The sequence below is a fragment of the Sturnus vulgaris genome, unplaced genomic scaffold, assembly GCF_052056855.1.
Source record: "Sturnus vulgaris isolate bStuVul1 unplaced genomic scaffold, bStuVul1.hap1 Scaffold_452, whole genome shotgun sequence".
Classification (NCBI taxonomy): Eukaryota; Metazoa; Chordata; class Aves; order Passeriformes; family Sturnidae; genus Sturnus; species Sturnus vulgaris.
In genome coordinates, this window is record NW_028276476.1 from 109133 (window position 1) to 181221 (window position 72089).

At 48.8% G+C, this 72089-nt stretch overlaps 4 long non-coding RNA genes across 6 annotated transcripts; 1 reads left to right on the forward strand and 3 right to left on the reverse strand.

Annotated features, from left to right (window-relative positions):
* Positions 1-21134: 21134 nt before the first annotated feature.
* On the reverse strand, positions 21135-23829 carry LOC148217706 (uncharacterized). The gene is made up of 3 exons (XR_015800830.1): positions 22819-23829; positions 21600-21746; positions 21135-21345 (listed from the first exon to the last, which is right to left on the reverse strand). It is a non-coding gene; the product is annotated as an uncharacterized LOC148217706 (long non-coding RNA).
* Positions 23830-29323: 5494 nt separating this feature from the next.
* Positions 29324-36073, reverse strand: LOC148217707 (uncharacterized). 2 transcript variants are annotated; one of them, XR_015800832.1, is made up of 6 exons: positions 35670-36073; positions 34909-35007; positions 32516-32725; positions 32011-32107; positions 31738-31874; positions 29324-29759 (listed from the first exon to the last, which is right to left on the reverse strand). It is a non-coding gene; the product is annotated as an uncharacterized LOC148217707 (long non-coding RNA). The 2 variants fall into 2 exon arrangements; XR_015800831.1 differs by lacking the exon at positions 35670-36073 and having other exon boundaries at positions 34909-35295.
* Positions 29649-32009, forward strand: LOC148217708 (uncharacterized). 2 transcript variants are annotated; one of them, XR_015800834.1, is made up of 3 exons: positions 29649-29788; positions 31362-31425; positions 31632-32009. It is a non-coding gene; the product is annotated as an uncharacterized LOC148217708 (long non-coding RNA). The 2 variants fall into 2 exon arrangements; XR_015800835.1 differs by having other exon boundaries at positions 31641-32009.
* A 3203-nt stretch (positions 36074-39276) lies between the features above and the next one.
* Positions 39277-45747, reverse strand: LOC148217709 (uncharacterized). Its single transcript, XR_015800833.1, has 3 exons — positions 43329-45747; positions 41651-42690; positions 39277-41422 (listed from the first exon to the last, which is right to left on the reverse strand). It is a non-coding gene; the product is annotated as an uncharacterized LOC148217709 (long non-coding RNA).
* Positions 45748-72089: the final 26342 nt, after the last annotated feature.

Genomic DNA, 72089 nt, shown 5'->3' on the forward strand with positions numbered 1-72089 from the left:
AAACAGGAAAAGGTCAAGGCTTCATCACAGGCTCCTGGAATACTTCCCGAGTTCTCAGGACAGTGCAAAACCACTTTTCTTAGCGAGGAGGGGTCTCACCTTAATAAAAGTGCAATGCCTAAAACACACCAACAGTAACGGACGCTTAGACTTGCACCAGAAATTGAGACCTTTACCACAAATAACTGCTTCTGTCACTGCTCACCTTGCCCACTTCCACCTGACAGCTGATATCCAGCATCACTTCCTAAAAATAAAGAGAAAGAACAGTGCTGTAACACAGCCACCACTTATGCTTCCCCGGCGAGGACAAACAGTCACCGACCTGCTTGGGGCAACCCCCTCACCCACAATGGGGCGCTCTGCTTCTGATTTAAACCATCTGCATCTGAAAGGAAGTTATGACAAAGGTTAAAGCCCTGCACAGCTCCAGAGGCCTTGTTTCTACCTAGGAAAACCATCCAGAATCCAAATATACTCTGCATTACAAATTTCAAGTCCCCAGCATTTATGCTTTTACCCCCACTCCCACACTGCGCAGCAGGGCAGAACGATCCCAGGCCAGACACGCAAACGCCTCTGACACAGGGGATGACAAACAAGGGGACGCAACAGCAAGAGAAAACTCATTCAGAAGAGCGACTGCAAGAACGGAGAGAACGAGGAAGGACACGGTCGAGATGAGAGCGACGCTGACCTGATGAGGCTCAGAGAAGCCGGCAGGAACAAGACGCTAACAGGACGATTCATTCCAAGAACGGCAAAGATGGATGCACGAGAACCCTACGCTCAGAATCCACTACCTATCTTCACACTCCTGCAAGTCCTACTCCACTAAAAATGGATCTCTGCAGTGCACAGCTGTCAATGGCAGCTCAGAATAAGACAGTAAAACACTTCTGATTGGATGCTTCTAAAGAGAGATGAGATTCTGATGCCTGTCCTAGCTCCCGACTCAAAGGTTTGATGGCACCGGCGCAGGGACAGGAAAGGTGGGAATACAGATGCTAAGAATGATGCTAGAGGTCCCAATAAGCCCCTCGAAGGACAAAGGCAAAAGACATGCCACACAAGACACACTAAAGACACACACTGCACGATAGACAAATGACACGACAGACACCAGGGCCGCTCTGCCCTGCGCACGTCAGCATTACAGGACTTACCCTTTATACGGCCAAAGGGCACACATCTTGGACACCCCCATCTCCAAAGCTGGCTCAAAAATCCCTCCCGCAGAGTCCCGAATCCACATCCCGCTTTCATCCTCCCTGTGGGCGGAAGCCCTCGACTTATCTCTCCGACGTCCGAAGATGCGAACCCACGGCAGTTGTAAAGGGAGGCCACCTCATCCTCTGCAATTTCATGTTCTCACCAGGCTGCTGTCACTCATGTCAGCCGCTATAAATGAAATCAACCATCAGTGTATGATCTGAGCAGCACCATCAGCCAAAACATGACAATTCTGCCGCTCACCATCTCCTGACAACACTGGAGGGCCACACGCAGAGCCTGACGCCGTCATCACAGGGTATGCGTGGCTGAGGGGGGGACAAGGTGATGCGACATTGCTCAAACTTGAGTGCACCCACACTACTCCACCCTACCTCCCCAACTCACCACAGCTCCTTACCTATTCCTGAAGGTTACCTGGATGGCATCTCCAAACAGGAAAAGGTCAAGGCTTCATCACAGGCTCCTGGAATACTTCCCGAGTTCTCAGGACAGTGCAAAACCACTTTTCTTAGCGAGGAGGGGTCTCACCTTAATAAAAGTGCAATGCCTAAAACACACCAACAGTAACGGACGCTTAGACTTGCACCAGAAATTGAGACCTTTACCACAAATAACTGCTTCTGTCACTGCTCACCTTGCCCACTTCCACCTGACAGCTGATATCCACCATCACTTCCTAAAAATAAAGAGAAAGAACAGTGCTGTAACACAGCCACCACTTATGCTTCCCCGGCGAGGACAAACAGTCACCGACCTGCTTGGGGCAACCCCCTCACCCACAATGGGGCGCTCTGCTTCTGATTTAAACCATCTGCATCTGAAAGGAAGTTATGACAAAGGTTAAAGCCCTGCACAGCTCCAGAGGCCTTGTTTCTACCTAGGAAAACCATCCAGAATCCAAATATACTCTGCATTACAAATTTCAAGTCCCCAGCATTTATGCTTTTACCCCCACTCCCACACTGCGCAGCAGGGCAGAACGATCCCAGGCCAGACACGCAAACGCCTCTGACACAGGGGATGACAAACAAGGGGACGCAACAGCAAGAGAAAACTCATTCAGAAGAGCAAATGCAAGCACGGAGAGAACGAGGAAGGACACGATCAGATGAGAGCGACGCTGACCTGATGAGGCTCAGAGAAGCCGGCAGGAACAAGACGCTAACAGGACGATTCATTCCAAGAACGGCAAAGATGGATGCACGAGAACCCTACGCTCAGAATCCACTACCTATCTTCACACTCCTGCAAGTCCTACTCCACTAAAAATGGATCTCTGCAGTGCACAGCTGTCAATGGCAGCTCAGAATAAGACAGTAAAACACTTCTGATTGGATGCTTCTAAAGAGAGATGAGATTCTGATGCCTGTCCTAGCTCCCGACTCAAAGGTTTGATGGCACCGGCGCAGGGACAGGAAAGGTGGGAATACAGATGCTAAGAATGATGCTAGAGGTCCCAATAAGCCCCTCGAAGGACAAAGGCAAAAGACATGCCACACAAGACACACTAAAGACACACACTGCACGATAGACAAATGACACGACAGACACCAGGGCCGCTCTGCCCTGCGCACGTCAGCATTACAGGACTTACCCTTTATATGGCCAAAGGGCACACATCTTGGACACCCCCATCTCCAAAGCTGGCTCAAAAATCCCTCCCGCAGAGTCCCGAATCCACATCCCGCTTTCATCCTCCCTGTGGGCGGAAGCCCTCGACTTATCTCTCCGACGTCCGAAGATGCGAACCCACGGCAGTTGTAAAGGGAGGCCACCTCATCCTCTGCAATTTCATGTTCTCACCAGGCTGCTGTCACTCATGTCAGCCGCTATAAATGAAATCAACCATCAGTGTATGATCTGAGCAGCACCATCAGCCAAAACATGACAATTCTGCCGCTCACCATCTCCTGACAACACTGGAGGGCCACACGCAGAGCCTGACGCCGTCATCACAGGGTATGCGTGGCTGAGGGGGGGACAAGGTGATGCGACATTGCTCAAACTTGAGTGCACCCACACTACTCCACCCTACCTCCCCAACTCACCACAGCTCCTTACCTATTCCTGAAGGTTACCTGGATGGCATCTCCAAACAGGAAAAGGTCAAGGCTTCATCACAGGCTCCTGGAATACTTCCCGAGTTCTCAGGACAGTGCAAAACCACTTTTCTTAGCGAGGAGGGGTCTCACCTTAATAAAAGTGCAATGCCTAAAACACACCAACAGTAACGGACGCTTAGACTTGCACCAGAAATTGAGACCTTTACCACAAATAACTGCTTCTGTCACTGCTCACCTTGCCCACTTCCACCTGACAGCTGATATCCACCATCACTTCCTAAAAATAAAGAGAAAGAACAGTGCTGTAACACAGCCACCACTTATGCTTCCCCGGCGAGGACAAACAGTCACCGACCTGCTTGGGGCAACCCCCTCACCCACAATGGGGCGCTCTGCTTCTGATTTAAACCATCTGCATCTGAAAGGAAGTTATGACAAAGGTTAAAGCCCTGCACAGCTCCAGAGGCCTTGTTTCTACCTAGGAAAACCATCCAGAATCCAAATATACTCTGCATTACAAATTTCAAGTCCCCAGCATTTATGCTTTTACCCCCACTCCCACACTGCGCAGCAGGGCAGAACGATCCCAGGCCAGACACGCAAACGCCTCTGACACAGGGGATGACAAACAAGGGGACGCAACAGCAAGAGAAAACTCATTCAGAAGAGCGACTGCAAGAACCGAGAGAACGAGGAAGGACACGGTCGAGATGAGAGCGACGCTGACCTGATGAGGCTCAGAGAAGCCGGCAGGAACAAGACGCTAACAGGACGATTCATTCCAAGAACCGCAAAGATGGATGCCTGAGAATCCTACGCTCAGAATCCTCTACCTATCTTCACACTCCTGCAAGTCCTACTCCACTGAAAATCGATCTCTGCAGCGCAGAGAACAAGACCTTAAAAAAGACATCTCATCTCTCTTGAGACGCATCCAATCAGATAACGATGCCTGTCCAAGCTCCTGAATCAAAGGTTTGAGGGTACCGGTGCCAGGCTGAGGAAGGAAGCAATCAGAGATGGCAAGAATGACGCCAGAGTTTCCAGAAAGAACCTTGAAGGGCAAAGGGAAAAGACATGCCACACGAGACACACTAAAGATACACAGAGCACGATAGACAAGTGACACAACAAACACCAGGACCGCTCTGCCCTGTGCACCTCGGCATCCTCAAACCGACACCTGAAATGGTCCAAGGGGACACAGCCTGGACGTCCTCGGCTCCAAACATGACTCAAAAATCCCTCCCGCAGGGTCTTGACCCCATATCCAACTTCCATCCTCCCTGTGCGTGGAAGCCCTTCACTTATCTCTCGGACGTGTGGGGATGCGAACCCACAGCAGGTGCGAAGGTAGGCCGCCTCGTCCTCTGGCAATTCTGCGCTCTCAAAGCGCTGCTGTCATGGATGGCAGTTGCAATAAAGGAAATCAATGCATGATCTCAGCAGCACCATCGGCCTAAACACGACAATTTTGATGCTCACCATCTCCTGACAATGCCAGCACCCTCGGGCCACACGCTTCGGCCACACGCAGAGCCTGACGCCGTCATCACAGGGTATGCGTGGCTGAGGGGGGGACAAGGTGATGCGACATTGCTCAAACTTGAGTGCACCCACACTACTCCACCCTACCTCCCCAACTCACCACAGCTCCTTACCTATTCCTGAAGGTTACCTGGATGGCATCTCCAAACAGGAAAAGGTCAAGGCTTCATCACAGGCTCCTGGAATACTTCCCGAGTTCTCAGGACAGTGCAAAACCACTTTTCTTAGCGAGGAGGGGTCTCACCTTAATAAAAGTGCAATGCCTAAAACACACCAACAGTAACGGACGCTTAGACTTGCACCAGAAATTGAGACCTTTACCACAAATAACTGCTTCTGTCACTGCTCACCTTGCCCACTTCCACCTGACAGCTGATATCCACCATCACTTCCTAAAAATAAAGAGAAAGAACAGTGCTGTAACACAGCCACCACTTATGCTTCCCCGGTGAGGACAAACAGTCACCGACCTGCTTGGGGCAACCCCCTCACCCACAATGGGGCGCTCTGCTTCTGATTTAAACCATCTGCATCTGAAAGGAAGTTATGACAAAGGTTAAAGCCCTGCACAGCTCCAGAGGCCTTGTTTCTACCTAGGAAAACCATCCAGAATCCAAATATACTCTGCATTACAAATTTCAAGTCCCCAGCATTTATGCTTTTACCCCCACTCCCACACTGCGCAGCAGGGCAGAACGATCCCAGGCCAGACACGCAAACGCCTCTGACACAGGGGATGACAAACAAGGGGACGCAACAGCAAGAGAAAACTCATTCAGAAGAGCGACTGCAAGCACGGAGAGAACGAGGAAGGACACGGTCGAGATGAGAGCGACGCTGACCTGATGAGGCTCAGAGAAGCCGGCAGGAACAAGACGCTAACAGGACGATTCATTCCAAGAACCGCAAAGATGGATGCACGAGAACCCTACGCTCAGAATCCACTACCTATCTTCACACTCCTGCAAGTCCTACTCCACTGAAAATCGATCTCTGCAGTGCACAGCTGTCAATGGCAGCTCAGAATAAGACAGTAAAACACTTCTGATTGGATGCTTCTAAAGAGAGATGAGATTCTGATGCCTGTCCTAGCTCCCGACTCAAAGGTTTGATGGCACCGGCGCAGGGACAGGAAAGGTGGGAATACAGATGCTAAGAATGATGCTAGAGGTCCCAATAAGCCCCTCGAAGGACAAAGGCAAAAGACATGCCACACAAGACACACTAAAGACACACACTGCACGATAGACAAATGACACGACAGACACCAGGGCCGCTCTGCCCTGCGCACGTCAGCATTACAGGACTTACCCTTTATACGGCCAAAGGGCACACATCTTGGACACCCCCATCTCCAAAGCTGGCTCAAAAATCCCTCCCGCAGAGTCCCGAATCCACATCCCGCTTTCATCCTCCCTGTGGGCGGAAGCCCTCGACTTATCTCTCCGACGTCCGAAGATGCGAACCCACGGCAGTTGTAAAGGGAGGCCACCTCATCCTCTGCAATTTCATGTTCTCACCAGGCTGCTGTCACTCATGTCAGCCGCTATAAATGAAATCAACCATCAGTGTATGATCTGAGCAGCACCATCAGCCAAAACATGACAATTCTGCCGCTCACCATCTCCTGACAACACTGGAGGGCCACACGCAGAGCCTGACGCCGTCATCACAGGGTATGCGTGGCTGAGGGGGGGACAAGGTGATGCGACATTGCTCAAACTTGAGTGCACCCACACTACTCCACCCTACCTCCCCAACTCACCACAGCTCCTTACCTATTCCTGAAGGTTACCTGGATGGCATCTCCAAACAGGAAAAGGTCAAGGCTTCATCACAGGCTCCTGGAATACTTCCCGAGTTCTCAGGACAGTGCAAAACCACTTTTCTTAGCGAGGAGGGGTCTCACCTTAATAAAAGTGCAATGCCTAAAACACACCAACAGTAACGGACGCTTAGACTTGCACCAGAAATTGAGACCTTTACCACAAATAACTGCTTCTGTCACTGCTCACCTTGCCCACTTCCACCTGACAGCTGATATCCACCATCACTTCCTAAAAATAAAGAGAAAGAACAGTGCTGTAACACAGCCACCACTTATGCTTCCCCGGCGAGGACAAACAGTCACCGACCTGCTTGGGGCAACCCCCTCACCCACAATGGGGCGCTCTGCTTCTGATTTAAACCATCTGCATCTGAAAGGAAGTTATGACAAAGGTTAAAGCCCTGCACAGCTCCAGAGGCCTTGTTTCTACCTAGGAAAACCATCCAGAATCCAAATATACTCTGCATTACAAATTTCAAGTCCCCAGCATTTATGCTTTTACCCCCACTCCCACACTGCGCAGCAGGGCAGAACGATCCCAGGCCAGACACGCAAACGCCTCTGACACAGGGGATGACAAACAAGGGGACGCAACAGCAAGAGAAAACTCATTCAGAAGAGCGACTGCAAGCACGGAGAGAACGAGGAAGGACACGGTCGAGATGAGAGCGACGCTGACCTGATGAGGCTCAGAGAAGCCGGCAGGAACAAGACGCTAACAGGACGATTCATTCCAAGAACCGCAAAGATGGATGCACGAGAACCCTACGCTCAGAATCCACTACCTATCTTCACACTCCTGCAAGTCCTACTCCACTAAAAATGGATCTCTGCAGCGCAGAGAACAAGACCTTAAAAAAGACATCTCATCTCTCTTGAGACGCATCCAATCAGATAACGATGCCTGTCCAAGCTCCTGAATCAAAGGTTTGAGGGTACCGGTGCCAGGCTGAGGAAGGAAGCAATCAGAGATGGCAAGAATGACGCCAGAGTTTCCAGAAAGAACCTTGAAGGGCAAAGGGAAAAGACATGCCACACGAGACACACTAAAGATACACAGAGCACGATAGACAAGTGACACAACAAACACCAGGACCGCTCTGCCCTGTGCACCTCGGCATCCTCAAACCGACACCTGAAATGGTCCAAGGGGACACAGCCTGGACGTCCTCGGCTCCAAACATGACTCAAAAATCCCTCCCGCAGGGTCTTGACCCCATATCCAACTTCCATCCTCCCTGTGCGTGGAAGCCCTTCACTTATCTCTCGGACGTGTGGGGATGCGAACCCACAGCAGGTGCGAAGGTAGGCCGCCTCGTCCTCTGGCAATTCTGCGCTCTCAAAGCGCTGCTGTCATGGATGGCAGTTGCAATAAAGGAAATCAATGCATGATCTCAGCAGCACCATCGGCCTAAACACGACAATTTTGATGCTCACCATCTCCTGACAATGCCAGCACCCTCGGGCCACACGCTTCGGCCACACGCAGAGCCTGACGCCGTCATCACAGGGTATGCGTGGCTGAGGGGGGGACAAGGTGATGCGACATTGCTCAAACTTGAGTGCACCCACACTACTCCACCCTACCTCCCCAACTCACCACAGCTCCTTACCTATTCCTGAAGGTTACCTGGATGGCATCTCCAAACAGGAAAAGGTCAAGGCTTCATCACAGGCTCCTGGAATACTTCCCGAGTTCTCAGGACAGTGCAAAACCACTTTTCTTAGCGAGGAGGGGTCTCACCTTAATAAAAGTGCAATGCCTAAAACACACCAACAGTAACGGACGCTTAGACTTGCACCAGAAATTGAGACCTTTACCACAAATAACTGCTTCTGTCACTGCTCACCTTGCCCACTTCCACCTGACAGCTGATATCCAGCATCACTTCCTAAAAATAAAGAGAAAGAACAGTGCTGTAACACAGCCACCACTTATGCTTCCCCGGCGAGGACAAACAGTCACCGACCTGCTTGGGGCAACCCCCTCACCCACAATGGGGCGCTCTGCTTCTGATTTAAACCATCTGCATCTGAAAGGAAGTTATGACAAAGGTTAAAGCCCTGCACAGCTCCAGAGGCCTTGTTTCTACCTAGGAAAACCATCCAGAATCCAAATATACTCTGCATTACAAATTTCAAGTCCCCAGCATTTATGCTTTTACCCCCACTCCCACACTGCGCAGCAGGGCAGAACGATCCCAGGCCAGACACGCAAACGCCTCTGACACAGGGGATGACAAACAAGGGGACGCAACAGCAAGAGAAAACTCATTCAGAAGAGCGACTGCAAGCACGGAGAGAACGAGGAAGGACACGGTCGAGATGAGAGCGACGCTGACCTGATGAGGCTCAGAGAAGCCGGCAGGAACAAGACGCTAACAGGACGATTCATTCCAAGAACCGCAAAGATGGATGCACGAGAACCCTACGCTCAGAATCCACTACCTATCTTCACACTCCTGCAAGTCCTACTCCACTAAAAATGGATCTCTGCAGTGCACAGCTGTCAATGGCAGCTCAGAATAAGACAGTAAAACACTTCTGATTGGATGCTTCTAAAGAGAGATGAGATTCTGATGCCTGTCCTAGCTCCCGACTCAAAGGTTTGATGGCACCGGCGCAGGGACAGGAAAGGTGGGAATACAGATGCTAAGAATGATGCTAGAGGTCCCAATAAGCCCCTCGAAGGACAAAGGCAAAAGACATGCCACACAAGACACACTAAAGACACACACTGCACGATAGACAAATGACACGACAGACACCAGGGCCGCTCTGCCCTGCGCACGTCAGCATTACAGGACTTACCCTTTATATGGCCAAAGGGCACACATCTTGGACACCCCCATCTCCAAAGCTGGCTCAAAAATCCCTCCCGCAGAGTCCCGAATCCACATCCCGCTTTCATCCTCCCTGTGGGCGGAAGCCCTCGACTTATCTCTCCGACGTCCGAAGATGCGAACCCACGGCAGTTGTAAAGGGAGGCCACCTCATCCTCTGCAATTTCATGTTCTCACCAGGCTGCTGTCACTCATGTCAGCCGCTATAAATGAAATCAACCATCAGTGTATGATCTGAGCAGCACCATCAGCCAAAACATGACAATTCTGCCGCTCACCATCTCCTGACAACACTGGAGGGCCACACGCAGAGCCTGACGCCGTCATCACAGGGTATGCGTGGCTGAGGGGGGGACAAGGTGATGCGACATTGCTCAAACTTGAGTGCACCCACACTACTCCACCCTACCTCCCCAACTCACCACAGCTCCTTACCTATTCCTGAAGGTTACCTGGATGGCATCTCCAAACAGGAAAAGGTCAAGGCTTCATCACAGGCTCCTGGAATACTTCCCGAGTTCTCAGGACAGTGCAAAACCACTTTTCTTAGCGAGGAGGGGTCTCACCTTAATAAAAGTGCAATGCCTAAAACACACCAACAGTAACGGACGCTTAGACTTGCACCAGAAATTGAGACCTTTACCACAAATAACTGCTTCTGTCACTGCTCACCTTGCCCACTTCCACCTGACAGCTGATATCCACCATCACTTCCTAAAAATAAAGAGAAAGAACAGTGCTGTAACACAGCCACCACTTATGCTTCCCCGGCGAGGACAAACAGTCACCGACCTGCTTGGGGCAACCCCCTCACCCACAATGGGGCGCTCTGCTTCTGATTTAAACCATCTGCATCTGAAAGGAAGTTATGACAAAGGTTAAAGCCCTGCACAGCTCCAGAGGCCTTGTTTCTACCTAGGAAAACCATCCAGAATCCAAATATACTCTGCATTACAAATTTCAAGTCCCCAGCATTTATGCTTTTACCCCCACTCCCACACTGCGCAGCAGGGCAGAACGATCCCAGGCCAGACACGCAAACGCCTCTGACACAGGGGATGACAAACAAGGGGACGCAACAGCAAGAGAAAACTCATTCAGAAGAGCGACTGCAAGCACGGAGAGAACGAGGAAGGACACGGTCGAGATGAGAGCGACGCTGACCTGATGAGGCTCAGAGAAGCCGGCAGGAACAAGACGCTAACAGGACGATTCATTCCAAGAACCGCAAAGATGGATGCACGAGAACCCTACGCTCAGAATCCACTACCTATCTTCACACTCCTGCAAGTCCTACTCCACTGAAAATCGATCTCTGCAGTGCACAGCTGTCAATGGCAGCTCAGAATAAGACAGTAAAACACTTCTGATTGGATGCTTCTAAAGAGAGATGAGATTCTGATGCCTGTCCTAGCTCCCGACTCAAAGGTTTGATGGCACCGGCGCAGGGACAGGAAAGGTGGGAATACAGATGCTAAGAATGATGCTAGAGGTCCCAATAAGCCCCTCGAAGGACAAAGGCAAAAGACATGCCACACAAGACACACTAAAGACACACACTGCACGATAGACAAATGACACGACAGACACCAGGGCCGCTCTGCCCTGCGCACGTCAGCATTACAGGACTTACCCTTTATATGGCCAAAGGGCACACATCTTGGACACCCCCATCTCCAAAGCTGGCTCAAAAATCCCTCCCGCAGAGTCCCGAATCCACATCCCGCTTTCATCCTCCCTGTGGGCGGAAGCCCTCGACTTATCTCTCCGACGTCCGAAGATGCGAACCCACGGCAGTTGTAAAGGGAGGCCACCTCATCCTCTGCAATTTCATGTTCTCACCAGGCTGCTGTCACTCATGTCAGCCGCTATAAATGAAATCAACCATCAGTGTATGATCTGAGCAGCACCATCAGCCAAAACATGACAATTCTGCCGCTCACCATCTCCTGACAACACTGGAGGGCCACACGCAGAGCCTGACGCCGTCATCACAGGGTATGCGTGGCTGAGGGGGGGACAAGGTGATGCGACATTGCTCAAACTTGAGTGCACCCACACTACTCCACCCTACCTCCCCAACTCACCACAGCTCCTTACCTATTCCTGAAGGTTACCTGGATGGCATCTCCAAACAGGAAAAGGTCAAGGCTTCATCACAGGCTCCTGGAATACTTCCCGAGTTCTCAGGACAGTGCAAAACCACTTTTCTTAGCGAGGAGGGGTCTCACCTTAATAAAAGTGCAATGCCTAAAACACACCAACAGTAACGGACGCTTAGACTTGCACCAGAAATTGAGACCTTTACCACAAATAACTGCTTCTGTCACTGCTCACCTTGCCCACTTCCACCTGACAGCTGATATCCACCATCACTTCCTAAAAATAAAGAGAAAGAACAGTGCTGTAACACAGCCACCACTTATGCTTCCCCGGCGAGGACAAACAGTCACCGACCTGCTTGGGGCAACCCCCTCACCCACAATGGGGCGCTCTGCTTCTGATTTAAACCATCTGCATCTGAAAGGAAGTTATGACAAAGGTTAAAGCCCTGCACAGCTCCAGAGGCCTTGTTTCTACCTAGGAAAACCATCCAGAATCCAAATATACTCTGCATTACAAATTTCAAGTCCCCAGCATTTATGCTTTTACCCCCACTCCCACACTGCGCAGCAGGGCAGAACGATCCCAGGCCAGACACGCAAACGCCTCTGACACAGGGGATGACAAACAAGGGGACGCAACAGCAAGAGAAAACTCATTCAGAAGAGCGACTGCAAGCACGGAGAGAACGAGGAAGGACACGGTCGAGATGAGAGCGACGCTGACCTGATGAGGCTCAGAGAAGCCGGCAGGAACAAGACGCTAACAGGACGATTCATTCCAAGAACCGCAAAGATGGATGCACGAGAACCCTACGCTCAGAATCCACTACCTATCTTCACACTCCTGCAAGTCCTACTCCACTAAAAATGGATCTCTGCAGTGCACAGCTGTCAATGGCAGCTCAGAATAAGACAGTAAAACACTTCTGATTGGATGCTTCTAAAGAGAGATGAGATTCTGATGCCTGTCCTAGCTCCCGACTCAAAGGTTTGATGGCACCGGCGCAGGGACAGGAAAGGTGGGAATACAGATGCTAAGAATGATGCTAGAGGTCCCAATAAGCCCCTCGAAGGACAAAGGCAAAAGACATGCCACACAAGACACACTAAAGACACACACTGCACGATAGACAAATGACACGACAGACACCAGGGCCGCTCTGCCCTGCGCACGTCAGCATTACAGGACTTACCCTTTATACGGCCAAAGGGCACACATCTTGGACACCCCCATCTCCAAAGCTGGCTCAAAAATCCCTCCCGCAGAGTCCCGAATCCACATCCCGCTTTCATCCTCCCTGTGGGCGGAAGCCCTCGACTTATCTCTCCGACGTCCGAAGATGCGAACCCACGGCAGTTGTAAAGGGAGGCCACCTCATCCTCTGCAATTTCATGTTCTCACCAGGCTGCTGTCACTCATGTCAGCCGCTATAAATGAAATCAACCATCAGTGTATGATCTGAGCAGCACCATCAGCCAAAACATGACAATTCTGCCGCTCACCATCTCCTGACAACACTGGAGGGCCACACGCAGAGCCTGACGCCGTCATCACAGGGTATGCGTGGCTGAGGGGGGGACAAGGTGATGCGACATTGCTCAAACTTGAGTGCACCCACACTACTCCACCCTACCTCCCCAACTCACCACAGCTCCTTACCTATTCCTGAAGGTTACCTGGATGGCATCTCCAAACAGGAAAAGGTCAAGGCTTCATCACAGGCTCCTGGAATACTTCCCGAGTTCTCAGGACAGTGCAAAACCACTTTTCTTAGCGAGGAGGGGTCTCACCTTAATAAAAGTGCAATGCCTAAAACACACCAACAGTAACGGACGCTTAGACTTGCACCAGAAATTGAGACCTTTACCACAAATAACTGCTTCTGTCACTGCTCACCTTGCCCACTTCCACCTGACAGCTGATATCCAGCATCACTTCCTAAAAATAAAGAGAAAGAACAGTGCTGTAACACAGCCACCATTTATGCTTCCCCGGCGAGGACAAACAGTCACCGACCTGCTTGGGGCAACCCCCTCACCCACAATGGGGCGCTCTGCTTCTGATTTAAACCATCTGCATCTGAAAGGAAGTTATGACAAAGGTTAAAGCCCTGCACAGCTCCAGAGGCCTTGTTTCTACCTAGGAAAACCATCCAGAATCCAAATATACTCTGCATTACAAATTTCAAGTCCCCAGCATTTATGCTTTTACCCCCACTCCCACACTGCGCAGCAGGGCAGAACGATCCCAGGCCAGACACGCAAACGCCTCTGACACAGGGGATGACAAACAAGGGGACGCAACAGCAAGAGAAAACTCATTCAGAAGAGCGACTGCAAGCACGGAGAGAACGAGGAAGGACACGGTCGAGATGAGAGCGACGCTGACCTGATGAGGCTCAGAGAAGCCGGCAGGAACAAGACGCTAACAGGACGATTCATTCCAAGAACGGCAAAGATGGATGCACGAGAACCCTATGCTCAGAATCCACTACCTATCTTCACACTCCTGCAAGTCCTACTCCACTGAAAATCGATCTCTGCAGTGCACAGCTGTCAATGGCAGCTCAGAATAAGACAGTAAAACACTTCTGATTGGATGCTTCTAAAGAGAGATGAGATTCTGATGCCTGTCCTAGCTCCCGACTCAAAGGTTTGATGGCACCGGCGCAGGGACAGGAAAGGTGGGAATACAGATGCTAAGAATGATGCTAGAGGTCCCAATAAGCCCCTCGAAGGACAAAGGCAAAAGACATGCCACACAAGACACACTAAAGACACACACTGCACGATAGACAAATGACACGACAGACACCAGGGCCGCTCTGCCCTGCGCACGTCAGCATTACAGGACTTACCCTTTATATGGCCAAAGGGCACACATCTTGGACACCCCCATCTCCAAAGCTGGCTCAAAAATCCCTCCCGCAGAGTCCCGAATCCACATCCCGCTTTCATCCTCCCTGTGGGCGGAAGCCCTCGACTTATCTCTCCGACGTCCGAAGATGCGAACCCACGGCAGTTGTAAAGGGAGGCCACCTCATCCTCTGCAATTTCATGTTCTCACCAGGCTGCTGTCACTCATGTCAGCCGCTATAAATGAAATCAACCATCAGTGTATGATCTGAGCAGCACCATCAGCCAAAACATGACAATTCTGCCGCTCACCATCTCCTGACAACACTGGAGGGCCACACGCAGAGCCTGACGCCGTCATCACAGGGTATGCGTGGCTGAGGGGGGGACAAGGTGATGCGACATTGCTCAAACTTGAGTGCACCCACACTACTCCACCCTACCTCCCCAACTCACCACAGCTCCTTACCTATTCCTGAAGGTTACCTGGATGGCATCTCCAAACAGGAAAAGGTCAAGGCTTCATCACAGGCTCCTGGAATACTTCCCGAGTTCTCAGGACAGTGCAAAACCACTTTTCTTAGCGAGGAGGGGTCTCACCTTAATAAAAGTGCAATGCCTAAAACACACCAACAGTAACGGACGCTTAGACTTGCACCAGAAATTGAGACCTTTACCACAAATAACTGCTTCTGTCACTGCTCACCTTGCCCACTTCCACCTGACAGCTGATATCCAGCATCACTTCCTAAAAATAAAGAGAAAGAACAGTGCTGTAACACAGCCACCACTTATGCTTCCCCGGCGAGGACAAACAGTCACCGACCTGCTTGGGGCAACCCCCTCACCCACAATGGGGCGCTCTGCTTCTGATTTAAACCATCTGCATCTGAAAGGAAGTTATGACAAAGGTTAAAGCCCTGCACAGCTCCAGAGGCCTTGTTTCTACCTAGGAAAACCATCCAGAATCCAAATATACTCTGCATTACAAATTTCAAGTCCCCAGCATTTATGCTTTTACCCCCACTCCCACACTGCGCAGCAGGGCAGAACGATCCCAGGCCAGACACGCAAACGCCTCTGACACAGGGGATGACAAACAAGGGGACGCAACAGCAAGAGAAAACTCATTCAGAAGAGCGACTGCAAGCACGGAGAGAACGAGGAAGGACACGGTCGAGATGAGAGCGACGCTGACCTGATGAGGCTCAGAGAAGCCGGCAGGAACAAGACGCTAACAGGACGATTCATTCCAAGAACGGCAAAGATGGATGCACGAGAACCCTACGCTCAGAATCCACTACCTATCTTCACACTCCTGCAAGTCCTACTCCACTGAAAATCGATCTCTGCAGCGCAGAGAACAAGACCTTAAAAAAGACATCTCATCTCTCTTGAGACGCATCCAATCAGATAACGATGCCTGTCCAAGCTCCTGAATCAAAGGTTTGAGGGTACCGGTGCCAGGCTGAGGAAGGAAGCAATCAGAGATGGCAAGAATGACGCCAGAGTTTCCAGAAAGAACCTTGAAGGGCAAAGGGAAAAGACATGCCACACGAGACACACTAAAGATACACAGAGCACGATAGACAAGTGACACAACAAACACCAGGACCGCTCTGCCCTGTGCACCTCGGCATCCTCAAACCGACACCTGAAATGGTCCAAGGGGACACAGCCTGGACGTCCTCGGCTCCAAACATGACTCAAAAATCCCTCCCGCAGGGTCTTGACCCCATATCCAACTTCCATCCTCCCTGTGCGTGGAAGCCCTTCACTTATCTCTCGGACGTGTGGGGATGCGAACCCACAGCAGGTGCGAAGGTAGGCCGCCTCGTCCTCTGGCAATTCTGCGCTCTCAAAGCGCTGCTGTCATGGATGGCAGTTGCAATAAAGGAAATCAATGCATGATCTCAGCAGCACCATCGGCCTAAACACGACAATTTTGATGCTCACCATCTCCTGACAATGCCAGCACCCTCGGGCCACACGCTTCGGCCACACGCAGAGCCTGACGCCGTCATCACAGGGTATGCGTGGCTGAGGGGGGGACAAGGTGATGCGACATTGCTCAAACTTGAGTGCACCCACACTACTCCACCCTACCTCCCCAACTCACCACAGCTCCTTACCTATTCCTGAAGGTTACCTGGATGGCATCTCCAAACAGGAAAAGGTCAAGGCTTCATCACAGGCTCCTGGAATACTTCCCGAGTTCTCAGGACAGTGCAAAACCACTTTTCTTAGCGAGGAGGGGTCTCACCTTAATAAAAGTGCAATGCCTAAAACACACCAACAGTAACGGACGCTTAGACTTGCACCAGAAATTGAGACCTTTACCACAAATAACTGCTTCTGTCACTGCTCACCTTGCCCACTTCCACCTGACAGCTGATATCCACCATCACTTCCTAAAAATAAAGAGAAAGAACAGTGCTGTAACACAGCCACCACTTATGCTTCCCCGGCGAGGACAAACAGTCACCGACCTGCTTGGGGCAACCCCCTCACCCACAATGGGGCGCTCTGCTTCTGATTTAAACCATCTGCATCTGAAAGGAAGTTATGACAAAGGTTAAAGCCCTGCACAGCTCCAGAGGCCTTGTTTCTACCTAGGAAAACCATCCAGAATCCAAATATACTCTGCATTACAAATTTCAAGTCCCCAGCATTTATGCTTTTACCCCCACTCCCACACTGCGCAGCAGGGCAGAACGATCCCAGGCCAGACACGCAAACGCCTCTGACACAGGGGATGACAAACAAGGGGACGCAACAGCAAGAGAAAACTCATTCAGAAGAGCGACTGCAAGCACGGAGAGAACGAGGAAGGACACGGTCGAGATGAGAGCGACGCTGACCTGATGAGGCTCAGAGAAGCCGGCAGGAACAAGACGCTAACAGGACGATTCATTCCAAGAACCGCAAAGATGGATGCACGAGAACCCTACGCTCAGAATCCACTACCTATCTTCACACTCCTGCAAGTCCTACTCCACTAAAAATGGATCTCTGCAGTGCACAGCTGTCAATGGCAGCTCAGAATAAGACAGTAAAACACTTCTGATTGGATGCTTCTAAAGAGAGATGAGATTCTGATGCCTGTCCTAGCTCCCGACTCAAAGGTTTGATGGCACCGGCGCAGGGACAGGAAAGGTGGGAATACAGATGCTAAGAATGATGCTAGAGGTCCCAATAAGCCCCTCGAAGGACAAAGGCAAAAGACATGCCACACAAGACACACTAAAGACACACACTGCACGATAGACAAATGACACGACAGACACCAGGGCCGCTCTGCCCTGCGCACGTCAGCATTACAGGACTTACCCTTTATATGGCCAAAGGGCACACATCTTGGACACCCCCATCTCCAAAGCTGGCTCAAAAATCCCTCCCGCAGAGTCCCGAATCCACATCCCGCTTTCATCCTCCCTGTGGGCGGAAGCCCTCGACTTATCTCTCCGACGTCCGAAGATGCGAACCCACGGCAGTTGTAAAGGGAGGCCACCTCATCCTCTGCAATTTCATGTTCTCACCAGGCTGCTGTCACTCATGTCAGCCGCTATAAATGAAATCAACCATCAGTGTATGATCTGAGCAGCACCATCAGCCAAAACATGACAATTCTGCCGCTCACCATCTCCTGACAACACTGGAGGGCCACACGCAGAGCCTGACGCCGTCATCACAGGGTATGCGTGGCTGAGGGGGGGACAAGGTGATGCGACATTGCTCAAACTTGAGTGCACCCACACTACTCCACCCTACCTCCCCAACTCACCACAGCTCCTTACCTATTCCTGAAGGTTACCTGGATGGCATCTCCAAACAGGAAAAGGTCAAGGCTTCATCACAGGCTCCTGGAATACTTCCCGAGTTCTCAGGACAGTGCAAAACCACTTTTCTTAGCGAGGAGGGGTCTCACCTTAATAAAAGTGCAATGCCTAAAACACACCAACAGTAACGGACGCTTAGACTTGCACCAGAAATTGAGACCTTTACCACAAATAACTGCTTCTGTCACTGCTCACCTTGCCCACTTCCACCTGACAGCTGATATCCAGCATCACTTCCTAAAAATAAAGAGAAAGAACAGTGCTGTAACACAGCCACCACTTATGCTTCCCCGGCGAGGACAAACAGTCACCGACCTGCTTGGGGCAACCCCCTCACCCACAATGGGGCGCTCTGCTTCTGATTTAAACCATCTGCATCTGAAAGGAAGTTATGACAAAGGTTAAAGCCCTGCACAGCTCCAGAGGCCTTGTTTCTACCTAGGAAAACCATCCAGAATCCAAATATACTCTGCATTACAAATTTCAAGTCCCCAGCATTTATGCTTTTACCCCCACTCCCACACTGCGCAGCAGGGCAGAACGATCCCAGGCCAGACACGCAAACGCCTCTGACACAGGGGATGACAAACAAGGGGACGCAACAGCAAGAGAAAACTCATTCAGAAGAGCGACTGCAAGCACGGAGAGAACGAGGAAGGACACGATCAGATGAGAGCGACGCTGACCTGATGAGGCTCAGAGAAGCCGGCAGGAACAAGACGCTAACAGGACGATTCATTCCAAGAACGGCAAAGATGGATGCACGAGAACCCTACGCTCAGAATCCACTACCTATCTTCACACTCCTGCAAGTCCTACTCCACTAAAAATGGATCTCTGCAGTGCACAGCTGTCAATGGCAGCTCAGAATAAGACAGTAAAACACTTCTGATTGGATGCTTCTAAAGAGAGATGAGATTCTGATGCCTGTCCTAGCTCCCGACTCAAAGGTTTGATGGCACCGGCGCAGGGACAGGAAAGGTGGGAATACAGATGCTAAGAATGATGCTAGAGGTCCCAATAAGCCCCTCGAAGGACAAAGGCAAAAGACATGCCACACAAGACACACTAAAGACACACACTGCACGATAGACAAATGACACGACAGACACCAGGGCCGCTCTGCCCTGCGCACGTCAGCATTACAGGACTTACCCTTTATATGGCCAAAGGGCACACATCTTGGACACCCCCATCTCCAAAGCTGGCTCAAAAATCCCTCCCGCAGAGTCCCGAATCCACATCCCGCTTTCATCCTCCCTGTGGGCGGAAGCCCTCGACTTATCTCTCCGACGTCCGAAGATGCGAACCCACGGCAGTTGTAAAGGGAGGCCACCTCATCCTCTGCAATTTCATGTTCTCACCAGGCTGCTGTCACTCATGTCAGCCGCTATAAATGAAATCAACCATCAGTGTATGATCTGAGCAGCACCATCAGCCAAAACATGACAATTCTGCCGCTCACCATCTCCTGACAACACTGGAGGGCCACACGCAGAGCCTGACGCCGTCATCACAGGGTATGCGTGGCTGAGGGGGGGACAAGGTGATGCGACATTGCTCAAACTTGAGTGCACCCACACTACTCCACCCTACCTCCCCAACTCACCACAGCTCCTTACCTATTCCTGAAGGTTACCTGGATGGCATCTCCAAACAGGAAAAGGTCAAGGCTTCATCACAGGCTCCTGGAATACTTCCCGAGTTCTCAGGACAGTGCAAAACCACTTTTCTTAGCGAGGAGGGGTCTCACCTTAATAAAAGTGCAATGCCTAAAACACACCAACAGTAACGGACGCTTAGACTTGCACCAGAAATTGAGACCTTTACCACAAATAACTGCTTCTGTCACTGCTCACCTTGCCCACTTCCACCTGACAGCTGATATCCAGCATCACTTCCTAAAAATAAAGAGAAAGAACAGTGCTGTAACACAGCCACCACTTATGCTTCCCCGACGAGGACAAACAGTCACCGACCTGCTTGGGGCAACCCCCTCACCCACAATGGGGCGCTCTGCTTCTGATTTAAACCATCTGCATCTGAAAGGAAGTTATGACAAAGGTTAAAGCCCTGCACAGCTCCAGAGGCCTTGTTTCTACCTAGGAAAACCATCCAGAATCCAAATATACTCTGCATTACAAATTTCAAGTCCCCAGCATTTATGCTTTTACCCCCACTCCCACACTGCGCAGCAGGGCAGAACGATCCCAGGCCAGACACGCAAACGCCTCTGACACAGGGGATGACAAACAAGGGGACGCAACAGCAAGAGAAAACTCATTCAGAAGAGCGACTGCAAGCACGGAGAGAACGAGGAAGGACACGGTCGAGATGAGAGCGACGCTGACCTGATGAGGCTCAGAGAAGCCGGCAGGAACAAGACGCTAACAGGACGATTCATTCCAAGAACCGCAAAGATGGATGCACGAGAACCCTACGCTCAGAATCCTCTACCTATCTTCACACTCCTGCAAGTCCTAATCCAGTACAAGGCATCTCTCCAGTGCACAGAACAAGACCTTTAAAAAAGACATCTCATCTCTCTTGAGAAGCATCCAGTCAGATTCTAATACCTGTCCAATCCCTTGGGTTAAAGGTTTGATTGTAGCAGTGCCAGGCAGAGGAAAGCAGCAATGAGAGATGCTAAGAATGATGTCAGAGTTTCCAAAAAGAACCTTGAAGGGCAAAGGGAAAAGACGTGCCACACGAGACACACACTGCACGATAGACAAATGACACAACAAACACCAGGGCCGCTCTGCCCTGTGCACCTCAGCATCTTCAGATCTACACTACATATGTCCATAGGGGACTCAGCTTAGACATCCTCGTCTCCAAACCTGACTCAAAAACCCCGTCCAAAGAGTCCTGACCCCACATCCCACTTCCATCCCCCCTGTGGGTGGAAGCCCTCCACTTATCTCACGGACATCAGGGGATGTGAGCCCATGGCAGGTGTGAAGGAAGGCCATCTCATCCTCTGACAATTCCGTGCTCTCAAAGCGCTGCTGTCACTGATGTCAACTGCAATTAATGAAATCAAATATTAGTGCATTATCTCAGGAGCACCATCACCCAAAACCTGACAATTTTGATGCTCACCATCTCCTGACAATGCCTGCGCCCTCGGGCCACAGGATTCGGCCACACGCAGAGCCTGACACCGTCATCACAGGCTATGCGTGGCTGAGGGGGGGACAAGGTGATGTGGCATTGCTCAACCATGAGTGGACCCACACCAATCCACCTTACCTCCTCAAATCACCATAGCTACTCACCTCTTCCTGAATGGCATGTCCAAACAGGAAAAGATCAAGGCTTCATCACAGACTCCTGGAATACTTCCTAAGTTCTCAGGACTGCAGGAAACCATCTCTCTTGGCCCATTGGTGAGGGGGGAGTCTCACCTTTATACAAGTCCAAGCCTAAAACAAACCAACAGTAATGGATGCTCAGTGTTGCACCACAAACTCAGACCTTAAACACAGATAACTGCTTTTGTCACTGCTCACAGGGCCTGTGGGGGCCCTGCCTCCGCTGAGCAGGAGACCAAAGCTTCACGCCTGCCCCAGGGGGGCTGCAGGGAGGCCATAAAGGCCTAAAAATGCTGAGGGGCTTCAGGGGTGGCCAAGGCACAAAGCCAAGGGCCGTGGGCAAAAGGCCCTGCCCTGCTTACAGGGTGGCCTGGGGGAGCTCCATTTCCCCCCTGGCCTGCACACACTGGGGCTCTCACTGTCCTTTTATAGGGTCGCCCCGCTCTCCAGCCAGCCAAAGCAGCAACAGTGGCAAAAGGCCAAGGGCAGCAAAGCAAAGACCCAGCCCTGCTTACAGGGAGGTCACCCAGCACACACGCAGTCAGGCACCTCCCTCTCGCTCAGCCACACTCGCTCAGACACTTGGCCCCTCCGTGTTCCTCAAGACACCCGAACCTCACTCGCGGCACCTGCATCTCCCTCGGTGTCCCCATGGCCCTCAGCACAATTCACAGCTCCTGCTTCTCCCTCAGTGAAACACAGGATACCTCATCTTGAAGCCCACAAAATCCACTGCACAGTAACTCAGCTTTCCCCTGCGACAACTTCATTCTGTCCCTCAGAAATCACCTCAGATTCCGCCCTAAAACGTCTTTTCTGAATACTATAGATTAGCTCTGGTTTATCCCGAAAATATACTTTACGAAATAATTCAGCTTTTCCCTGAGAGCAGTTCATTCTGTTCCATAGAATTTGCTGGAGATACTACCTTAAACCTCTCACTAGGACAGGCCCAACTGATGAAAACCACAGCTTCAGGAAAGTATCCTACAGCACTGGATTGTCTGATGTATCAGAGCTTCCACTTTCCAAAGACTGCCACAGGCAATTATTTTATGACAAGTGGAAAAGGATTATTAAATAAAAGGAGATTATTAGCAATAAGTCAAGATGAATTTTGCGATGTCCAGTCCCTCCAGACCAATTGGCAGAGATCCTCCACCAGGTCACCAAGAAGACTTACTTGCAATTTTCAGAATACAAAGCAGCATAGATCAGTTTCACATAGGAATTAATCAACTTTTTGACAATGTTCATTCCCACAACAGAAAAATGCGAGAGGTCGCTGGCTGTCCTCAGTAAAATGGCTTCCAGAGCTTGAAAGATTAACAGCATCTGCAGGACAGAAAAGTAAGTTAATATCTGACTTGAAATTATTACCTGAGCAAACAGTAACAACCGCCATTAATAAAAAGAATAACCCCCCTCCAAGAGGAAAGCTTCCACATATGAAAGTGACATTAACTTCTAGATTCTCTCCCAAATTAATGCTTCCTCTTGGAAAAGATCACTTCTGAGAGCATGTAGTTTCAAGAAACCAATGCTTCAAGTGATGGTTGCTCCCAAGTGGAGGAAAAAAATGAAATATGCTGGAAGAAAACATTGGGGCTGTTCCAGTCTCATAATTAATTCCTTCCAGAAGAATCCAGAAACCGTACAGCACCGGGGCTGTGCCCATTACAAACATCAGCCCCTGTCAGCAATAGGATATTGAGCAAAGGCTGTCACTGAACATGACACAGACAAAAACAATACTGAAAGGCAAAGAACAGCAAGTGATGGTTAAAAAGACATGCAATGCCATACTACATTGCAAGCAGTTAGCAATGCTGCACCAGCATTCACAGTGAAAAGCTGTTGAACTCTTTGTTCATTCATCATATTCTGATGAGGACTAATCGTGCCCAGCTGAAATGAGAAAAATGAGGTCAACTTTACCAATGGCATCTGAGGAATACTGATGTATAAGAGAGGTATCTAAAAACATTTACTTTCACTAGCTTACTTTAGTTTTGCTTTTTTAACTGCTTCTATTGATCTCCTTATTTCCTAAAAGGTATTTTGATAACACTTCAAGAACCCTAACAGCCTGATTTACACAGGACTATTGGTTGTGTGTGTCACTAAAGCCAGTAACACCCACAAACAGAAAAGAGCATCTGGCACTTGGTAGGTGCTTCTGCCACTGCTACTTCCAGGAAAAAAAAACAACAACAAAAAAAAAAAAAACCACAAACCCAAAACCATATTAGATTATTAAGAGTTATTTACACCACAAAGCATTTATTCACAGAACCGCTGAATTTTCTGAGCTGGAAAGGACCCACAAAGATCATCCAGTCCAACAATCGGCCCTGCACAGACACCCCAACAATCCCACCCTGGGCACCCCTGAGGGTATTGTCCAAACGCTCCTGGAGCTCTGGCAGCCTTGGGGGCTGTGCCCATTCCTTGGCGACCTTTTCTTGGTTCTTCTCCAGCGTGAGATTGTTGGGATTGCAGCTGCTAGTCCCTGAATTACAACCCCCATATGCAACTTATTTCACTTTCAGGCTTCCTTTCTGCATTGAGAAGTTTGAATATCTCAGCACATTCCACAGAAACTTTCACGTGTCCTTCCACGACATCGTACACGTGGGGCAACGGCAGCGTCTTGGCGACGGACACCAAGTTCTCCAGCCCTGCAAAGCCACAGTGTCACCCGGGGGCCGGCTCCGGGTAGGACACTGAGGGGCCGGGCCATGCCCCCGCCTTGCCCGGCCCAGGACCGTCCCCCGCCCCCGCCTTGCCCAGCCTGGGACCGTCCCCCCCCAGCATGCCCGGCCCGGGACCGTCCCCCCGCCGCCCATTCGTGTAGCCAAGGCTGGGGACCCCCATCCCGGCTTGCCCAGCCCCGAGGCCTGCCCCCCGTCTTGCCCAGCCCCATCGGCTTGCCCGAACCCGGGCTACCTCCCCCCCCACCCGGCCTGGGGCTCTCCCCCCCGCCTTGCCCCCCCCGGGGCCCCCCGCCCCGGCTTCCCCGGCCCGGGGCAACCCCTTAGGAATGCCCGGACCGGGCCCCCCGCCCTGCTTGCCTGGCAAGTCCTGCCCGGAGCCCCCCCCCCCCGGCTTGCCTGGACAGGGGCCCCCCCCACCCTTCGGCTTGCCCGGCATGACCAACCCGGAGCGTCCCCTCGGATTGCCTGGCTTGCCCAGCGCCGAGGCCCGACCCCCCGTCTTGTTCAGCCCCAGGGACCGCCCCTTCGGCTTGCCCAGCCCCGTGGCCCGCCCCCCCCCAGCTGGCCCGGCGCGGGGCCCCCCCACTTCGGGGCGCCCCCTCAGCTTACCAGGCTTGCCCGGCCCGGGGCTCCCCCCGGCTTGCCCGGCATGACCAGCCCGGAGCGTCCCCTCGGATTGCCTGGCTTGCCCAGCGCCGAGGCCCGCCCCCCCGTCTTGTTCAGCCCCAGGGACCGCCCCTTCGGCTTGCCCAGCCCCGTGGCCCGCCCCCCCCCAGCTGGCCCGGCGCGGGCCCCCCCCACTTCGGGGCGCCCCCTCGGCTTACCAGGCTTGCCCGGCCCGGGGCTCCCCCCGGCTTGCCTGGCATGACCAGCCCGGAGCCCCCGCGGGGCTTGCCCAGCCCGGAGCCCCCCCGCTTCGGCTTGCCCGGCATGACCAACCCGGAGCGTCCCCTCGGATTGCCTGGCTTGCCCAGCGCCGAGGCCCGACCCCCCGTCTTGTTCAGCCCCAGGGACCGCCCCTTCGGCTTGCCCAGCCCCGTGGCCCGCCCCCCCCCAGCTGGCCCGGCGCGGGCCCCCCCCACTTCGGGGCGCTCCCTCGGCTTACCAGGCTTGCCCGGCCCGGGGCTCCCCCCGGCTTGCCTGGCATGACCAGCCCGGAGCCCCCGCGGGGCTTGCCCAACCCGGAGCCCCCCGGCTTCGGCTTGCCCGGCATGACCAACCCGGAGCGTCCCCTCGGATTGCCTGGCTTGCCCAGCGCCGAGGCCCGCCCCCCCGTCTTGCCCAGCCCCGGGGCCCGCCCCCCCCCCAGCTGGCCCGGCGCGGGGCCCCACTACTTCGGCGCCCCCTCGGCTTACCAGGCTTGCCCGGCCCGGGGCTCCCCCCGGCTTGCCTGGCATGACCAGCCCGGAGCTCCCCCCCTTCGGCTTGCCCGGCATGACCAGCCCGGAGCGTCCCCTCGGATTGCCTGGCTTGCCCAGCGCCGAGGCCCGCCCCCCCGTCTTGTTCAGCCCCAGGGACCGCCCCTTCGGCTTGCCCAGCCCCGTGGCCCGCCCCCCCCCAGCTGGCCCGGCGCGGGCCCCCCCCACTTCGGGGCGCCCCCTCGGCTTACCAGGCTTGCCCGGCCCGGGGCTCCCCCCGGCTTGCCTGGCATGACCAGCCCGGAGCCCCCGCGGGGCTTGCCCAGCCCGGAGCCCCCCCGCTTCGGCTTGCCCGGCATGACCAACCCGGAGCGTCCCCTCGGATTGCCTGGCTTGCCCAGCGCCGAGGCCCGACCCCCCGTCTTGTTCAGCCCCAGGGACCGCCCCTTCGGCTTGCCCAGCCCCGTGGCCCGCCCCCCCCCAGCTGGCCCGGCGCGGGCCCCCCCCACTTCGGGGCGCTCCCTCGGCTTACCAGGCTTGCCCGGCCCGGGGCTCCCCCCGGCTTGCCTGGCATGACCAGCCCGGAGCCCCCGCGGGGCTTGCCCAACCCGGAGCCCCCCGGCTTCGGCTTGCCCGGCATGACCAACCCGGAGCGTCCCCTCGGATTGCCTGGCTTGCCCAGCGCCGAAGCCCGCCCCCCCGTCTTGCCCAGCCCCGGGGCCCGCCCCCCCCCAGCTGGCCCGGCGCGGGGCCCCACTACTTCGGCGCCCCCTCGGCTTACCAGGCTTGCCCGGCCCGGGGCTCCCCCTCGGCTTGCCTGGCATGACCAGCCCGGAGCTCCCCCCCTTCGGCTTGCCCGGCATGACCAGCCCGGAGCGTCCCCTCGGATTGCCTGGCTTGCCCAGCGCCGAGGCCCGCCCCCCCGTCTTGTTCAGCCCCAGGGACCGCCCCTTCGGCTTGCCCAGCCCCGTGGCCCGCCCCCCCCCAGCTGGCCCGGCGCGGGGCCCCCCCACTTCGGGGCGCCCCCTCGGCTTACCAGGCTTGCCCGGCCCGGGGCTCCCCCCGGCTTGCCTGGCATGACCAGCCCGGAGCCCCCGCGGGGCTTGCCCAACCCGGAGCCCCCCGGCTTCGGCTTGCCCGGCATGACCAACCCGGAGCGTCCCCTCGGATTGCCTGGCTTGCCCAGCGCCGAGGCCCGCCCCCCCGTCTGGCCCAGCCCCGGGGCCCGCCCCCCCCAGCTGGCCCGGCGCGGCCCCCCCCCACTTCGGGGCGCCCCCTCGGCTTACCAGGCTTGCCCGGCCCGGGGCTCCCCCTCGGCTTGCCTGGCATGACCAGAGCAGATGAAGTAATGCTTAAATGCTTATTAGTAATTAATTCATTATTAAATAAATGTATTTATTTTCTTTTTTCCATTACAGTCCATTCTTTTCCTGGCTCATTTAGCCCTGGACTGTGCTTGTATCCAGCCTTACTATGGCTAGATGCTTCGTCTCTGAGAGGCCAAGTGCAGCAACAGCAGGAGGGAGGGAGCAGAGCTGTCTTCTCAAGGGAGTACGGGCGGGAACAAATCTCACTGAAGGAAGTTTCTCAAGATGCTCTGGCTGATGAATTAACTAACGTAGCTCAGAATGAAAGTTGATTTGGAGTCTGAGGTGCTGGTGGTGTGGGGTTTTTTTTTACCAAATCTTTTTCTCTTTGATTTTAGTTTGAACAGTTCATACCAAATGCAGATGAGATTCCTGTCAACTAACTCTAGTTATCTTAAATCTAAGTGCTCATTTTCAGCTAATTGTCTAGACACTCTCTATCATCAGCGAAGAAATAGAGGCACTTCAGGCGTGATTAATCCCATCCTAAAATAGGTGTCTAAGCTGGGATGAATTGGAAGTAGTCTTCCTCCACCAAATAGCAGGAGAGCGCTGACAACTGGTTAGACAAAGAGGAGCTAAAGACAGGTGAGATGGTCCCCCTCTTTTCTCTCTTGGTGGTTTCACTGACTTAGGAACCGAGTTAGATTTTTCAGTATTTGTGGAATAGTTTGATTGTGTGAAATAGATGCTGGTATCCAATCCACCAGATTCGAGAGTGTGTGAGGCAGAAAATAATGTACCCAGTTTCACTGGTCCTGTGCATGGACAGCCTGTGCTTTGTTAGTGTTTGTCAAATGGTAGCTGAAAAAACAAAATCTGGTGCATAAAGCGTGGCTCATATTCCGGGCTGGGATCAGCCTAGAGATCAGCAGCTACCCACAGGGAAGGCTCCACTTCGTTACTGCTCTGTACAAACAATCTCGCAGTGACACTTCAAAGCTGTCCTCTCTCTCATTTGTTTTCTGAAATATAAATATTCTAAATGAAAAACAAATTAAGCGCAGTGTGTGCAGCGTAACTCAAAAGTAACTGGAATGGAAGGCATTTCAAGCCGGCAGAAGTATTAGTTCAATGGCATATAAACGGTTTTCTCAATAAAATTCAGAATTAATATCCATTAGAACTTTAATGAAGGTTGAAACTTCCCTCAATAAAGAGAGTAATTAATAACACTTTTTACAGGAGGAATCCTGTACTTTTTATTCCCATGCATTTTTTTGTGTGTGAAATGAAGTGAATATGCCATTTAACATTAAATTAGCAAAAATGTTTCTATTTCGAGGTATACTTTGTAACGGAAACAAACCAACTGAAGGCAGTTATTGAACTTTCATTTGCCTCTCCAGAACTAAGGTTCTGCTGAATGTTTTTCGTAATTGGACAATAATGTTTTTCGGACAACAGTGAACCCTTCACTGAGGAAGTGTGGACAAAACAGCCATTTCTGTGAAATGAAACAGCTCACCTCTATGAAAATTTGCTTAAAATTTAAAGGAACTTAAAGGTTTTTAAGCCTGCCCTGATTCTGGGCTGAGATAGGAGAAAATAATGCCGTCAGATTCTCATTAAGGTCTGCCCATCTCTGAAATATTTCCCCTGGATTTTGGTAGCAATTTAAGTATGCCAGTGGAAAAAATTACTGAGTTTCTATGATGTGTTTTGGTTCTTGAGCTACTCATTGTTTTTTCTCTTCCCTTTGTTACTGTAGTTAAGGAAAGGAATACCCAAGGACGGGAGTTTCTCCTAGATTGTATCAGAGCTATCTCTTATTCATATTTATTATACTTACATATATTATTATACTTATGCTTACATTTTACTGATATCATCTTAACATAAGAACTGCAAATCCTTAAAATCCCCTGCTCAGTAGGCACAGAAGTCTGTGCTGCAAGACCACGTTTCCTTGCTTGCTGTATGTTATAGTGGAAACAGGCCAATCAGTTAACTGCATAATTGTCTGATTATGGTGCACAATGCAGCATCTTTTCTCATCTAGTTGTTCCTTCAACTGTACCAGACAAGATGCTGTAGATGTTTAAAAAACAGAAGATTCTTCTGTTTTACTTTCATTAGGACATAACTTTTGCTAGCATTCTGATATTTATTGTTCTTTAATTAAGGCGGTTTCTTTCTCTTACCAGACTGTGACTATAAAGACATACACATCATGGGTTATCTTTTTCATCCTTATAACAATAATAATAATAATAATAATAATAATAATAATAATAATAACATTGTTGCCATTACTTTTCCATTTATTATTGTGACAGATTTTTACAAAGGATTTTAACAAGCAGATTTCTGGAGTTCTTAATGGGGTTGAAAGAATAGCCTATGCATGTCATTGTACATGCATGGTGGAATGATGAACATAAATCACATACCCCCCCCCACACACAGAGAAAACAAGGCACTGGTAAGACTCTACAAGTAATAAATGACCGAGAGGTTGTTGATACAATAAAAACTGAGCTTCTAGTGTCAGCAGCCATCTCCAGAGCCTAAAGCTGTGCGTGGCTCTGGGGCTCTCTGTCCCTCTTTCCGTAGGTGTTGGAGCCCACGTTGGTGGGCGGGTAAAGGGCCCCGGCGCTGCCGCTGGAGCGCACCAGGAAATCGGCCAAGCGCTGCGTCACACACGTGGCCGTGTTGCATCTCCTCTTCTCCAGCTGGTGACTGCCAAGGTGAAACAAAGACAGCCAGCAGTAAGTCAAACAATGAGCCATCGAGTGTGCCACTTCTCATAGTCATTTGAGCTCTGCTAATGTGGGAGTTCTTTTAATATGTGCACAAATACAGGAACATTAGAATCTTCCCACCACCTACTTTGTTCCTGAAAAAAATCCTTGTGCTGGGTGCTATTATCAGTTTTAATGATGGAGGTTATTCAAATGCAGAGACATGAACTGTCATATGTCGTTTTTATTGATATCCTGCACAGCAGTTTATGACATTTAGAAGACCTGTAATGATAGTATAGGTGAGACACAAAGTGAAAGCAATGATTAAATGTTTAACTTTCAGCTGAACTTCTAAATCTATTTAGAGCCCTTGCTGATATCATGAGGATTACTAACATAATGATGATCACTAACATTTATTCAGTTCTCATGTTTTCACAGAATTACATCCTGCTCTCACTGAAGTGAGTGGTAATATTCCAGTCCACAGCAAGTGGATTAAACCCAAAGACTCTTTCTCCCATCTGCACCACATATCATGAGAAGTAGCAGGCATTGCCAGCTTCTGCCAACTGCAGAATCACTTAGGATGGTCTTTTGCTCTGTCTCTCTTCCCACTTAGCTCTGACTAAACAGAGGTTTCACCTAAAAAAAAAACCTGCCACATCTCTTTTGAAACACCAGCAAATTGAAAGTTCTGTTGTGGTGAGAGAAAATCCTTTGCTGAATGATACTTTAAAGAGTGTCCGAGGAAGGATCCGTATCTAGAAATAACATTTTATGATCTGAACCGACAGATCATTTACAGAACTCCACGTAAAACCTATGTAGCACGAGGTTTTTTTTTAAATTGCAATGTAATGGTTAGCTTGGGTTTTCAGACTTGTTTCTTAGATTACTGTGTTCTTCCTTCAAACAGAAATACTTGCTCGCAGAGATTGCCTACTGAGTTGTTGCATATTTTCTTGGACTTCTTCATGCTGATATGGCATGAATTAGATATCACTTTGTGGCTAAAATTTACTGTGAAGAGCAGCTATATCCCAGTTTCAAACTCTGAGCAGTTACCAATGTGTTCCTTTGCTTACTGATTATTAAATCTATCATCTAAAATGTCATATAACCTTTTGAAGTTATTTGTATTGATCTAATAATACAAGAGGAAAGGCAGCTATGAAAGGAATGTCTGTCTTATACAGGTTCTTGATTAGTAGATAGGCAGCAGTTCTTAAGCAATTAATATTTTAAATGTGTAATTGCATTACAAGAAAATTGTTGCATAGGGCTTTATATAACCTCCCATTGACTTTCATGGATATTTCTTTTGGTTTTATTCAAGTCCTTACCACACAAGGTTCAAATAGCAACTGGTTCTCACAGAGGTCCTGAAATTGAATTTATAAATAACAATATATTTCAGACAAGTGAAATTCTCTCAGAATCAATTTCTTCTTTTCCTTCTTCTTATGATTAATATTTAATTATGTGATTTTAAAATTGCTTAATTACTGAAAGCATTTTTACCATAAAATAATTCCATTCCAGTAGAGCTGCAGTATTATTAAGAAGGGTATGTTTTCTTTTCTTTCCCCCCCAGGCTTGGAAATCTGATGAACTTTTTAAAAAGGAAGGCGCTTGCAAAATGCACCTTTCTTCACAAGGTAATGTAGAGTTTGCAGCCTCTTTAATTTAAGAAAGTTTATAATCGTAAAATGATCAAATGATTTGAAACAAAGTCCCTGGATTTCACTTTCGACCCTAAATGCTTTGATCTTTTTGTTACAGAAAAGCTGATCTTTATGCTTATAGGAAAGCTCTGTTTAGTAGAAGGATATTTTAATATCTTTTTTTTTTTTTTTTTCCTGAGGAAAAACAGCAGAAGCAAAGTCTCTCAAATAGCAGGATATCACTGGAACAAAGTTTGCTTCATGATTCAATCTGATATGGCTGGAAGAAACAAGGAAAATCAATACCTTTTTGTCTTTGCTGGTGGTTGTTCTGGCATTTCCTCACTGAGTCCTGAGAGTGTATTCTGTGACATTACAGGCAACATCCATCCTTGTCTCTTGGAAGTACCATCAGATAGATCATCAGCCAGAGACAGTAATCTCTGAACAACAATAAAACAGTGAGCTTGAATAACTCTATTTTTATATTATTTAAGACATGAAAGCAAAAGCAACTCATGCAATAATCTGAACACCTTTTTCCCTAAAAAGAAATAAACATGATTATTTGTCACTCACCCCTCAATAGGTGTAGCTTCCAAACAGCTCAGAGTGACAGAAAGTGCAATGAAGAAAACTGACAACTTCAGGTTGTGCATCTTCCCTTCCAAACTTTCTGAAAAGAACAGTGATTCAAAACTGAAAGCTAACCCAAATACTCTTCAGCACATCCTATCACCGATGCCCATTCTGTCCTAAATCAAGAGCAATTAGTCTTTTTCACAAGCTAGAGTGAGAAAAATGATCCCTTCAAGTTTAGTGACACAATTCAGTTTCAGAAATATGGCTCTCAGCAGTAAATGCTCATTTTCCATCCAGTAGTTTCAATCCTATCCCTTATCTCTGATTTGCGTTTCCTGACATATCCCAGTCTCAAATTCTGGTCCCCAGTGTAGTTTACTTTAAAGCTGTCTTAGTCTTTTCCTGAAAAAATGCTCTTGATTAATAATAGGGGATATAGAGCTTTTCTAAAGGCGCATCTTTTGCACTGCAGGGAAAGTAAGAAAAAAGGCAAAGTATTTACCTTTTTGTGGTCACAGATCTAACTGGAGAAGCCAGCAAGCCCTCTTGGTTAGCAGGAAGTGTGCATGCAACAATTCCACGCTTGCATCTGGCTCTGGAGTATCCTTCTCCCTCTTCCTTTCTGGCAAGTCTCACGACTCTTATATATCCTCGACACCTTTCTCAGCTCTGACATCAGGCAGCACAGAGAGACTGTCGTTAATTCCAATCCCTACAGACAGAAAGTGCCCCAGAGAGGAGCAGAGGCAGGTGGGTCATTATTGCACTAGTACATCAGTAAATATTCTCCTGCTGTATGCAGAATGCCCTCGTGAAGGTACTGCAAGAGCATATTGCACATCAGAAATGTAGCCTCAATTTTACAGCTCTGATAAGCTGCTGTGGTTATATTCCCTGTGGGTGTTTTCGTGGGCTAAATAAGGTAACAAAAGTCACAAAGAAAGCCAGAGCAAATGAAACACCAGGCCACTGGTAATTGAATACAAGAAAACATGTCTCAGAAAAGATGGAAAAGTTAAAGTTGTGGAGGTTTGCTGTACAATATAGATAGAAAGCAAAGGTATCTGAAGGGATAAAAGCTGTATGATGAATAAGAAAAGAGTGAAAGTTATTTAAATTGACAGATAGAGTTCTCATTCAGGGTAACACGGTAGAAATCATGCACATTTTTCAGTCAAGTTTAAATGTCAATGAAAATTCTGTCGCTATGAATGTAAAATCTCATATTTTAAAAACCAGGTGGATTTGTCATGAGTGAAAATTGAGTCAATTAATGCTTTTCAGAAGGCAAAGACTAGGATTAAAAAGCCAGGAAATGTCAGAAAAGCCAGAAAACGTGCAAATTTATTTCTCTAGTATGCATAAAGTATGGTTGAGGGAAAAATGTACAGCTTTTAATAGACTAAATCCAGTGTTGACGAAATATCTAATTGCAGATTTCCAAGGATACAGATTAGAACCATTTACCTCTGATTTCAGTGGAAATTAGGCAAATCACTTCCCCCTCCCTCTCCCCCCCCCAGAAGTGTGAGAGCTGGAATCCTTCTGCAGTCGACTTAATTTTCTTTTCCTCCTCTCTTTCAGGACAGGAAGAATCACGACTCTCCTGGCATCTTTGCCAAGAGCTGTGGTGTTTGATCAGCCAAAGCCCAGCGGCTTCAGCACCAGAGGTCTGAGCCTGGAGGGCTCCTGGTGCTGCCCGTGCTGTGGGCTATGTCAGAGGATGCAGGGTTCCTCTTTGCCTCCCTGCTGGGATTAACTGCCATGGGAATGTGGGATCTGGGTGAAACTCCAGCTCTCCTGGTGTTCAGGGGAGCAAGGTCTGAGGGACTCCTCTCTGGGGATGTGCGGTGAAGGACTGAATAGTGTGGAAGGAGAGTATTTATAAACTGTATCACTGTTTCTCCCAAAATTGGGGTGGAGCACTGATGGGGGCGGTTGGGTTTGGTCTGGGCCTGTTATTCTTTGTGCAATTTTTAAATTCTCTTGTATGATTTACTGTCCGGTATCTTTCTAACAAAAGCTGACATAAATTTAGATTAAGGATTAGAACTTGGGTCCATTCATTGAAACATTTGACAAGGCTGGAGGACTGGGGTGGTGACTGCTCTCAGGAAAGGTTACTTATTAATACTGTGTCAGATTTCCCGCAGTGACTGTCAGGCCTGCATGGCTGTGAGTTCGTGCTCTTCTCACTGGGGAAATAAGTTCAGCAAAATTAGAAATTTTAGAAAAATCCAGCCAAAAATTCCACCTCTGTACCCCCTAAGTTTTCCCAGTTTTTCCCAGCTAGGAGCTGCACAGAAGTCAGGCAGGGGAAGTGACAACAGGGAACAGCTGAAAAATTCAAAGGCACAAAGAGGAAAGGGGAAAGGTTTCAGAAAACAATTCTATGGTCTAAGAATAATTTCTGATTCCCTACTGAGAAGAACACGAACTCACAGCCATTCAGGCCTGACAGTCCCCTGCAGTGAGAGCTCAGCACACATCCACAGAGGCAAGTCCAGCATCTTAAATGAAAAAATAAAAATAAAAACCAGAAGAAAAAGGTGATTTCTTTTGCTTCAGAGTTATTTCAAGTTCTTAAAGCCCAAGCAACATTTGCTCTTGATTTTGGTTGGGTGAATCATGAGCAGTGGGCACGGGTCATGCCATTCATTGAGCAGAAAACCCGGGGTCATTTAGAGGGGACACAAGAACTGTTTGTGTAGCGACCTCCGGCTGCAGAGGGGCAGGAGAAAGGCCAAGGGAGCTCCCTGGGGCCACCAGGGCCTGTGGGGAACAGAATGGACGCTTGGATGACCAGTGGAGGTGAGGAGTGGATCTGAGTTCATCTACAGGGAAATAAGGAGGGGATACTCTGGAGTGAAAAGCTGAGGTGATGAGTTCACCCACCTGGGCACGAGTTGTGTTTGCACAAAGTGGGAACAGAGGTGAAGGTCAATCCAAAGTCGATCCTGCTTGACCTCTGAATTCCAGGATAAGTTTTACAAGCTGCCAAATGAGGGAGTAAAAATACACAAAAATGAAACCGAGAGCATTCATGAGGTTCCTGGGAGTCCATTACACTGTTGTCATAGAATTCTTAATGAGTTTTGAGCTTTTAATGACAACAATTCAGTACTTTCTTTGGATTAATCACTGTGTAGGATTTGGGGTTTATCTGGATTTTAAAGGCGTCGTGGTGGCCCTGACACTGCTCAGGAGCTGGTAGGAAAAGCAGGGTCAGAGCTCCTGGCAGGCACAGGGTGTTTTTCCCAGAGTGGACTGTGGAGGAATTGTTTGGGACTTGGATTGTCCCTCTGGGTGATGCCAGTTGCTGTGATTTGTGTAATTTCATACATTTAACTCCCAATACTTCCCAGCCCAAGGGCTTGAGCTGACAGGGCAGCACACAGATTGTTCTCTGTGCTGTGCCCCGATTTGGGGTTGGCTGTCAGCTTTGCTAGCTCCCGTGAATTATGCCCATAGCCCCCAATTCCCTGCTCAATTCCCACTGCCATAACCTCACAGCGCCTCATGGAGTGGGGATATACTGTGGCAGGAAGCTCAGCAGCATCGGCACGGGGACAGGTGTATATTCCAAAGAATTTGCTGTTTCAAACCCTCATCCCCCAGCCCCGCCGATGTCCCTGGGGGGCACTTGACAGAGTTACCTGGATTTCAGCTGATTTCACCTCCCCGAGCTCGGGCTCCAGGTGATCTTTTCAAGCAGGAGAAGGCAGGGGCCGGAGGCGCTCCTGGCCCGTGCCGAGGCAGTCCCTGGGGCCACGAGAGGACATGTCTCCCTGCAGAATTTCAGTTCTTTCCAGAGCCTCAGCAGTGACAGAGGAAAAAGAGGAAGATGAGGAGGAGGAAGAAGGGGGAGAGGGTTTGAGAGGAGGGGAAGCCCAAATCCGTGCTGTGTGCGGAGCTCCGACAGCACGCTGCAGCCCGCAGCTCAGTGTGAGCACGGGGCAGAGGAGGCGATTTCTGGGCATTCAATCACCCTGAGGCGGGCCCGGCACCGCCCCTGCAGCACCGTCCCCAGCACAGCTCGGTACCGCTCCGGGATCACCCGGCCCCGCCCCCGGTGCCGCCTGGGACCACTGGGGACCGCCCCTAAAGCACCGCCCCGGCCCCGCCCGGTCCCGTCCCCGGGACCTCCGTGCCCCGCCTCGCCAAGCCCCGGCTCCGCCCCGAGCCTGCCCGGGCTGCGCCGGCACCATCGCTGGCGGCCCCGCCCCTCTTCCCCGGGCCGAAGCGGGCTGAAGGAGATGTCCGCACGATTGGAAACGCCGCCGAAAATCGCACCCGTGGGATCGGTGTCGGCGTCGTGCGCAGGCATCCCACTAGAGCGAGCGGGCTCCTTGCTGTGCCCCCCTCCTTTTGCAGCCAGAGTTAGAAGGTCGGGGAGCGACACCCGAGCCGCCATCTTGGGAGAGGCAGGCGCGCAGTACCGCGCTCTGCCCACAGGGTGGCGCTTGGGAGACAGGCAAGGGATGGAATCAAGGAGTGTCCCAATCCTTGAGGAAATCCCCCGGAATGAACGCCCTAAAAAACCCCGACCAGAACTGAGAAACCTTTTCCCGCCATTTTTCATTGATTTTTTTCCCCATTTCTCTCAGATTTTTTCCTCAATTTTTCAAGCATTTTTTCCCGCAATTTTCGTGGATTTTTTCCTGATTTTTCCCCATTTCTCACTGATTTTTTCCCCCATTTCTCACTGATTTTTACCCCCCATTTCTCACTGGTTTTTACCCCCCATTTCTCACTGGTTTTTCCCCATTTCTCACTGGGTTTTTCCCCATTTCTCACTGATTTTCCCCCCATTTTTCATGGATTTTTTCCCCTATTTTTCGTGGATTTTTTCCCCATTTTTCCCCGTCTCTCACAGATTTTTCCCCCCATTTCTCATGGATGTTTCCCCCAATTTTCATGGATATTTCCCGATTTATATATATAAATCATCTATTTTTTAATATTTAATTTATATTCATAATCTATACATATTTCATATATTCAGTTTAATTGCTATTCTATTTATCATACATACAATATTATTTTATTATTCATTATATACATAGATTTATATTACTAATGTTATTTCTATTTTATCTATATCCATATATATTTGTAGGTTCATAGTTTTTAATATTATTTATTTAAAAGCTCTGCCTCTAACCAAATAGAAACAAAAAACTCGATTATTTTAAATTATATTTGAATATATTTTTCTATTTAGTTTTCATATTTATATCTGTAGATTTATATGTCTATATTGTGTATTCTATATTTATATACTATTTAATGTATTTTTTACTAGTATATTAATATACTATATGCTATTTACATTCTATTATAAATACTATTTAATATAACATATTAAAATCGATAAATTATTTATATTACATACTACATACATGTGTGATAAATGTGATTCGTGCTAATTAAGTTGTAACTATATTTACAAAATTGTATTTAGATCAATAGAAGACAATTGTTACAGAGTGAGAAGGGGGAGATGGGTGAGACAGGATAAAAGACATCTTACAGAGGTTGGGAGTCAAAGAAGGAGGTTAGAAGAAAGTCAGATAAGAATAGTCAAAGGACGAAGGTCTGATAAGCGGCATCTAGAAATACAGCTTCAACCTTGAAGCTGTCAAAAATGGAATGATCCCAAGCATGGGACTTAATTAAAGTCATGTTATGGAAAACATCTGCTCAGTCACACAGGGCGCCTGCGCTACCTGCAGGTCACACCTCGGTCACTGATGAAGATGATGGGCCTTCACGGGAAATAAGACCCTTAAAAAGATAAGAGACCCCCTAACCCATTAGTAGAGCATGCGCCGTGCAGTATAGTTACGTAGATCTTAGGAATAGAAACTAGGAGGAGCTTTCTAGAAACTTTTGTAGCCTATAGTATATAAGTGGGATTGTTAGCCTGGATGCTTTGATACGTGAGGAATGGCGAGCCACTCCCCGTATCCCCGGTCGGAGGGGGGCCCCTCCCCGGTCGGTTTTGCTTATGCTTTATATGAACCTCAATTATACTAAATTACTTACTGCCAAAATTTGTATATTCTTAAATATATACACTTTGATTGTTTCATCTCCAATACTTTAATTGTCATCTCCAATACTTTGATTGTATTCATTTTGTTACTATTAAAAACTTACTATTAAATTTAATCTTGTTGCTTGATAAATTGGGAAAAATAGAACATCATTCATAACACATGTATTTTATATTTATATTTATTTCTATATATTTATACTTACATATATATATGCATATATAGTTATAATAATTTTATGTCAGTATCGATTTTTGCATATTTGTATATTTTTGCCTATATTATTTATATTATTTATTAAAAACCCTCCTCTAACCAAATAAAAAACAATAAAACATTCCTTTTAAAGTCTAAATATTTATATATTTCTATTTTCATAACAGAATATAATGTAATGTAATATATTTATATATTGGTTTCTTATATTTGCTTCTATATTTTTATTCTTTATCTTTTCTATTTACAGTATCTATAAAAAAACCCTACCTCTATCCAAACACAAACCAATAAAACATTCCTTTTAGACTATATTTAGCTGTTTTTTAAGGTTCTGTTTTTCATGCATTCTACACCCACCCCTCCCTCTCAATGTTCTGGCACCCACCATGACCCCCCCCATGCCCGACTCACCTGCTCCTCCAGCGCAGCCCGGCTCCCTCTCCCAGGGACCTTGGGGTGCCCCAAACCACGTCGGAGCCCCCCTCAGCCTTTTTTCCTCACCCCAAAGAAGGCACAGAACGACTCCAACTGCCCTGGACAGCAGCAGGGCACTTGACTGCAACCCCTCCCATGTGTCCATCCCACAGAAAGTGACTCTGCTGACACCAGAAAAGGGAGGGCAACCCCCACAAGGGCTGAAGTTCCTCCCCAGCCCTGCAGACACAGGGGACAAGGGGCAGAAAGGAGGAGGGGCAGCAGAGAAGACAAGGGAAGAAAATCAACATCAAGGTGCACGATGAAATGGAACCCCCCCTAAAAAAAAAAAAGAAGAAGAAAAATGAAAACGAAAAATAACCAAAAAACGAAAAGAAACCCCTGGCATGCTGGATGGGCAGCACAAGAGGGAGGGATTAAAAATGAACAGGGACAGTGTCCTGGTTTTGGGCAAATTTGGGGGAAAACCTCCAGAAGGAGCCCCCAGACAGCAAACCCCACGACTCCTCCCCCCCACCCCACCGGGTTCGGGAAGACTTTCCTCGGAGAAGAGTGGGAGAAAAAAACCTCTTTATTTAACAAGCAAGACACTCCCCAGCACAGGGAAAAAAGACAACACCAGCTGACAAAAAACTCTTTCACCGTTCTGAAGGGATGACGAGTTCAGTCTCTCTGGCGAGTGGTCGCCCAGTTATCAGTCTCTGGCGCTTGGGAATGGCTGCTGCAGGTGACAGAGTGTAGACTCCCGGTGTTTCTTGGGGTTTCCCAGGTCCCCGTCCGGAACAGGTTCAGATGGTATCCAGGAGAGGGAGGGGACGGGGTGGAAGAGAAAACAGTCCAGGGAAAAAGTTGGACTGCCTAGCTGAACTAACTAATAAGAAAAAAGCAAGGGCAGAGCGAAGGAAAGAAAAAGAGGCAGAAGCGAGCAAGCAGGCAAGCAAGCAAGCAAGCAGGCAAGCAAGCAAACCGAGCTAAAACCTCTCCTAAACATAGACATAAACATAAACATGGGGGAGGTGAGCCGGCTGATAACAAGACAAAACAAAGCTTCACTCTCAGAGTCAGTCCTGGAAGCACAGGACATAATACCAAACATAATCAGGACACATGATTGGAGATAGAAACACCATAACATCACCCTAGGACAGACAGTGACCGGGACACAAGGATCCCAGGGGAAACAACGGCACAGGGAGCACCACAGAGGCACAGAGAAGGACGGAGAAAAGACAGAGAGTGCCAAACACACAGCAAGGACTGAGGGGTACCATGACAAAGAGGGAACCCAGGAGCCAGAGAGGAAGCGAGCACAGCCCGTGCGGGGCGGGCAAAGACGGGCAAGGAGCAGCACAGGCACGGAGACAGAGAGGCACGGCCAGCAGGACAGAGGCTCACCAGGAGAGGGGCACAGCAAGGGAGGAGCACCGGGCAGCGCTCCTTTAGGACAAGAATATTCACACACACAAGCAATTCCCTCATTTGCACCTCATTCTTATTTCACACACCGCCCCCCCCCCCCCCCAATAAAAAATTCAGCTCATAGCACAGGCAGCTCTGGCTTTTCCCTGCACAGTATTTCTACCAGGGACCTGGGCACAGCACGCGGTCGCGAGTCACCTGAATCAATCCTGATTTAACATTTCAAAGCTTCTCCTTCTGGCACTGCACCTTCTCAGACCCGGGCTGCCATGTTCCACTCCCCTCATGGCCAAATTCAAGAACAACTGTTGCCATTCTGCAGAGAATTCCCAATATGACTCACATGTTATCAGTGGGCAGAAAACTCTTTGGGCTTCAGTTCCACCTCTCACCTGTTCCACGTGGAGGGAGGACAGGCATTTGTCACACATCACAGCAGCAGTGATGGATCAAGGCTTTTTTTTTTTTTTTTTTTTTTTGATTGAATAAAAGGGTAAGAAAAAACAAACCAGGTCTCATACAAATGTCCTGAAACACCATTAAAGCTTTTTAAACCCAAGGAGACCATCGTGATTCCTGACTTCAGTCTTCTATTCATACTGGTTTTGGCATCATGAAATCAATCAGAGTCTTTTAAGAAATACTAAATCATCATGACTAAACCCCGGGCTCCTGGTCATTTGCACTTACAGCCCCTTGTAGGAAGCTCTCCAGCCTTTTTTTCCCATCCTACGTTGGACAGAGGATGGCTGTGAACCGCACGCCTCCACACAAACAGTCCTGCCGGTTCCTCAAAAAGTTTAAAATGCCTGTGATAAAAATGATAGAAAGTAATACTGCCTCTCAGACTGTGCAAGAAATGGGAAGTTGGACTTTCAATGTCCCACTGAGAGATGCCAAATAAAAGCTTCCCCATGAGCTCGCACAGAGTAGTAACATTTCTTGGACGAAACTAAACTAAGATTTTTTTTTGACCAAACAAGATAGGTCTGTATGAGAACAGCTCAGGAGGCTTTCAGGGCTCGCAGTGATGCTGGCAGAGCACAGAACGTTAAAGATGAAGTCTTAACTCCCTGAATTAATGCCCTGTGGTAGCCAAAACTTTTTGCAAAGACACATAAGACTTGCTTCTCCTTGTTTCCGAGTTCCCAAGCCGTCCTGTAATTCGTCACCTGCACTAGTGCAGACCAATCTGCCGTGGGCAAGGAACAGATCCGGCTCCTGAGCTCCAAGCCACGTGTCCCCGATGGAAACCCAAGTCAGGAATACAAAAACACCTGTGGAAGAAAGACGAGAGAAAAATCAGAAGACACAGATATTCTTCTATTTCCACACAGAAATACCGAGCCAAGCTGTTTACCTCTGGGACTCTGTTTTCAAACAGCTCCCCAACTCTGTTCCTAGATGGAAAACGTGGAGTGGCTTTGCCCATGCAAAGCCAATGAGCCTCCTCACAAGAAGGAACAAACCAGTTTCCTGCTAAATCAGACACCTGGAAATCTCACCTGTCACATGCTGTCATGGACCAGCAAGAGGGATCAGCATCCAGGCCCACGTGGACTTGTTCATTCCTGGCTTCTAATGCAGCAGGGACAACAGCACTGAAGGGAAATGATCACGTCTTCATTTAAAGAGAACCCAACTTCTTCATCAAAGCCATCACTGTCCTCGATCAGGACATCCACCATATCCAGGACATCTAATAAGTGAAGAAAAACATCAAAGCAAGAATCCAGACTAACAGGAAAAACAACAGACGTAGAATGCAACACTCCAGGAATACAAGCCATCTTTTTAATTCTTTTTAATAAAAAAAAAAAAAAATTAAAAAAAAGTATGAAAGCCACATTTGTCACACAATACAACGTTAAGTGCAACCCCTAAATTACAGCTGAACCTTCACTCTGCCTTTCAATGCTGCTGTCCAGCACGGAGCAGCTGTGGCTGCTCCTGGATCCCTGGATGTGTCCAAAGCCAGGCTGGACACTGGGGCTTGGAGCAGCCCGGGCTACTGAAAGGTGTCCCTGTTCATGGCAGGGCTGGAACTGGATGAGATTTAAGGAGCCTTGCCGGCCAAACCACTCTGGGATTCCATGACTCTGTCAACAGTCCCAGGCAGAAGGGCTAGATTTCCATTTGAGTTCAAAAACGCCGCTGCAAGAGCATGAAGAGAGATTTCAAATACCGTTCAAGTGGCACAACCACGGCAGAAATTACTTTCAGAGGTAAAGCGGCAACTTGGCAATTCCACTTCGACTTCTGATACCAAGAACACGTGGAGAGCTGAATCCTGGAGGGCCCTTACTTAACAGGATTGCCAGAGTTATCCATCCCCAGTTTGCTGATTAGGGCTAGAAAGTGTATCCCCAAGTCATGGAGTTGGGATGTTGACAGGTTACCACATACCATCAATGTGAGAGACGGGGATGCTGATGTTATCAGAGTCCTGTTTAAACAGAGCCACCTGGAGCGTGCTGGCTGCCTGAACCAGGTCTGCTGCCTTGTCAGTGTAGGGACAGGGGTTGGTCACCAGCTTCAGCAGGATCTGTCAGCAAAGGTGGGGAGAAAGGTAAGTGCACCTGCTGGCTGGCAAGTGCAGGGGAACCACACGGTACTGAGAACGACCACGTGCTGAAAGCTGGGCAGCTTTTATGAGGACAACTTCCATAGCACTTCTGCAGGATTCTGTCTACAGTTCCTGCTCTACAGGCCACACTGATGGAAAAACAAAAACCCACCACAACTTGGCACCTAGATTGCGACCACACACCGAGTACCTGGGCAGACCACAGTGGAGGCAAAGCACTGGGCATTCAACATCCTGAAGAGTAAACAGCAAGTGTCACCTTTCCTTGTCAAGGACCACCATCTACTGAGCTCTGATAATGTCGGCACCTAAAGAGGAGATCAAAGCTACCCACACCTACACCACTCTACCCTTACACCAACAATGCTGTAATAACAGCTGATCTTTTTGGATTTCATTTTCCTACAAATCATTTGGCTGCCCTCCCACTGAACACAAGAAGGATGCCACCTCCGTATAAAGAATCCCAAACAAGGCTTTTCTCAGAATTCATTCGCTGGTCTTTGACAGGTTTCTCAACAATAGCAACAAGACCTCCAGTTTCCACTAACACTATTCTTTGCATTTTTTTATCCAGCTGATTTGAACACCGTTACCTTTTCCAAAAACTGAATCACTGCTTCCTTCTGGTCTTCTTTTTTATTATCCAAGTGCTCCAGCCAAATTGAAAGCTCCTTCCACGTGTCCTCAAACGCTCCACTGTCACGTAAAACCTGTCCAGGAAACAAAGGAGGAGGTGTGTAAATAAACCTCAAAACACCTAAAATACAAAACCCCGAGGGATGCAGATCTTTTTCTATAGTTACCTTCATGCTTCCTTCTTTTAGGAACGAAAAGAAGAGCAGGTTGATGAGGAGTCGTATCTGCCGCTCTCCTCACCCTCAGTTCAAGAGGCTCACTAGGGGGACTTCAGCTGCATAGTGGACAATAAAAATCCTACTTCTGTAATTTTTGGAAAGCAGGTTATACTGCTTTCAGAGGGCCGTACAGCTTTCTATCATCACAGGCAGTTAAAAAAAAAAGAAAAAAGCACCTTCAAAATAGCCTGTAGGGGAGTTTTAGAAAACTACCGATGAAACAGAGGAAAATCATTGCTAAATTAAACCTGAATCAGGCTACTTGTACTTAAAGCAATCAGGCAGAGGGATGAACAGTCACATAAATGAGCAGTGGGCTGTGACCACAGCAAGGTCCAGAGAGAAGTGCAAGTTGCTGGGGGTGGTGAGGAAGACCAACAAGTCCCACACCCTAGAGACAGGCTTTGACGTGCCTAGAAACTTCCCCCCGCTTTCCTGCTCTCCAAATTCAGGCCCTGACTGCGAGCACCCAAACTCGGTGACCCCGAGCTCCAGCTCTACAAGCAAGAAAGGAGGAGGGAGAAGAGGAAGGAATCCGAGTGACACCAGGGTTCAACTCCCTCCCCCTAAGGCCCAGCAAGAGAGGAAACCTTGCCCAGCTTGCCGACCCTGGCACCTACGTTGGACGACTGCAATTACACAGGATGAATCTGTGCCTTTGCTCCTCTCCACACATCAAATACAAGGAAGCCATCACAACTCATTTGTTCTACAGTTACTCCGTGTACAACACCAGCAGATCTAAAAACAACTGCTGCTCACATCAATCTGACAGGGTAATTCTTTTAAAGCAAGAAAACATGAAGGAAAAAGGATTCATTATAATATAAGCGACTATTTTTGGCAGGGTCTGGAAACAGAAATGCACCTGCAGCTCTCACAAAACCAGGCAGGAACAGAATGTGAAATCCAAAAACGAGCCTTCAGTTACATGGCACTGTGCAGAAAAGTAAGTCCTTACCATCTATTCTTAGCAGCCTTTCTGCTGACGGAACTGCCCCAACTTCCCTGTTCCTGCTTTCCCTTCAGAGAAAATGCAAAGGACTGAAGTGGAAAGTGGACACAGGAACAAGTCAAGCAGTCCATGTTCCCACCTGGCAAAAGAATCCAAAACCATCAGAAAAACGGCACATTTTGAGCAGCTTTCGGTTGAGACATTCATTGCTGGGAGACCAAGTGAACCTGCCTTTAATCCCTTGCAAGGATCAAGGGCCACTAAACCCGAATTCAGTCACTGTAACTGGATTTTTTTCTTGGCAGGACAGTCTGGTTGCATTTATTCCTTATTCCTAAGGGTAAATCTCTACCCCTCCTTAGGTAACTAAAGGATGTCCTCTTTGAATAAGGTGCTAAAAACAGCAGCCTCTGGTGTCTGGTGGACTTCGAGCTGACCAGCTTTTTCTCAAAAGTCAAATAACTAATTTAAATATGCAGAGGGGGATGCTAATTTTCAAGACAAAAAGTACTCCTTGCATCAAAGCTGGGATCAGACAATAACAGAGAGGACTACTCTGCAGGGCCAGAGGAAACCGGAGAAGACTTATGAAAGGCTAGAGTGCTGAAGTACAGATTAAAGAAACGCTGATAAAAAGTAAAAATCCAAAGCAATATCTTCTTGATCAATGTCAAGACCTTTGCAGGCACCAACTGCACTGATTTATTACAGTATCAGAATTCATTCAGCCTCGGGGGGGTGCGTAAACACGACAGACATTTTCTTTGCTCTTTCATCAACTGCTGCAGTGAAGTCCGTTCACAGCATTGATTTCTGTCAAATATTTCGTTACTAGCCGGTTATCTGACAGCAAATTTCAACAAGAGTCACAGGAAAGGAGACTGGTGACCACACAATCCTGCAGCAAAGGTAACTGCTTCAAGAAAAAATCGTACAATCCTGAAATTTCAGGCCAGTGGGATAGAGTGAATATCCTGATATTTCAATTCCAAAGCTTACCTTAATGGTCTCGGGCTCCGGGGCTTGGAGGGGGGGTCGGTTCGGAAGGGCCGCCTCCGGAGGAGGGGATCCCGGGGGGAGTCAGGGGCCCGGGGAGGGGGGCGAGGCGGAGGGAGAGGAAAAAGAGGAAGATGAGGAGGAGGAAGAAGGGGGAGAGGGTTTGAGAGGAGGGGAAGCCCAAATCCGTGCTGTGTGCGGAGCTCCGACAGCACGCTGCAGCCCGCAGCTCAGTGTGAGCACGGGGCAGAGGAGGCGATTTCTGGGCATTCAATCACCCTGAGGCGGGCCCGGCACCGCCCCTGCAGCACCGTCCCCAGCACAGCTCGGTACCGCTCCGGGATCACCCGGCCCCGCCCCCGGTGCCGCCTGGGACCACTGGGGACCGCCCCTAAAGCACCGCCCCGGCCCCGCCCGGTCCCGTCCCCGGGACCTCCGTGCCCCGCCTCGCCAAGCCCCGGCTCCGCCCCGAGCCTGCCCGGGCTGCGCCGGCACCATCGCTGGCGGCCCCGCCCCTCTTCCCCGGGCCGAAGCGGGCTGAAGGAGATGTCCGCACGATTGGAAACGCCGCCGAAAATCGCACCCGTGGGATCGGTGTCGGCGTCGTGCGCAGGCATCCCACTAGAGCGAGCGGGCTCCTTGCTGTGCCCCCCTCCTTTTGCAGCCAGAGTTAGAAGGTCGGGGAGCGACACCCGAGCCGCCATCTTGGGAGAGGCAGGCGCGCAGTACCGCGCTCTGCCCACAGGGTGGCGCTTGGGAGACAGGCAAGGGATGGAACCAAGGAGTGTCCCAATCCTTGAGGAAATCCCCCGGAATGAACGCCCCAAAAAACCCCGACCAGAACTGAGAAACCTCCTGCCTCTGTATGAGTGCAAAGGGTGTGCAAGGAGTGTGCAAATAGTGTGCATTAGCAATCGATCGGCAGGCATTGGCAATCGACCGCCGATCTAATCGATCGGCAGGCATTGGCAATCGATCGCCGATCTAATCGATCGGCAGGCATTAGCAATCGAACGCCGATATAATCGATCGGCAGGCGCGATCAATCGATCGCCGATCTAATCCATAGGCACGCATTAGCTATCGATCGCCGATCTGATTTTTCCCGCCATTTTTCATGGATTTTTTCCCCCATTTCTTACTGATTTTTCCCCAATTTTTCATGCATTTTTCCCCGCAATTTTCGTGGATTTTTTCCCATATTTTCCCCATTTCTCACTGATTTTTTTCCCACATTTCTCAATGATTTGTTTCCCCAATTTATCAAAGATTTTTTTCCCCATTTCACCATGATGTTTCCCCCATTTCTCACTGATTTTTTCCCCCATTTCTCACTGATTTTTTCCCCCCATTTTTCCATGGATATTTCCCGATTTTCCCCCCCATTGCTCACTGATTTTTGCCCCCATTTCTCTCTGAATTTTCCCCCCATTTTCCATGCATTTTTCCCCCCATTAATCACTGATTTTTTTCCCCATTTATCACTGATATTTGCCCCCATTTCTCTCTGAATTTTTCCTTCCATTTTTCATGCATTTTTCCGCCCATTAATCACTGATTTTCTCCCCATATATCACTGATTTTTTTCCCCATTTCTCAATTATTTTTTCCCCCACTTTTCCCCGTTTCTCACTGATTTATTCCCCCATTTTTCATGGATTTTTTTTCCCCCATTTCTCACTGTTTTTTTTCCCCATTTTTCAAAGATTCCCCCCCCATTTTTCACTGATTTTTCTCCATTTCTCACTGATTTTCCCACCATTTTTCATGTGGTTTTTTTCCATTTCTCACTGATGTTTTACCCCATTCTTATTACCATTCTCATAGCTCTATTTTATATTTATACATATTCTTATATTTGCATTATTTCTGTTATACACTAGATTTTTCATAGATATTTGCTACTTATATTTCATTATATTTTACATGTATACCAATCTATTTCTATTCTTTATATTTTATTTTTATATTAGCTATAAAAACCGTGCCTCTACCCAAATAAAAAGCATTTAAACATTCCTTTTAGACTATATTTAGGTATTTTTTATGGTTCTGTTTTTCATGCATTCTACACCCACCCCTCCCTGTCAATGTTCTGGCACCCAGCATGACCCCCCCCCCCCCCCCCCCATGCCCGACTCACCTGCTCCTCCAGCGCAGCCCGGCTCCCTTTCCCAGGGACCTTGGGGTGCCCCAAACCACGTCGGAGCCCCCAGTCTCCACACCCTCCCCCTCCGTAGGGAACGGGAATGGGATGGGGAGCACACAGGACAAGAAAGGAACACAAAAGACACACTGGACAGAGAGAAGAAAAGGGCTGGAAGCTGGATATGAGGATGAAAGTGGAGCAGCAACAAACCTCAGGACTCTTGACTAGAGAGTGTGGCTGCTGAACGTCTCAAAAAAAACCCCCAGCTCCAACACAACATGCTGTGCTCACGGCTCGGCCTGGGACTCATCAGTGAACATCTCTCTCTTGCCAGGGCCATAAAGCCCCCGAGAAAACACGAGGTGAGGTTGATGTGCTCCGGCTTTGCTCCTGCTCAGCCCTAACCCCCAGCCCCTGCTGCCAGTGAGCACCCTGATCTCTGAACCTCTTCTCAGCTTGTTTGTACGCTTCCAAATTCCTTCCTCTTTCTTCAAGCTTCATCTGTTTCCTGGCATTGGGAGAATGACAAGTGTTTAGCACAGCGCAATGAATACAACAGTCTCATTTTCAGAAGACACAACTGAACGAGAACCGACAGCAGCACTGCTTCGAGACAATCTGGGCACACGTTTCCCTTCCAGCAATCTGAGTGTTCTTTTGTGTCACGCCTGAAATTCTGAAAATGGTTTTTTGAGAAAAATTATCCATAACTAGAAAACAATCAAACCAAATAAATAGAACCCCTAGGATATAATAACAGCCCATATACTACAACACTCCAATTCTAATATTAATAAGAAAACAGAAATTAGCTACACAGCATTACCTCAAACAAACACTACATACTGGCAAGAATCAAAGCCACCACAAAATAATTCAAAAACTACCCTATGCCTTATGCTACAGGCTAGAACGCCATCGGCAAACCTTATCAAGGTATCCTTTAAAAACAACGCCCCACCAAAAACAAAAACAACACAAAACGCCATTCAAGAACTCCCTTATCAACACCTGAATGAAAAAACATGGCATTAGATAAATAGACCATAGCCCTTAGCATACACCATCTACAAACAAAATAAAGCTATACCATACATCCTCGAAAACCACCTTCAAAGCACGACATTAGAAAAAAAAACTTTCCAGAATTAAAAGCTGTATCTAACAAAAGCCGTCTGATAAAATTAACAACCAAGCCCCCACCATCAGAGCTGCCCCTACTAAACTCCCCATCGTACATATGAAAAATCAGTTTTAAAAACCTACTTCAATTCATTCTGCCTCAAATACAAAACCATCCAGAAAGTTACCTTCACTCAAAAACAAAAGCGCACGTAGTAAATAACATTAAAAAATAAATCAGCACACTACACACCACAAGCATAAAATATTGAATTAAAACCAAAAATACCCCTAGTCATTAAAGAGCCCAGCCGCAAGCTATATTTAACTATAACTTCGTGCAAACGTACACATATCATTAAAATAGATTTCTTTCAGAATACAACTGATGATCTAAAATAGTAAAATGTCCGAGAACGATATTATAATAGGATATCCTCGATCATCCTCCCGCAAATTCTCTCCACTGTATTGTCCGACACACACCAGAAAAAAAATCCAGTTTTTACTTTTTTCAGCTAACTTCTCATTTATTAGCTGAGAGGAATGTTGAATTTGTCTTTACAAATGAGCTGTGGATCAGCCTGTAGATAAGGCTAGCACTGAGAGATAAACGAAACAATGGGATGGATTCCACTGATTGATGAATGGAAAGAGATAGTTGCCTTTACAAACAAACTGCGGGGCTGCTGATAAATGAAATTGGATATCGAAAGATGAAAGAAGCAACGGGGGGAAACTATGAATTCTATAAGAATTAAAAATTAAAAGGGAGGGTTATACATTAGAGGGGAATTTCAGGTATCAGGCGTTCCGGGAAGTCTGTGCCTCTCAAGTACCTCAGCCAATGGGAAAAGAGAGAGGGAAATGCGGCCGGGAAAATAGGATAAAAAGGAGGCTGCGTCCTCCAAAAATTTGAGAGATCCCAGGGGAATGTCCCATGGCCTCTCCCTTTATTCGAATAAAGCAAAAAGGACTCCTCTGTTTCCTTTTTGGACATAAACCGCTGGTGTTTGTGGATTAATTTTCCTGACATTTAGCAACATATTGTTAAAAAAAAAAAAAAAAAAAAAAAAAAAAGTGATCCAGAAGAGGGCAACATTGACAGCCATTCCAAGACAGGATGAACAAATGCTTTCACGTTGACAGAGGATGCTGCGATGTTCTGAGAACAGAAGATAGAATAAAATAAAGGAAGGTGATGTTACAAGACAGAAAAGGGTAAAATAAAAGGAGTACCTGAGACTGGGGGGCGGGGGGGAAGAAAATGGGGAAATATTAATTGCTACACACTAGGTACAAATGCTTTTTACAAGTAATTGATGAGAAGCAAGCTAAAAGCGTCTTACTGCTGCTAGTGATATCATGCTCCAAGCTCTGCTAATAATTCCTATTTCTAGCAATAGTTAAATTGAACTCACTACATTCCAACTATTTTTCTGCTTGTTTAGATGGCAGATCCGTTTGGAACACACCTTAGTATAGCAAATTCTATGCCCAGGTAGGGACCTCTCAGTTCTTCCATAAAACATTTTCTTCTGCATTATGGCAAGCCTTTGTTTTAGCTTGACAGCTTTCTTGAAACTTAAATTTACGCATGTATCCAAAGACATTTGCAATTCCAGAAATTGGTAGGCACATAATATGGAAAGTAAATAACATTCTCGAGAGGGAGCTGCTTTGTTACTGAGGGGATGAAAAGCAAGGCTAGAGCTAGTAGAACTACCCAAGAAATTGGACTTAACGCAGCTTTTACAAGGCTCAAAGTAGCCATACCGAGATGTTTGAGCTAAAAGCCCCAGTTACCAGACTTACAGGCCTAATAGTTATCACCACACCACATTCCCTGGTTGCAGTATTTTTAACAGCAGTGCAGAACGCTACTGAGAATTATTTTTAGGTTGAATTGTTCTCTCCCCTCACTGCCTGTGTAGCTGTTAGAGGCTTCCAGGAGGCTGGGGAAGCAGACTGCTGGTTTCACTTCCAGACACGTCACTTCCATGGTCTGCTGGAGGGCACTTCGAAGCCCGTGGCCTTTTCTTGCTCTATTGTATCTGACAACTTTCCTCCCCCACGTCTGTTTTTTAGCGGGCAGCATTTTTGGAGGGCCAGTCAAAGACCTCAGGCTCCGAGAGAATTCGTCTGCTTTGCTCTGTTTATGTGTGCAACAGATGGGAGCAGCAACTAAGTCAAGTAGTAACTTCTGAGCTGCCCAGTTATCAGTAAACCAAAATATTCTTTTGTGACTCTCGCCAGACGAACATATCATCCTATCCGAGTCACACACTGCCCCTCTGGCATTTTCCAGTCAGACAAAGAATTCCTGGCCCCTTGCATGAACCTCAGCTCTCCACCTTGTTCCAGAAAGAGTTCTAGATCCAAGGCCCAGTGAGCCAGCTACCCTTTGCTGCCCTGAGCAGTATGGAAACAGCCAAGCCCCAGCCCTGCAGCCCTGCCTAACTCGCCTTTGCCTCCCAAACCTGAACCTTTTCCTTGGCTGTGGCATCCTCACTCATGCAATCCTGAAGACAAAAATCTGATTTGGCAGGTGAGGCCGTTTCTAACGCAAAAGCTTCACCAAGGTTTCTCTTCCAACTTCAGCCTTAAACAGTCCTGTCCTCCTCAGACAGCCCCCACCTCCAGCCTTTAGCTGTAAATACTTACTGTTTTATAGCTAATGCTTGCCACCCCTCAAAATTAAGTCTTTTGATATGCATTTACATCCCTCCCTAACCATGTCCTCATCACCCTTCCCAAACTCAGCCTCATCTCCAGGCCTAGAACCTCTCCCTAGGTGAGGGACTGTCCTCGGGTAGGAGTGCTGACAGACCTGTGCACGAGCCCAGCTGCATAGCCCGTGCTAATCCCAGCCCAGCTCTAGCCTTTAAACCCACTGGGGCTTTGGTACTGGAGGCCCAGTTACAGTAACCCCTGTGGCCGTTCTGCTTCCAGGCCATCTGTGAGTTGTGATCCCCCACCCTACACCACTTTGGTGAGAAATGCATTCCTTTCTTACAATAAAGTTTTCATTTTATGTCTAAATTCAAGCATTCCGAGAAAACGTGTAGCAATTATATCAAGACAGACATGACAGGCACCAACATTAGTCTTTCATTACACACTTTTCATGCCTTCTCTCCACAGATTTCTTTGAGGCAACTCTGACTCCTTTTCTCACAGGCAGCTCCACACAGCCCCGACTCCTCCTCTCCTCTGTACGACTGGCTAAACCCCAGCCTGTCCCTTCCCCAGCCACCTGAGCCTGTCTGTCCCACACACAGCATCCTCTCACCTTGTCCATCCCTTGCACGGCCACGTGTCCCTTCCTCCTCGCAGCACAGCCAGCAGGCTCCAGCCCACACTGCAGCAGGCTCTGCACCTCCAGCTGGAGCTGTGCTTAGTGAAACTGGCAGCCAGCTGACCCACGCTTTTATAACAACCAGCCTCACTGGGCAGGCAAGGCTGTTTCCACTCCTTGCTAATCAGTACAGCTGTAACTCGTTGGCAACTAGTGCCTTCTGCACTATCCTTACAAACTGTTCTCCTACAGAAATGGACCGGAATTCCGGGGGGATTTTCTCGGGAATTCCGGGGGGATTTTGTCGGGGATTCCGGGGGGATTTTCTGGGGGATTCCGGGGGGATATTCCCGGGGATTCCGGGGGGATTTTATCGGGGATTCTGGGCATATTTTCTCGCGGATTCCGGGGGGATTTTCTCAGGGATTCCGGGGAGATTTTATCGGGGATTCCGGGGGGATTTTTCCCGGGAAATCCGGGGGGATTTTCCCCGCGATTCCAGGGGGATTTTCCAGGGGATTCCGGGCATATTTTCTCGGGGATTCCTGGGGGATTTTCCAAGGGATTCCACGGGGATTATCCAGGGGATTCCAGGGGGATTTTATCGGGGATACCTGGGGGATTTTCCAGGGGATTCCTGGGGGATTTTCCCGGGGATTCCGGGGGGATTTTCACTGGGATTCCGGGGCGATTTTCTCAGGGAATTCCGGGGGATTTTCTCGGGAATTCCGGGAGGATTTTCAGGAGTATTCCGGGGGGATTTTCCCGAGTATTCCGGGGGGGTTTTTTCGGGGAGTCCGGGGGGATTTTCTCCGGGATTCCGGGAGGATTTTCCAGGGGTTTCAGCGAGGAATTTCCCGGGGAATTCCCGGTGGATTTTCCAGGGGATTCCGGGTGGATTTTCTCGGGGATTCCGGGGGGATTTTCCCGAGTATTCCGGGGGGAATTTTTCGGGGAGTCCGGAGGGATTTTCCCGGGGTATCCGGGGTGATTTTACGAGGAATTCCGGGGGGATTTTCCCGAGTGTTCCGGGGGGATTTCCTCGGGGATTACGGGATGATTTTCTCGGGCAATTCCGGGGGATGTTCTCGGGTATTCCGGGGCCATTATCTCGGTGATTCCGGGGAGATTTTCTAGGGGATTCCGAGATTATTTTCCCGGGGATTCCGGGGGGATATTCTCGGGGATTCCCGGGGGATTTTCCCGAGTATTTCGGGGGGGTTTTCTCGGGGATTCCGTGGGGATTTCCCCGGGGATTCCGGGGGGATTTTCCCGAGTATTCCGGGAGGATTTTGTCGGGGATTCCGGGGGATTTTCTCGTGGATTCCGGGACGATTTTCCCGAGGAATTCCGGGGGGATTTTCTCGGGGATTCCGGGGGGATTTTCTCGGGGATTCCCGGGGGATTTTCCCGGGGAATTCCGGGGGGATTTTCTCGGGGATTCCGGGGGGATTTTCCCGGGGATTCCGGGGGGATTTTCCGGGGATTCCGGGGGAATTTTCCAGGGGATTCGGGGCCGATTTTCGCGGGGATTCTGGGGGGATTTTCCCTGGGATTGCGGGGGGATTTTCCCTGGTAATTCCAGGGGATTTTCCCGGGGATCTCGGGGTGAGTATCCCGGGGATTCGGGGGGCATTTTCCGGGGATTCCGGGGGGATTTTGTCGGGGATTCCGGGGGGATTTTCCAGGGGATTCCGGGGGGATTTTCCAGGGGATTCCGGGCATATTTTCCCGAGTATTACGGGCGAATTTTCTCGGGGATTCCGGGGAGATTTTCTTGGGGATTCCGGGGGGGCTTTCACGGGGATTTCTGGGGGATTTTCGCCTGGATTCCGGGGGGATTTTCTCGCGGATTCCGGGGGGATTTTCCCGGGGATTCCGGGAGGAATTTCTCGGGGAGTCCGGGGGGATTTTCCAGGGGAACTCCGGGGGATTTTCTCGGGGATTCCGGGGGGATTTTCCATCGGACTCCGGGTTGATTTTCCCGGGGACTCCGGGCATATTTTCTCGTGGATTCCGGGACGATTTTCCCGAGGAATTCCGGGGGGATTTTCTCGGGGATTCCCGGGGGATTTTCCCGGGGAATTCCGGGGGGATTTTCTCGGGGATTCCGGGGGGATTTTCCCGGGGATTCCGGGGGGATTTTCCGGGGATTCCGGGGGAATTTTCCAGGGGATTCGGGGCCGATTTTCGCGGGGATTCTGGGGGGATTTTCCCTGGGATTGCGGGGGGATTTTCCCTGGTAATTCCAGGGGATTTTCCCGGGGATCTCGGGGTGAGTATCCCGGGGATTCGGGGGGCATTTTCCGGGGATCCCGGGGGGATTTTGTCGGGGATTCCGGGGGGATTTTCCAGGGGATTCCGGGGGGATTTTCCAGGGGATTCCGGGCATATTTTCCCGAGTATTACGGGCGAATTTTCTCGGGGATTCCGGGGAGATTTTCTTGGGGATTCCGGGGGGGCTTTCACGGGGATTTCTGGGGGATTTTCGCCTGGATTCCGGGGGGATTTTCTCGCGGATTCCGGGGGGATTTTCTCGCGGATTCCGGGGGGATTTTCCCGGGGATTCCGGGAGGAATTTCTCGGGGAGTCCGGGGGGATTTTCCAGGGGAACTCCGGGGGATTTTCTCGGGGATTCCGGGGGGATTTTCCATCGGACTCCGGGTTGATTTTCCCGGGGACTCCGGGGGATTTTCTCGGGGATTTCTGGAGGATTTTCCGGGGATTCCGGGCGGATATTCTCGTGGATTCCGGGAGGATTTTCCCGGGGAATTCCGAGGGATTTTCAGGGGATTCCGGGGGGATTTTCTCGGGGATTCAGGGGGGATTTTCCAGGGGATTCCGGGGGGATTTTCTCGGGGATTCCGGGGAGATTTTCTCGCGTATTCCCGGGGCATTTTCCTGGAGATTCCAGGGGGATTTTATCGGCTATTCCGGGGGGATTATCCAGGGGATTCCGGGGGGATTATCCAGGGGATTCCGGGGGGTTTTTCCAGGGGATTCCGGGCATATTTTCCCGAGTATTACGGGCGAATTTTCTCGGGGATTCCGGGGAGATTTTCTTGGGGATTCCGGGGGGGCTTTCACGGGGATTTCTGGGGGATTTTCGCGTGGATTCCGGGGGGATTTTCCCGGGGATTCCGGCGGAAATTTCTCGGGCAGTCCGGGGGGATTTTCTAGGGGAATTCCGGGGGATTTTCGCGTGGATTCCTAGGGGATTTTCCAGGGGATTCCGGGGTGATTATCCCGGGGATTTTCCTGGGGGATTTTCCCGGGGATTCCGGGGGGATATTGCAGAGTATTCCGGGGGGATTTTCCGGGGAATCTGGGGGGATTTTCTCGGGGATTCCTAGGGGATTTTCCAGGGGATTCCGGGGTGATTATCCCGGGGATTTTCCTGGGGGATTTTCCCGGGGATTCCGGGGGATTTTCTCGGGGATTCCGGGTTGATTTTCCCGGGGAATTCCGAGGGATTTTCTCGGGGATTCCGGGGGAATCTTCCAGGGGATTCGGGGCGGGTTTTCTCGGGGATTCCGGGGAGATGATCCCGGGGATTTCGGGGAGATTTTCTGGGGGATTCCTGGGGGATTTTCTCGGGGATTCCGCGGGGATTTTCCCGGGGATTCCCGGGGATTTTCTCTCGGATTTTTTTCCCCATTTTTTCAAGCATTTTTTCCCGCAATTTTCGTGGATTTTTCCCAAATTTTCCCCATTTCTCACTGATTTTTTTCCCCATTTCTCAATGATTTTTGCCCCAATTTATCAAAGATTTTTTTCCCCATTTCTCACTGATGTTTTTCCCCATTTTCCCCCCATTTCTCACTGATTTTTATCCCCCATTTTTCAATGATTTTTCCCCATTTCTCTCTGATTTTTTCCCCATTTCACCATGATGTTTTCCCCATTTCTCACTGATTTTTCCGTTGATTTTTCATGGATTTTTCCACCCATTTTTCGTGGATTTTTTCCCCATTTTTCCCCATTTCTCACTGATTTTTTCCCCCATTTCTCACTCCTTTTTCCCCATTTTTCCCCATTTCTCACTGATTTTTTCCGCCATTTTTCATGGATGTTTCCCCCAATTTTCATGGATATTTCCTGATTTCCCCCCCCATTTCTCACTGATATTTGCCCCCATTTCTCTCTGAATTATTCCCCCCATTTTTCATGCATTTTCCCGCCCATTAATCACTGATTTTTTCCCCATTTCTCACCGACTTTTCCCCCCATTTCTCACTGATTTTTATCCCCCACTTCTGACTGATTTTTCCCAATTTTTCGTTGATCTTTTTCCCCATTCCTCACCGATTTTTCCCCCATTTCTCTCTGATTTTTCCATCATTTTTCATGGCTTTTCCCCCCCATTTCTCACTGATTTTACCCCATTTCTCACTGATTTTATTAATGTTTGTATTTTTATTTCTAATTATGTTTATATTTATATTTATATTTATATTATTGTTTTGCATGTTTATGTTTATGTTTATGTTTATGTTTATATCTATGCAGGTTAACGTTTGTGTATGTTTATGTCTATGTTTATATTTATGCATATTTATTTTTATGCCGGCGAACGCGGGCAGGCGTTTTATGTAGATGCCTATCCGCCGGGGTCCTAGAGAGGCCGCCATCTTGAGCGTGTCTGGACTCTCAAAATGGCGGCTCGGGCGGCACCCCGGCTGACCTGCCAAAAATGGCGGCGGAAAGGGCGGGAAAAAATCAGGACCCCGGTGTGTAGGCATAAGATGCCTGATTACATCGCCGACGCCGATCCGCTCGCCGACAATTTTCCCGGATGTTTCAGAGCGTGCCGACAACGGCCGCGCGGTCCGCGGTGCCGCGGGCGTGAGGGCGCCGGCGGGCGCGGGCAGGCGTTTTACGTAGACGCCTATCCGCCGGGGTCCTAGAGAGGCCGCCATCTTGAGTGTGTCGGGACTCTCAAAATGGCGGCTCGGGCGGCACCCCGGCTGACCTGCCAAAAATGGCGGCAGAAAGGGCGGGAAAAAATCAGGACCCCGGTGTGTAGGCATAAGATGCCTGATTAAGTCGCCGACACCGATCCGCTCGCCGCCAATTTTCCCGGATGTTTCAGGGCGTGCCGACAACGGCCGCGCGGTCCGCGGTGCCGCGGGCGTGAGGGCGCCGGCGGGCGCGGGCAGGCGTTTTACGTAGACGCCTATCCGCCGGGGTCCTAGAGAGGCCGCCATCTTGAGCGTGTCGGGACTCTCAAAATGGCGCCTCGGGCGGCACCCCGGCTGACCTGCCAAAAATGGCGGCAGAAAGGGCGGGAAAAAATCAGGACCCCGGTGTGTAGGCATAAGATGCCTGATTACATCGCCGACGCCGATCCGCTCGCCGACAATTTTCCCGGATGTGTCAGAGCGTGCCGACAACGGCCGCGCGGTCCGCGGTGCCGCGGGCGTGAGGGCGCCGGCGGGCGCGGGCAGGCGTTTTACGTAGACGCCTATCCGCCGGGGTCCTAGAGAGGCCGCCATCTTGAGTGTGTCCGCACTCTCAAAATGGCGCCTCGGGCGGCACCCCGGCTGACCTGCCAAAAATGGCGGCAGAAAGGGCGGGAAAAAATCAGGACCCCGGTGTGTAGGCATAAGATGCCTGATTACATCGCCGACGCCGATCCGCTCGCCGCCAATTTTCCCGGACGTGTCAGAGTGTGCCGACAACGGCCGCGCGGTCCGCGCTGCCGCGGGCGTGAGGGCGCCGGCAGGCGCGGGCAGGCGTTTTATGTAGACGCCTATCCGCCGGGGTCCTAGGGAGGCCGCCATCTTGAGCGCTGCCGCAGGGCTGGGTCCCGGCCCGCGGGCCCTTCCGCCATCCTGAGAGGGGCACGGTGCAGTACCCGCCCGTGTCCACACGGCGGCAGCACTGCCGCCCAACTCAGCCCGGCACTGCCGCCCTGTCAGGGACAGCCAGAGAAGGGAGAGAGTTCCAAGCACCAGAGTCCCCACCCGTCATAAAATCCTCTCAATGAACGCCCCAAAAAAACCCCGACCCAAACTAAAAATGCCCTGCCTCTGACCAAATGAAAAAAAAAACCTTTTCTATATAGAAATCATCTATTTTTTAATATTTAATTTATAGTCATAATCTAGACATATTTCATATATTCAATTTAATTGCTATTCTATTTATCATATATACAATATTATTTTATTATTCATTATATACATAGATTTATATTACTAATGGTATTTCTATTTTATGTATATCCATCTATATTTGTAGGTTCATAGTTTTTAATATTATTTCTTTAAAAGCTCTGCCTCTAACCAAATAGAAACAAAAAACTCGATTATTTTAAATTATATTTGAATATATTTTTTTATTTAGTTTTCATATTTATATCTGTAGATTTATATGTCTATATTGTGTATTCTATATTTATATACTATTTAACGTATTTTTTACTAGTATATTAATATACTATATGCTATTTACATTCTATTATAACATACCATTTAATATAACATATTAAAATCGATAAATTATTTATATTACATACTACATACATGTATTTTATATTTATGTTTATTTCTATAGATTTATACTTACATATATATATGCATATATAGTTATAATAATTTTATGTCACTATCTATTTTTGCATATTTGTATATTTTTGCCTATATTATTTATATTATTTATTAAAAACCCTCCTCTAACCAAATAAAAAACAATAAAACATTCCTTTTAAAGTCTAAATATTTATATATTTCTATTTTCATAACAAAATATAATGTAATGTAATATATTTATATATTGGTTTCTTATATTTGCTTCTATATTTTTATTCTTTATCTTTTATATTTACAGTATCTATAAAAAAACCCTACCTCTATCCAAACACAAACCAATAAAACATTCCTTTTAGACTATATTTAGCTGTTTTTTAAGGTTCTGTTTTTCATGCATTCTACACCCACCCCTCCCTCTCAATGTTCTGGCACCCACCATGACCCCCCCCCCCATGCCCGACTCACCTGCTCCTCCAGCGCAGCCCGGCTCCCTCTCCCAGGGACCTTGGGGTGCCCCAAACCACGTCGGAGCCCCCCTCAGCCTTTTTTCCTCACCCCAAAGAAGGCACAGAACGACTCCAACTGCCCTGGACAGCAGCAGGGCACTTGACTGCAACCCCTCCCATGTGTCCATCCCACAGAAAGTGACTCTGCTGACACCAGAAAAGGGAGGGCAACCCCCACAAGGGCTGAAGTTCCTCCCCAGCCCTGCAGACACAGGGGACAAGGGGCAGAAAGGAGGAGGGGCAGCAGAGAAGACAAGGGAAGAAAATCAACATCAAGGTGCACGATGAAATGGAACCCCCCCTAAAAAAAAAAAAAAAAAAAAGAAGAAGAAAAATGAAAACGAAAAATAACCAAAAAACGAAAAGAAACCCCTGGCATGCTGGATGGGCAGCACAAGAGGGAGGGATTAAAAATGAACAGGGACAGTGTCCTGGTTTTGGGCAAATTTGGGGGAAAACCTCCAGAAGGAGCCCCCAGACAGCAAACCCCACGACTCCTCCCCCCCACCCCACCGGGTTCGGGAAGACTTTCCTCGGAGAAGAGTGGGAGAAAAAAACCTCTTTATTTAACAAGCAAGACACTCCCCAGCACAGGGAAAAAAGACAACACCAGCTGACAAAAAACTCTTTCACCGTTCTGAAGGGATGACGAGTTCAGTCTCTCTGGCGAGTGGTCGCCCAGTTATCAGTCTCTGGCGCTTGGGAATGGCTGCTGCAGGTGACAGAGTGTAGACTCCCGGTGTTTCTTGGGGTTTCCCAGGTCCCCGTCCGGAACAGGTTCAGATGGTATCCAGGAGAGGGAGGGGACGGGGTGGAAGAGAAAACAGTCCAGGGAAAAAGTTGGACTGCCTAGCTGAACTAACTAATAAGAAAAAAGCAAGGGCAAAGCGAAGGAAAGAAAAAGAGGCAGAAGCGAGCAAGCAGGCAAGCAAGCAAGCAGGCAAGCAAGCAAACCGAGCTAAAACCTCTCCTAAACATAGACCATGGGGGAGGTGAGCCGGCTGATAACAAGACAAAACAAAGCTTCACTCTCAGAGTCAGTCCTGGAAGCACAGGACATAATACCAAACATAATCAGGACACATGATTGGAGATAGAAACACCATAACATCACCCTAGGACAGACAGTGACCGGGACACAAGGATCCCACGGGAAACAACGGCACAGGGAGCACCACAGAGGCACAGAGAAGGACGGAGAAAAGACAGAGAGTGCCAAACACACAGCAAGGACTGAGGGGTACCATGACAAAGAGGGAACCCAGGAGCCAGAGAGGAAGCGAGCACAGCCCGTGCGGGGCGGGCAAAGACGGGCAAGGAGCAGCACAGGCACGGAGACAGAGAGGCACGGCCAGCAGGACAGAGGCTCACCAGGAGAGGGGCACAGCAAGGGAGGAGCACCGGGCAGCGCTCCTTTAGGACAAGAATATTCACACACACAAGCAATTCCCTCATTTGCACCTCATTCTTATTTCACACACCGCCCCCCCCCCCCCCCCCCCCCCCAATAAAAAATTCAGCTCATAGCACAGGCAGCTCTGGCTTTTCCCTGCACAGTATTTCTACCAGGGACCTGGGCACAGCACGCGGTCGCGAGTCACCTGAATCAATCCTGATTTAACATTTCAAAGCTTCTCCTTCTGGCACTGCACCTTCTCAGACCCGGGCTGCCATGTTCCACTCCCCTCATGGCCACATTCAAGAACAACTGTTGCCATTCTGCAGAGAATTCCCAATATGACTCACATGTTATCAGTGGGCAGAAAACTCTTTGGGCTTCAGTTCCACCTCTCACCTGTTCCACGTGGAGGGAGGACAGGCATTTGTCACACATCACAGCAGCAGTGATGGATCAAGGCTTGCTTTTTTTTTTTTTTTTTTTTTTTGATTGAATAAAAGGGTAAGAAAAAACAAACCAGGTCTCATACAAATGTCTTGAAACACCATTAAAGCTTTTTAAACCCAAGGAGACCATCGTGATTCCTGACTTCAGTCTTCTATTCATACTGGTTTTGGCATCATGAAATCAATCAGAGTCTTTAAAGAAATACTAAATCATCATGACTAAACCCCGGGCTCCTGGTCATTTGCACTTACAGCCCCTTGTAGGAAGCTCTCCAGCCTTTTTTTCCCATCCTACGTTGGACAGAGGATGGCTGTGAACCGCACGCCTCCGCACAAACAGTCCTGCCGGTTCCTCAAAAAGTTTAAAATGCCTGTGATAAAAATGATAGAAAGTAATACTGCCTCTCAGACTGTTCAAGAAATGGGAAGTTGGACTTTCAATGTCCCACTGAGAGATGCCAAATAAAAGCTTCCCCATGAGCTCGCACAGAGTAGTAACATTTCTTGGACGAAACTAAACTAAGATTTTTTTTTGACCAAACAAGATAGGTCTGTATGAGAACAGCTCAGGAGGCTTTCAGGGCTCGCAGTGATGCTGGCAGAGCACAGAACGTTAAAGATGAAGTCTTAACTCCCTGAATTTATGCCCTGTGGTAGCCAAAACTTTTTGCAAAGACACATAAGACTTGCTTCTCCTTGTTTCCGAGTTCCCAAGCCGTCCTGTAATTCGTCACCTGCACTAGTGCAGACCAATCTGCCGTGGGCAAGGAACAGATCCGGCTCCTGAGCTCCAAGCCACGTGTCCCCGATGGAAACCCAAGTCAGGAATACAAAAACACCTGTGGAAGAAAGACGAGAGAAAAATCAGAAGACACAGATATTCTTCTATTTCCACACAGAAATACTGAGCCAAGCTGTTTACCTCTGGGACTCTGTTTTCAAACAGCTCCCCAACTCTGTTCCTAGATGGAAAACGTGGAGTGGCTTTGCCCATGCAAAGCCAATGAGCCTCCTCACAAGAAGGAACAAACCAGTTTCCTGCTAAATCAGACACCTGGAAATCTCACCTGTCACATGCTGTCATGGACCAGCAAGAGGGATCAGCATCCAGGCCCACGTGGACTTGTTCATTCCTGGCTTCTAATGCAGCAGGGACAACAGCACTGAAGGGAAATGATCACGTCTTCATTTAAAGAGAACCCAACTTCTTCATCAAAGCCATCACTGTCCTCGATCAGGACATCCACCATATCCAGGACATCTAATAAGTGAAGAAAAACATCAAAGCAAGAATCCAGACTAACAGGAAAAACAACAGACGTAGAATGCAACACTCCAGGAATACAAGCCATCTTTTTAATTCTTTTTAATAAAAAAAAAAAAAATTAAAAAAAAGTATGAAAGCCACATTTGTCACACAATACAACGTTAAGTGCAACCCCTAAATTACAGCTGAACCTTCACTCTGCCTTTCAATGCTGCTGTCCAGCACGGAGCAGCTGTGGCTGCTCCTGGATCCCTGGATGTGTCCAAAGCCAGGCTGGACACTGGGGCTTGGAGCAGCCCGGGCTACTGAAAGGTGTCCCTGTTCATGGCAGGGCTGGAACTGGATGAGATTTAAGGAGCCTTGCCGGCCAAACCACTCTGGGATTCCATGACTCTGTCAACAGTCCCAAGCAGAAGGGCTAGATTTCCATTTGAGTTCAAAAACGCTGCTGCAAGAGCATGAAGAGAGATTTCAAATACCGTTCAAGTGGCACAACCACGGCAGAAATTACTTTCAGAGGTAAAGCGGCAACTTGGCAATTCCACTTCGACTTCTGATACCAAGAACACGTGGAGAGCTGAATCCTGGAGGGCCCTTACTTAACAGGATTGCCAGAGTTATCCATCCCCAGTTTGCTGATTAGGGCTAGAAAGTGTATCCCCAAGTCATGGAGTTGGGATGTTGACAGGTTACCACATACCATCAATGTGAGAGACGGGGATGCTGATGTTATCAGAGTCCTGTTTAAACAGAGCCACCTGGAGCGTGCTGGCTGCCTGAACCAGGTCTGCTGCCTTGTCAGTGTAGGGACAGGGGTTGGCCACCAGCTTCAGCAGGATCTGTCAGCAAAGGTGGGGAGAAAGGTAAGTGCACCTGCTGGCTGGCAAGTGCAGGGGAACCACACGGTACTGAGAACGACCACGTGCTGAAAGCTGGGCAGCTTTTATGAGGACAACTTCCATAGCACTTCTGCAGGATTCTGTCTACAGTTCCTGCTCTACAGGCCACACTGATGGAAAAACAAAAACCCACCACAACTTGGCACCTAGATTGCGACCACACACCGAGTACCTGGGCAGACCACAGTGGAGGCAAAGCACTGGGCATTCAACATCCTGAAGAGTAAACAGCAAGTGTCACCTTTCCTTGTCAAGGACCACCATCTACTGAGCTCTGATAATGTTGGCACCTAAAGAGGAGATCAAAGCTACCCACACCTACACCACTCTACCCTTACACCGACAATGCTGTAATAACAGCTGATCTTTTTGGATTTCATTTTCCTACAAATCATTTGGCTGCCCTCCCACTGAACACAAGAAGGATGCCACCTCCGTATAAAGAATCCCAAACAAGGCTTTTCTCAGAATTCATTCGCTGGTCTTTGACAGGTTTCTCAACAATAGCAACAAGACCTCCAGTTTCCACTAACACTATTCTTTGCATTTTTTTATCCAGCTGATTTGAACACCGTTACCTTTTCCAAAAACTGAATCACTGCTTCCTTCTGGTCTTCTTTTGTATTATCCAAGTGCTCCAGCCAAATTGAAAGCTCCTTCCACGTGTCCTCAAACGCTCCACTGTCACGTAAAACCTGTCCAGGAAACAAAGGAGGAGGTGTGTAAATAAACCTCAAAACACCTAAAATACAAAACCCCGAGGGATGCAGATCTTTTTCTATAGTTACCTTCATGCTTCCTTCTTTTAGGAACGAAAAGAAGAGCAGGTTGATGAGGAGTCGTATCTGCCGCTCTCCTCACCCTCAGTTCAAGAGGCTCACTAGGGGGACTTCAGCTGCATAGTGGACAATAAAAATCCTACTTCTGTAATTTCTGGAAAGCAGGTTATACTGCTTTCAGAGGGCCGTACAGCTTTCTATCATTACAGGCAGTTAAAAAAAAAAGAAAAAAGCACCTTCAAAATAGCCTGTAGGGGAGTTTTAGAAAACTACCGATGAAACAGAGGAAAATCATTGCTAAATTAAACCTGAATCAGGCTACTTGTACTTAAAGCAATCAGGCAGAGGGATGAACAGTCACATAAATGAGCAGTGGGCTGTGACCACAGCAAGGTCCAGAGAGAAGTGCAAGTTGCTGGGGGTGGTGAGGAAGACCAACAAGTCCCACACCCTAGAGACAGGCTTTGACGTGCCTAGAAACTTCCCCCCGCTTTCCTGCTCTCCAAATTCAGGCCCTGACTGCGAGCACCCAAACTCGGTGACCCCGAGCTCCAGCTCTACAAGCAAGAAAGGAGGAGGGAGAAGAGGAAGGAATCCGAGTGACACCAGGGTTCAGCTCCCTCCCCCTAAGGCCCAGCAAGAGAGGAAACCTTGCCCAGCTTCCCGACCCTGGCACCTACGTTGGACGACTGCAATTACACAGGATGAATCTGTGCCTTTGCTCCTCTCCACACATCAAATATAAGGAAGCCATCACAACTCATTTGTTCTACAGTTACTCCGTGTACAACACCAGCAGCTCTAAAAACAACTGCTGCTCACATCAATCTGACAGGGGAATTCATTTAAAGCAAGAAAACATGAAGGAAAAAGGATTCATTATAATATAAGCGACTATTTTTGGCAGGGTCTGGAAACAGAAATGCACCTGCAGCTCTCACAAAACCAGGCAGGAACAGAATGTGAAATCCAAAAACGAGCCTTCAGTTACATGGCACTGTGCAGAAAAGTAAGTCCTTACCATCTATTCTTAGCAGCCTTTCTGCTGACGGAACTGCCCCAACTTCCCTGTTCCTGCTTTCCCTTCAGAGAAAATGCAAAGGACTGAAGTGGAAAGTGGACACAGGAACAAGTCAAGCAGTCCATGTTCCCACCTGGCAAAAGAATCCAAAACCATCAGAAAAACGGCACATTTTGAGCAGCTTTCGGTTGAGACATTCATTGCTGGGAGACCAAGTGAACCTGCCTTTAATCCCTTGCAAGGATCAAGGGCCACTAAACCCGAATTCAGTCACTGTAACTGGATTTTTTTCTTGGCAGGACAGTCTGGTTGCATTTATTCCTTATTCCTAGGGGTAAATCTCTACCCCTACTTAGGTAACTAAAGGATGTCCTCTTTGAATAAGGTGCTAAAAACAGCGGCCTCTGGTGTCTGGTGGACTTCGAGCTGACCAGCTTTTTCTCAAAAGTCAAATAACTAATTTAAATATGCAGAGGGGGATGCTAATTTTCAAGACAAAAAGTACTCCTTGCATCAAAGCTGGTATCAGACAATAACAGAGAGGACTACTCTGCAGGGCCAGAGGAAACCGGAGAAGACTTATGAAAGGCTAGAGTGCTGAAGTACAGATTAAAGAAACGCTGATAAAAAGTAAAAATCCAAAGCAATATCTTCTTGATCAATGTCAAGACCTTTGCAGGCACCAACTGCACTGATTTATTACAGTATCAGAATTCATTCAGCCTCGGGGGGGTGCGTAAACACGACAGACATTTTCTTTGCTCTTTCATCAACTGCTGCAGTGAAGTCCGTTCACAGCATTGATTTCTGTCAAATATTTCGTTACTAGCCGGTTATCTGACAGCAAATTTCAACAAGAGTCACAGGAAAGGAGACTGGTGACCACACAATCCTGCAGCAAAGGTAACTGCTTCAAGAAAAAATCGTACAATCCTGAAATTTCAGGCCAGTGGGATAGAGCGAATATCCTGATATTTCAATTCAAAAGCTTACCTTAATGGTCTCGGGCTCCGGGGCTTGGAGGGGGGGTCGGTTCGGAAGGGCCGCCTCCGGAGGAGGGGATCCCGGGGGGAGTCAGGGGCCCGGGGAGGGGGGCGAGGCGGAGGGAGAGGAAAAAGAGGAAGATGAGGAGGAGGAAGAAGGGGGAGAGGGTTTGAGAGGAGGGGAAGCCCAAATCCGTGCTGTGTGCGGAGCTCCGACAGCACGCTGCAGCCCGCAGCTCAGTGTGAGCACGGGGCAGAGGAGGCGATTTCTGGGCATTCAATCACCCTGAGGCGGGCCCGGCACCGCCCCTGCAGCACCGTCCCCAGCACAGCTCGGTACCGCTCCGGGATCACCCGGCCCCGCCCCCGGTGCCGCCTGGGACCACTGGGGACCGCCCCTAAAGCACCGCCCCGGCCCCGCCCGGTCCCGTCCCCGGGACCTCCGTGCCCCGCCTCGCCAAGCCCCGGCTCCGCCCCGAGCCTGCCCGGGCTGCGCCGGGACCATCGCTGGCGGCCCCGCCCCTCTTCCCCGGGCCGAAGCGGGCTGAAGGAGATGTCCGCACGATTGGAAACGCCGCCGAAAATCGCACCCGTGGGATCGGTGTCGGCGTCGTGCGCAGGCATCCCACTAGAGCGAGCGGGCTCCTTGCTGTGCCACCCTCCTTTTGCAGCCAGAGTTAGAAGGTCGGGGAGCGACACCCGAGCCGCCATCTTGGGAGAGGCAGGCGCGCAGTACCGCGCTCTGCCCACAGGGTGGCGCTTGGGAGACAGGCAAGGGATGGAATCAAGGAGTGTCCCAATCCTTGAGGAAATCCCCCTGAATGAACGCCCCAAAAAACCCCGACCAGAACTGAGAAACCTCCTGCCTCTGTATGAGTGCAAAGGGTGTGCAAGGAGTGTGCAAATAGTGTGCATTAGCAATCGATCGGCAGGCATTGGCAATCGACCGCCGATCTAATCGATCGGCAGGCATTGGCAATCGATCGCCGATCTAATCGATCGGCAGGCATTGGCAATCGATCGCCGAGCTAATCGATCGGCAGGCATTGGCAATCGATCGCCGAGCTAATCGATCGGCAGGCACGATCAATCGATCGCCGATATAATCGATCGGCAGGCATTGGCAATCGATCGCCGATATAATCGATCGGCAGGCATTGGCAATCGATCGCCGATCGAATCGATCGGCAGGCGCGATCAATCGATCGCCGATCTAATCGATCGGCAGGCATTAGCAATCGATCGCCGATCGAATCGATCGGCAGGCGCGATCAATCGATCGCCGATCTAATCGATCGGCAGGCATTAGCAATCGATCGCCGATCGAATCGATCGGCAGGCGCGATCAATCGATCGCCGATCTAATCGATCGGCAGGCATTAGCAATCGATCGCCGATCTAATCGATCGGCAGGCGCGATCAATCGATCGCCGATCTAATCGATCGGCAGGCATTAGCAATCGATCGCCGATCTAATCGATCGGCAGGCGCGATCAATCGATCGCCGATCTAATCGATCGGCAGGCATTAGCAATCGATCGCCGATCGAATCGATCGGCAGGCGCGATCAATCGATCGCCGATCTAATCGATCGGCAGGCATTAGCAATCGATCGCCGATCGAATCGATCGGCAGGCGCGATCAATCGATCGCCGATCTAATCGATCGGCAGGCGCGATCAATCGATCGCCGATCGAATCGATCGGCAGGCGCGATCAATCGATCGCCGATCGAATCGATCGGCAGGCATTAGCAATCGATCGCCGATCGAATCGATCGGCAGGCGCGATCAATCGATCGCCGATCGAATCGATCGGCAGGCATTAGCAATCGATCGCCGATCTAATCGATCGGCAGGCATTAGCAATCGATCGCCGATCGAATCGATCGGCAGGCGCGATCAATCGATCGCCGATCTAATCCATAGGCACGCATTAGCTATCGATCGCCGATCTGATTTTTCCCGCCATTTTTCATGGATTTTTTCCCCCATTTCTTACTGATTTTTCCCCAATTTTTCATGCATTTTTTCCCGCAATTTTCGTGGATTTTTTCCCATATTTTCCCCATTTCTCACTGATTTTTTTCCCACATTTCTCAATGATTTGTTTCCCCAATTTATCAAAGATTTTTTTTCCCCATTTCACCATGATGTTTCCCCCATTTCTCACTGATTTTTTCCCCCATTTCTCACTGATTTTTTTCCCCCCATTTTTCCATGGATATTTCCCGATTTTCCCCCCCATTGCTCACTGATTTTTGCCCCCATTTCTCTCTGAATTTTCCCCCCATTTTCCATGCATTTTTCCCCCATTTATCACTGATATTTGCCCCCATTTCTCTCTGAATTTTTCCTTCCATTTTTCATGCATTTTTCCGCCCATTAATCACTGATTTTCTCCCCATATATCACTGATTTTTTTCCCCATTTCTCAATTATTTTTTCCCCCACTTTTCCCCGTTTCTCACTGATTTATTCCCCCATTTTTCATGGATTTTTTTTCCCCCATTTCTCACTGTTTTTTTTCCCCATTTTTCAAAGATTCCCCCCCCATTTTTCACTGATTTTTCTCCATTTCTCACTGATTTTCCCACCATTTTTCATGTGGTTTTTTTCCATTTCTCACTGATGTTTTACCCCATTCTTATTACCATTCTCATAGCTCTATTTTATATTTATACATATTCTTATATTTGCATTATTTCTGTTATACACTAGATTTTTCATAGATATTTGCTACTTATATTTCATTATATTTTACATGTATACCAATCTATTTCTATTCTTTATATTTTATTTTTATATTAGCTATAAAAACCGTGCCTCTACCCAAATAAAAAGCATTTAAACATTCCTTTTAGACTATATTTAGGTATTTTTTATGGTTCTGTTTTTCATGCATTCTACACCCACCCCTCCCTGTCAATGTTCTGGCACCCAGCATGACCCCCCCCCCCCCCCCCCCCATGCCCGACTCACCTGCTCCTCCAGCGCAGCCCGGCTCCCTTTCCCAGGGACCTTGGGGTGCCCCAAACCACGTCGGAGCCCCCAGTCTCCACACCCTCCCCCTCCGTAGGGAACGGGAATGGGATGGGGAGCACACAGGACAAGAAAGGAACACAAAAGACACACTGGACAGAGAGAAGAAAAGGGCTGGAAGCTGGATATGAGGATGAAAGTGGAGCAGCAACAAACCTCAGGACTCTTGACTAGAGAGTGTGGCTGCTGAACGTCTCAAAAAAAACCCCCAGCTCCAACACAACATGCTGTGCTCACGGCTCGGCCTGGGACTCATCAGTGAACATCTCTCTCTTGCCAGGGCCATAAAGCCCCCGAGAAAACACGAGGTGAGGTTGATGTGCTCCGGCTTTGCTCCTGCTCAGCCCTAACCCCCAGCCCCTGCTGCCAGTGAGCACCCTGATCTCTGAACCTCTTCTCAGCTTGTTTGTACGCTTCCAAATTCCTTCCTCTTTCTTCAAGCTTCATCTGTTTCCTGGCATTGGGAGAATGACAAGTGTTTAGCACAGCGCAATGAATACAACAGTCTCATTTTCAGAAGACACAACTGAACGAGAACCGACAGCAGCACTGCTTCGAGACAATCTGGGCACACGTTTCCCTTCCAGCAATCTGAGTGTTCTTTTGTGTCACGCCTGAAATCCTGAAAATGGTTTTTTGAGAAAAATTATCCATAACTAGAAAACAATCAAACCAAATAAATAGAACCCCTAGGATATAATAACAGCCCATATACTACAACACTCCAATTCTAATATTAATAAGAAAACAGAAATTAGCTACACAGCATTACCTCAAACAAACACTACATACTGGCAAGAATCAAAGCCACCACAAAATAATTCAAAAACTACCCTATGCCTTATGCTACAGGCTAGAACGCCATCGGCAAACCTTATCAAGGTATCCTTTAAAAACAACGCCCCACCAAAAACAAAAACAACACAAAACGCCATTCAAGAACTCCCTTATCAACACCTGAATGAAAAAACATGGCATTAGATAAATAGACCATAGCCCTTAGCATACACCATCTACAAACAAAATAAAGCTATACCATACATCCTCGAAAACCACCTTCAAAGCACGACATTAGAAAAAAAAACTTTCCAGAATTAAAAGCTGTATCTAACAAAAGCCGTCTGATAAAATTAACAACCAAGCCCCCACCATCAGAGCTGCCCCTACTAAACTCCCCATCGTACATATGAAAAATCAGTTTTAAAAACCTACTTCAATTCATTCTGCCTCAAATACAAAACCATCCAGAAAGTTACCTTCACTCAAAAACAAAAGCGCACGTAGTAAATAACATTAAAAAATAAATCAGCACACTACACACCACAAGCATAAAATATTGAATTAAAACCAAAAATACCCCTAGTCATTAAAGAGCCCAGCCGCAAGCTATATTTAACTATAACTTCGTGCAAACGTACACATATCATTAAAATAGATTTCTTTCAGAATACAACTGATGATCTAAAATAGTAAAATGTCCGAGAACGATATTATAATAGGATATCCTCGATCATCCTCCCGCAAATTCTCTCCACTGTATTGTCCGACACACACCAGAAAAAAAATCCAGTTTTTACTTTTTTCAGCTAACTTCTCATTTATTAGCTGAGAGGAATGTTGAATTTGTCTTTACAAATGAGCTGTGGATCAGCCTGTAGATAAGGCTAGCACTGAGAGATAAAAGAAACAATGGGATGGATTCCACTGATTGATGAATGGAAAGAGATAGTTGCCTTTACAAACAAACTGCGGGGCTGCTGATAAATGAAATTGGATATCGAAAGATGAAAGAAGCAACGGGGGGAAACTATGAATTCTATAAGAATTAAAAATTAAAAGGGAGGGTTATACATTAGAGGGGAATTTCAGGTATCAGGCGTTCCGGGAAGTCTGTGCCTCTCAAGTACCTCAGCCAATGGGAAAAGAGAGAGGGAAATGCGGCCGGGAAAATAGGATAAAAAGGAGGCTGCGTCCTCCAAAAATTTGAGAGATCCCAGGGGAATGTCCCATGGCCTCTCCCTTTATTCGAATAAAGCAAAAAGGACTCCTCTGTTTCCTTTTTGGACATAAACCGCTGGTGTTTGTGGATTAATTTTCCTGACATTTAGCAACATATTGTTAAAAAAAAAAAAAAAAAAAAAAAAAGTGATCCAGAAGAGGGCAACATTGACAGCCATTCCAAGACAGGATGAACAAATGCTTTCACATTGACAGAGGATGCTGCGATGTTCTGAGAACAGAAGATAGAATAAAATAAAGGAAGGTGATGTTACAAGACAGAAAAGGGTAAAATAAAAGGAGTACCTGAGACTGGGGGGCGGGGGGGAAGAAAATGGGGAAATATTAATTGCTACACACTAGGTACAAATGCTTTTTACAAGTAATTGATGAGAAGCAAGCTAAAAGCGTCTTACTGCTGCTAGTGATATCATGCTCCAAGCTCTGCTAATAATTCCTATTTCTAGCAATAGTTAAATTGAACTCACTACATTCCAACTATTTTTCTGCTTGTTTAGATGGCAGATCCGTTTGGAACACACCTTAGTATAGCAAATTCTATGCCCAGGTAGGGACCTCTCAGTTCTTCCATAAAACATTTTCTTCTGCATTATGGCAAGCCTTTGTTTTAGCTTGACAGCTTTCTTGAAACTTAAATTTACGCATGTATCCAAAGACATTTGCAATTCCAGAAATCGGTAGGCACATAATATGGAAAGTAAATAACATTCTCGAGAGGGAGCTGCTTTGTTACTGAGGGGATGAAAAGCAAGGCTAGAGCTAGTAGAACTACCCAAGAAATTGGACTTAACGCAGCTTTTACAAGGCTCAAAGTAGCCATACCGAGATGTTTGAGCTAAAAGCCCCAGTTACCAGACTTACAGGCCTAATAGTTATCACCACACCACATTCCCTGGTTGCAGTATTTTTAACAGCAGTGCAGAACGCTACTGAGAATTATTTTTAGGTTGAATTGTTCTCTCCCCTCACTGCCTGTGTAGCTGTTAGAGGCTTCCAGGAGGCTGGGGAAGCAGACTGCTGGTTTCACTTCCAGACACGTCACTTCCATGGTCTGCTGGAGGGCACTTCGAAGCCCGTGGCCTTTTCTT